Genomic DNA, 72,089 nt, shown 5'->3' on the forward strand with positions numbered 1-72,089 from the left:
TGCTTTTAATTGCTGAGAATTGAATCATTGTCACACTTATCATTGTTGATATTCCACATAGCTAAGAATCAGATTAAGTGTCTTTACTCCCTACACCCTGTGGATTCGATACCCGCTCACCCGGGATTATTACTTCGACAAACCTGTGCACTTGCGAGATATACGCAATGGGACCTTGTCAGCAATTCTATGCAAGTGCGAGGTTGAGAGGTTATTCAATCTCTTCTCCGGGACATGTATAAAGTTAGGCATGGTTGACCTTCAATTTAGGATCATGTAATTAAGGATTTCCATGACTCATTGTTGCATAATTTAGGAAGTATAATATAAAGTTCTTGCACTTGAAACGATTGTCCTAGGCGGATCAATGTCCGCGTACCCCATCTTTATCGATTGCCTTACCTTCTCCTTTACATGTGCTCTCTATCTTGTTGCTTTTATTTTTTGTTATTTCATATTTTATCACACTTATCACTATTCATCTTCCACATAAGTTAAGAAATAACTTAAGTGTCTTTATTCCCTACTCTCTGTGGATATGATACCCACTCATCTGGGATTATTACTTCGACACCCGTGCACTTACGGTTTACATGCATATACGGACATGTCACACTCCCGAATCCACTTTTCATCGAGGGAACATAAATGGGCACACGTTTATGCTGTAGATCATGACGCTTGTTCAATAAATGGGTTCATTGGTGAAGATCTTGCTATTAATGCACAAGTCGGGATACGCAAATGTGACTGCCCTTGTGCCCCTCCAAATCATTGTAATTGCTTAAATACATGGAGGTTGGCACACATTCACGTATCTTTGAACCCAACTTGTGTCTTCGCGTTTGTTCCTGCCAAGATTTCATCAAATAGTGCATTCACGATCTACATTGGCTTCTTTCTGTAAGATTCGGCTTCACAAACCTATATGCATGAAAGTAACATAAATACACACATATTAGTGTTTAAACCCGATAAAATTAATTCTCATCATAAGGAAAGAAAACTTCACATTCTTATCATGCAAACACTTATCATTCATGCTCAGTATGGATACCATGTTCAATAGTCTAACTAGTAGCATGGATGCACAATTTGGCAAGGTAAATGCTCAGCATACTTAGCAAAAGCCGAACAGTTCAGTGAGATAGGTTCTATTTTGAGAAACCTCCAAGCCTCTGTAAAATCACTTGAGCATTGAGTAGGGGAACTCGCCAAGGTAAATTCTAAATGTCCTTTAGGTTGTCTTCCTAGTAACACGGAAGACAATCCAAGGGAGCACTTGAATGCCATTGCCCTTAGAAGCGGGAGGCAAGTGGAGACAAGGGTCGAAGTTGACCCAAGTGTTAAGGAAAGTGGGGTAGCCTTTGGTGAAGACCCCAAGCTTTTTGAAAAAAATAGTGAAGACAAAAATCAGGGTAGAAATGTTAAGCTCCAACAACAAGGACTGTCAAGATCATCCCAGTACAAGCCTCCATTCCCTTATCTAACCAAATTGAGGCATGACAAGGAGGATGTTCACTTCAATAAGTTCATCAACATTTTAAAAAAACTCCATTTGAACATCCTGATAGTTGAAGCATTGACCCAAATGCCTAAATATGGCAAGTTTTTAAAAGAGCTCCTTACGAACAAGAGAAAGTTGGAGGCAGAAGGCATGGTTGCACTTACAGGAAATTGCTTGGCCATTTTAGAAAAGAAGCTCCCACAAAAGTTGAAAGATCCGGGAAGTTTCATTATCCCATGCATGCTTGAAGGAGGAGTCCAAGAAAATGCTCTAGCTGACTCGGGGGCTAGCATAAATGTCATGCCCTACACCAAGTATTTGAAAATTGGCTTGGATGAGTTAATGCCCACGAGGATGACCTTACAATTGCAGGATCTATCAACAAAGAAACCTCATGGGATTGTGGAAGATGTTATTGTCTGAGTGGACAAATTTGTCTTCCTTCTGGATTTTGTCATCATGGACATCGATGAGGATGTAGAGACACCATTGATTCTTGGCCGACCATTCCTTAGCACCTTAGGTATCCTAATTGATTTGAAAGGAGGGAAATTAATGTTAAGAGTCAGAGAAGAGGAAGTGGTGTACACTTTGCCGGCTACTATGAAACATTCTTTAGATCATGATGACACACTTTACTTTATTGATGAAACTGATAGGTTAATTTCTGACTGTGTGCAAGAGGTGCTCTTGATAAACCCTTTAGATGAGTTTTTGGGAGAGTTGGGGAATGAACAACAAGAAGAGCCTCACTACCATCCTCAAATTAAGAACTTGAAGCAACCAATAGAGAAGGTATCCTGTACCAATGCTAAGGAAAAAGAGAAAAAAGAATCATTTGTGAAGAAAATATGGAGAGAGATTCAGGGGAGAAAAAAGAAAGGTACCGTGCTTCATCACCCCACATCTCAAGGAGAGAAGGTAAATTTTTCACCCTTCTCTACTCATGAACAATTCGTGGTCTTTTCAATGTTATCACTGAATTTGCCAGGAAGAAATAACACTGTAAGGGAAATTAGGGGTGGCTTCAAACTCTTTAAACCCCCATGAGGTAGGTGATGAGGTACGTCAGGCTCGTGATGTTAAACAAGCTCTTCTTAGGAGGCAACCCAAGCATTAGGGGGTATTTTCTTGCATTTTTTGTATTTTAGGTCTTAGTTCATTTCACTTTTTTTATTTCTTAGACTTGTTTGTTTTTGAATAAGTTCATGTTCACACACTTGGGACATTGTTCTCATCAATTTAATTGTGGTTTATTTATGCAACTTCTTGAGAAACTCATATTTTGGTGTCATTTCATGTTCTAGATCGTCGTTTAACTAATTTCATTCACTTTTGGATAAGTCTTCGAGCTTGCCATATAATTTTTACATCATTTGATGCAGGATTTCCAAGTTTTGAGTGAGTTAAAAAGTCATACGGCCATCCTAGGGCGTTTGGAGGCCGTCTGAGATGGACACAGAGCCAATCCAATAGCTCTGTGCCGTCTCTGACGGCCCCCAAAAGGTGCCCATACGGGGCCATCTGAGACGCATAGAGAGCCTCGGCCGAGAGTGTCTCTTGGCCCATACGGCCCCCATACGGGGCCGTATGGGGCTATATGGGGTGTTCTTGCCCTTTAAATCTCTTCTCTCTTCTTTCTCGTCCATTCTCTCATTTCTATCTTCTTTCCACCGATTTTCTCTCTTCTTTCTCACTCATTTCTTGGTCAAATCTCCGCATTTTTTCTCCTAAAAATTCTCCCAGTCCATTGGAGACTTTGATCTAGTGGTTTTCCTTGAGTTTAAAGCTTGTTTTCCCAAGATTTCATTAGTATGCTTTTTCAATGCCCTAGTTTTCTCTTTTTCATTTCTTGTGCATTCTTGCAGCTTTTGTGTGGAATTTCTCAAGCATTTTTCTTGGATTGGATGATGTGAATGTCATGGATGAATTTTCATTCAAATTTATGTTAAAATTTTTTGATTCCATGAATATAGGGGAAACTCTTGCTGCATGAATAGTGACCATACGGTCCCCATACGGCCTTATGACCACAAAAATTTGATTTTTCATTTGTTTCCTCTATCTCTTGTATTTTATTTTGATTTATCTTGTATCTGTATAAGCTTGAACAAGGTTTATCTTTATTGTAGGGATGCCTCACACTAAAAGACTCGCCTCCAAAAGCCCAAGAACTACCGAACCCTCATCTACACCGGATGAACCCATCTTCAAGTTGGCACATCATCGAGAGAGATATGATACCTTGAAGACAAAACCATTTGGGACATTGTGTTACATCGATTGGGGGCTTGTGGAGAGCCTTAAGATAGAAAATCAAGTCAAGGAGTGGCTATCACATAATTGTTTGGATAAGCTTTTTGCCAATAATGAGCCAACCTTTTGCCAATTAACCTTTGAGATTTTGAGTACTTTTGAGCCATTACAAGATGCACAATCCATGCGGGATAGGAAATTTGTTACCACCCGTTTTCAAGCTTTTGGAAAAACTCATACTATCCACCACTTGGACTTTGCCAAGTATTTGGGAATCTATGATGATGAGTTTATCAATTCGATGCTTGGTGACTGTCTTAAGCTTGATTTCCCAAGTGATGTGAGTAGAAGCCGCTGTTGGGCGACCTTGGCAGTTAGTGACCAGACCCGAAAAGCCTCACGCATGATAAACCCGGCACACAGATACATTCATGCTTTGATTGTGTGTTCTATATGGGGCTGGGCTGATAGCAAGAGGATGGTCACATAGTTTGATCTTTACACGATGTATGACATCTTTGAGCAGCGCCCTACTCATCTTGGCCACCTTGTTGCCGATGCATTTCTTCACCAGGGTTCATATACATGATTAGGAGCTATATTTGCTAGGCCCTATGTGACTAGATTGATCCATGGCATGGTCTTATTCAAGCAGACTCAAGGTATGACCATTCAAGCAGACCCACACGTCCCCAGGCCACTAGCGAGTCCAGTCAGCAAGAGATAGAGCACACAGAGTAAGAGCCTGAGGACACTCCTGTCCCTACCCCCGATACTACATCATTACCTGATTTCGACACGAGACTGATTGGGATTGAGCGAGAGACTCAGGCTGTGCATCAGCAGCAGCGCAAGATTCATGGCCAGCTTCACCAGATTATTAAAGGACAGCGTCGACTTGAGGAGGATTTTCACCATTTTATCACCTTGTACTATGGTTCATCCTCGCACACTATGACCACTTCTTCTGCCACCATGCCACCACCATTGGCACCAGATTGTGATGAGTAGCAGCCCGTTTGAGCATGAACACTGATTATCTACTTTAGTTTGCTTTGTTTTGTATTTTTGTATTTTGTTAAGTTGGCATGGTTCTTACCCTACCAACTTGTGTCGTCAAACTTTATTTTCTTTTCATCTATGTGTTTTGTTGACTACTCCCTTGTTTCTCCCTTGTGTTTGTATTGGTAAATTTTTGTGGAATGATGATGCCTCCTTTTTGCCTTGCAGGGCATCGAGGGAATTTGGTGAGCTTTCCTAATTTTTAATGGAGGTCGGATGAGACATGTATTGCTCACCACACCTTTTGTCGAGTCATACCTCATGACAAGCACAAGTTGAACCCAGGAAGTTCGTTTTCATCCTCCTATATTAGTTTCAATACTTGCTCTCGCATGTTTTTCATGATTAGTGTACATTGAGGGCAACGTACAACACTAAGTGTGGGGGTGGGTGTCTTTCATGTATTAGGACTATTTGTTACATGCTAGTGCTACCTATGATGGTTTTGTTCATTCTTGTAAGATTCTTTTAGCATGGACTAATGATTGATGTGAGTTACTTATTTCTTATGCTTTAGTGAATCCTATTTTACTCCTAGTATTGTCATGTGCACTGAATTTTTTGTCGATGACATAGGAATAGTCAATGTGACTACTCTAACTCTCTTGTATGCTTAACACACTACTTTAAGTACTTGGCCTTAGAACACTAAGTTTTATCCTTCAATGCACTCTTAAGAACTTCTAAGTCATATTGAGCTAATTCTAGTGCTGTGTCATGTAGAATAATCTGAAGATGTGATCTAGAGTGAATGTAAAAAAAATTATAGAGAAAAAGAAAAAAATGAGTCAATATCAGTATTCCTCTACTTCTGAGCATGAATGCGTCTATGTAGACTGTAACCGAGTAGTTGGGTCGCTCTTGTGCCTAACCAGCATATGCACCCTCCAAAAAGATTTCAAAATGATGTTGGTGTAGTCTATGTTAGTCAGACTTGAAAAAAAATGAATGAATGAATGATGAAACGAAAATAAAAACACTAGTGATCTTTTTTTAGTACCTACCAAAGGTTTTTAGAAGAGAATAGATTTAGTTCCGAGATATAGAATTAGAAGGATCTTACTTGGCTATTGAAGTGGCACTTAATAGTTTAAGGCTTGGTATTCTTTGTATGTGGAGTGATTAACATCTAGAGCTGTACTGATTGATGTCCTTAGGCTAGACCAGATCAAGGCAAATGAGATAAAAAATTCACTTACACGGCACAAACATATAAAGGGTGAGACAGGATATTTCTTATTATGCCTATTGACTATAACTCAACATCTATGTATCATTATCCATTGCTTTTGGAGTCTTATATTTACTTGGTGCCAGAGGTAATGCATTTAGCCACTTTTCACCCTCTTTGTTTTTCATAAGTTGTTTGCTTGGGGACAAGCAACGCTTAAGTGTGGAGATATTTGATAAGTGTCTAAATGTAGGTGTTTTCATATATATATATATATATCGTATTCACTTTGCATGTATTTTGTGAGGTTTGATGCCCGCTTTGTGCTTAATTATCTACTATTTACTTTGTTGGGCATAAGAAAGCCATTGAGAACAAGAAGATATCATTTAGGTGAAAAGAGAAGAAAACAACAATTTTATACCACCCCCATACTACCCAGAATGGGGGCCGTATGCACTGTAGCAGCGGGATGAAATTGAAGCTGTCTGTCCAGATTTTCATACCACCCCCATACCACCTAGTATGGGGGCCATATGGAGGCTATATGGACCCGTTATGCACCCCGTATAAAGCGCGAATCTAGATTATTTGAGTGCTATATGACCCCCTTACGACCCTATACCACCAGTATGCCATGAGGGGTATAAAACCTGACATTTAGGGCAGAACAAGGGACTTTTTTTGGATATGTTTTGAGAGAGCACTTGAGAGACTTTGGGTGACCTTGGGAAAAAGAAGAAGGGAAAAGAAGCTAGGAGATCAGTCAAGGCCAAGGTCCAAGGCTCTCAAGGCAAGAAGGCAACATCATTCAAGGGGAGATCAACCACGATTTGAAGGAAGGAGACCCACGGCTAGAGGAAGCATCATTCGACATTTCTTTGGTGGGGGAAGCATCATTTGGCACTTTCTCTACCTCCTCCTCCACAATTTCATCTAGGGAGTGCCATCTATGCTTTTGCTTTGTGTTTTGCTTGATTGTGTTATTTGTTGTGGGATGATGTCACACTAGACCCCCAAGGGCACCGGGTGTTGGTGAACCTTGGGGGGTTTAATCATGTATTTTGGATGATTACTTGTTAATTCCATGCTTGGGTTATCTTGAGATTTAATCCATTGTTTTCATGCTAGGTTCTACACTAAGGAGAAATCCGTACCTCTTTTATGAGTGATGCATGTAGATGTGACCTGCTCACATGTATTAGATTATGAATGGATTAGAAGGGGATACTTGTATCATCACACCGAGAAATTGGGTGTTGGTAGCCCTCCATGTTAGGTTTAAGCCAAAGAAGAGTAGGTTTACTCCTATTTGAGATTTCCTTGTACTTAATGCAATCGTAGGAATTTGGATTTGGAAGAAATTCCTATCAATGTTCGTATGGGATTAGGGTTCAATAACCAAGAAATTGGGGTTGTTCTAATCTAGAAATCTCTTGGTCCAAATTACCATGCATCTTTTGATCATCATCTATGTTTCATGATAACCCCCTAAAGGGTATCCACATCTATAGGACTTTGCATTACATTAATTCTCTTACTTGGTCATTGCTTGTTCTCTCTAATTTGTTGAAAATCTTGTTTTAGTTTTAATTGCATCTAGTAGAGTTAATTCCATGACTTAAGATCTTAGGTTAGATAATAGTTCGAGAAGGAGTAATAGGAGATCCTTAGCCCAGTGGAATACGATCCTAGTGTCTTCACACGAGGTATTACTTGGTGATCCTGTACACTTGCGGGGAAGCAATCACACGCCACTGTGTCTTCTCGGGATGGAGGAGAAATTCTCTGTAGAGATCCACACGGGCGTGCGGAAATTACCCACGCTCGTGTGTTTATGGGAGTGTCATCCATAGGGGCGAGTCCACGCCCCTGTGTCTTCTCAGGATAAATTTGTAAGTCTCTGCAGGAAAACGCATGACCATATGTAAATTCCACACGAGCGTGGACTATCACAAGGTCGATCACAGGGGTGAGTCCATGCCCCTCTGTCCCCTCTGGATGAGCAATGAACGAAAACGCACACCCGTGCGGAAATTCCACACTGGCGTGTGTTTTCTCTGGACACGTCAAAAACACTGCAGGCTCTACAAAAAATTCATGAGCATATAAATAAACTCCAAGCCTACCTTACAAAGCAACTTTACCCAGATAAAACACTAAAAATAAGCTCAAATGACCAAAATTCTCCGCTAAAACACAGTAAAGCACACGATTTCATAAAAATTAACAAGAAAAATCACAGCAGAAGAATTTAAAAATCAAGACACCAACACTCAAGCTTATTCATGCAAACTCTAATATAAGAACTAGGAAAATAGTAAAAACTTTGGTTGCCTCCTAAGTAGCGCTTGTTTAATGTTACTAAGCTTGACATACCTTGTCTTACCTCACGGGGGCTCATAGATGAAGGTTGCCGTCTTACACATAACTTGAAAGCATAATGAGCAAAGCCTCTTGAAGGTAGAGGGGGAGTTATCGGGCTTGGTATTGCCTAGCAAAGGTTCATCCAACTTATTCGGTTCGTGCACATCTCCAACATGCTTGGGAAATTTTTTGTGGCGTATCCTCGCCCGCTTCATCTTCTAGAGCACTTTCTTCATGATCCCCGGAGTAGATGGTACCTTCTTCTCTAGACCAAGTGCCATTACTTCTTCATTAACCTCATCTTGGTCTAGCAACCCTTCGTACTGGTCCGGATTGAACATTTCCTAGAAATATTCATCAATTATCTCATCAGTAGTTTTGAGAAAATAGAGAGTATCATCAAAGTCAAGAGAATACCGCATGGCATCGGCGAGGTGTTATGTGAGCATAACATCTCCAACGCTTAGTGTCAACTCCCCTCTGTCCATGTCAATCAATGTCTTGGAAGTGCGCAAGAATGGCCTCCAAAGTATCAAAGGAACATCAACATCCTCATCGACGTCCAATACCATGAAGTCTATAGGAAATATATACTTGTCGACTTTGACAAGCACGCCTTCAATGATGCTCCTCGGATGTCTCATTGTTTGGTCCACTAATTGTAATGTCATCCGAGTGGGCCTAGGCTCTCTCAAGCCAAACTTCTTAAAGAAAGTATATGGCATGACGTTGATACTAGCCCAGAGTCTTCCAATGCCATTTCTTCACCCATATTACCAATGTTGTACAGAATGATAAAGCTTCTGGTGTTTGCATATTATGGTGCAAGAGGCATCTAAGATCACCGATGCACTATCCTCCAACTTTCTCTTGTTGGTCAATAAATCTTTCAAGAATTTAGCATACCAAGGCATTTGAGACAATGCCTCCACAAAAGGAACGTTGATGTGCAATTGGTTAAATAGACCGAAGAACTTCTTGTATTTCTCATCATTTTGGTCGTTCTTCAATCTGGATGGGTAAGGAATTCTCAGCTTGTAGGGTGGGGATGCCACCTCCTTCTCCTTGTTCGCTGTCTCCACAACCTCCACGACCTCGGGTGCTTCAATGTTGGTCTTCTCACTAGGAGGTCTATCTTCAACTTCACGACCACTTCTCAAAGTGATCACCTTCACTTGTTCTTTAGATTAGTCTCGGTGTTGCTAGGTAGACTCCCTTGAGGCCTCTCTGATAGAGACTTCGCAATTTGCCCCACTTGGTTCTCTAGATTGTGTAATGAAGCAGTGGGGTTGCAAAGTGTAGCTCTGACCAACTGAAATTGATTGTTCGATGTTTGCACAAATCTGGTCAAAGCTTTCTCTAAATCGCTCATCTGGTTCTCCAAACCTGAAACACGATTCTCTATGGTTGGCGATGGTTGTTGTTGGAAACTCAGGGGTACTATGGCCTTCTGCTGCCCTTGGTTGTTACTCCACAAAAAGTTGGGGTGGCTATTTCAACTGGGATTGTAAGTATTGCTATATGGGTTACCTTGGTTCCTTATGGCATTACTTACATAATCAACTTTCTCAATTGAAGATTCATCTCCAATAGAAATAGGGCAATCGGTTGGAGTATGTCCTCCCTCAAAACCTATGCAAGTAGTAACGGCCGCCAATCTATTAGAAGTTAGAAGATCTAACTTCTTGTTCAATGATTCCACTTGGGCCGCTAAGGAAGTGACTGCATCTATTTCGTGAAGTCCGGTGACCTTTTTCCTTTCTCGCGCATTAAACTGATAACTGTTCATGGCCATGTCTTCTTCTAATTGTCAGGCTTCTTCCTGGGTTTTACTCCCCATTGTACCTCCTATGGCGGAATCTAGCAATTGCCTTCTACTCAGATTCAACCCATTATAGAAAGTTTGAATGATCATCCATTCGTAAAATCTGTATTGTGGCCACCTCCGCAAGTGATCCTTGAAGCACTCCCATGTCTCAAACATTAATTCCAATTCCATCTGCACAAACAATGATATCTTATTGCGTAGGTTGACCGACTTCCCCTGAGAAAAGTATCTAGCAAGAAAAGCTTCGACCATCTTATTCCAAGTCGTGATGGATGCTTTTAGCAAGGAAGAAAGCTACTGCTTGGCTCTTCCATTGAGAGAGAATGGGAAAGCCCTCAATCTAATAGCATTAACTGATACACCATTAATCTTCAACATATGACAAACTTCCAAGAAGTTCTCTATATGGTTCTTTGGATCCTCATCAACTAAACCATTGAACTGCACTGACTGCTGAATCATTTGGATAAACGCCGGCTTTAGCTCAAAGTTCAGAGCTGTAATCGGGGAATAATAATACTTAAATTGCTACTTAACCAAGTGAAAATAAACAATGATTGTGTTGATAAGATGTAGTGTAGACAAGAATAAAAAAAACAAGAAAAAGATGCACAAGTAAATGAGAGATAAGGCAATCGATATAAATGGGGTAATCAGATATTCTTCTGCCTAGGACAATCATTTCAAGTGCAGAACCAACTATTATACTTCCTAATTAATACATTAATGAGTCATGGAAATCCTTTAATACACGGTCCCAAATCTAAGATCGACCGTGACTAACTTTATACGATGTACCGGTGGAGAAATCGAACAATTTTAACACCTCTCACTTGTATATAATTGCATGGAGTTCTAGGGATTCCAAGTGATAAGCCCTCTTCCTAGATGTAGAACAAACCCTTTATTCCAGGTGAGAGGTCCCTAGTCACAATTAAGCCCTAGGTACTAAAATCACTTCAACGCTTCACTCCGCTGCCTTTGCAACTAAGCCCCAGTGGAAGGTCATCCCTTATTCCGTTCACTCTACTATGACTGCAAAGAACTCAAGGAAATAGAGGTAGGATAAATCACATCGAAGGGGAAATGTGACACTCCGCTACCTCTCGACTCACCCTCTCAAGCATCTCCAATCTAGCTTTGTCTAACTCTCGTGGTGTGTTACTCACTCACAACAGTTACCAAAGTGAACTCTCAACCCTAGTGTCACTCTAGGGAGCATTCAATCAATCAAACATTCAAGATTTGAACACAATTAAAACATCAATTAAGGAAAGCATAATAAAAGGTTTAATGAAACAAATACATCCTAGTGTTCACAAATCCAATTACCCACTAGGGGTTTAGCTATCCATGGAACTAGTTACAATCAACAATGAAATTGAATGTAAAAATAAGTAATCTACAAAAAAAACCCCTCGGTAGTCATGTCATTTGCCTTGTGAATTGGCCTCGTCTCCTCCAAAGGTCCCCTTGTCAGGCCTAGGGCACACCTCATCGAATAGGTTCTGACTAAAGCTCCCCCAATAACCTTCATCCAAGTGGAGCATGATATTGAAGCTGTAGAACCTCTCCAAAACCCTGCCAATAGCTCCCAAAACCCTAGCCACCGCCCTCTTGAAAGTTGGTGAAAAGATGGAGAAAGGAATGCTGAAATCGGGCTGAAAATCGGCTTTTAAAGGGCTGGAATCGGGCATCCACACGCCCCTGTGAGTGCCCCTGTGGATTTCTCGCATGGGCATGGGTAATTTTCACACACCCGTGTGGATTCTCTGAAATTCAATTTCTCGGCCGACTGTAAACAGTACCTGCTACAGTATCAGCTCGAAACACTCTAGAATCCATGTTTTCATGGAGGTAATGTAAACAGACACACGTTTATGTCATACATCGTTTTGCTTCTTCAAAAAAAGACCTCATTGGTGAAGCTCTTGCTATCAATTGCTTCTGCTACAATGATTTGTGCCCCTCCAAATCATTGTACTGTCTTGAATAGAAGGAGGTTGGCACACATTCTCGCATCTTGAACCCAACTTATGTTCAAGTTTTATCCCTCTCATTTTTTTTTCCAAATAGTGCGTTCACGACCTGTATTGGCTTCTTTCTTTAACATTCGGCTTCACAAACCTATTAGCATGAAAGTAACACAAATGCATAGGTATTAGTACTAAAACCTAATAAATGTAATGCTCAACATAAGGAAAGAATACTTTGCATTCTTATCACACAAGCACTTATCACAAGGCTACTCCATAACACAATCGACATGAATACCGAGGGGTTTTTCCTATGGATTACTTATTTTTACATTCGATTTCATTATTGATTGTATCTTGTCCATGGAGAGCTAAACTCCCTAGTGGGTACTTGGATTTTGTAAACCCTAGGATGTTATTGTTTCTTTGACCTTTTATTATGGTTTCCTTAATTGATCTTTTAATTGAGTTTCGATCTTGAATACTTATTGAATGATTTCTCCCATAGAGTAACACTAGGGTTGAGAGTTCATCTTGGTAACCTTTGTGGATGGGTGACACGCCACGAGGGTTAGACAAAGTTAGATTGGAGAGGGTTAAGAGGGTGAGTTGAGAGGTAGCGGAGCGTCCCCTTTCCAATCCGGTGTGATTTATCCTATCTCCAATTCTTAGAGTTCTTTGTGGTTTGACAAGATCCCCTTGCGTATATCCAGCAAGTGCACGGGTTTGTTGAAGTAATAATCCCGGGTGAGCGGGTATCGAATCCACAGGGAGTAGGGAGTAAAGACACTTAATTCGATTCTTAGCTATGTGGAATATCAACAATGATACGTGTGACAATGATTCAATTCAACAATGATAAGAGAGTAAAAGTAAGGAGGAGGTAAGGCAATCGATAAAGATGGGGTACTCGGATGATGCTTCACCTAGGATAATCGTTTCAAGTGCAAGAACTCTCTATTATGCTTCCCAATCAATGCAATGGTGAGTCGTGGAAATCCTTACATACATAGTCCCAAATCTAAGGTCAACTATGCCTAAATCTATTCATGTCCCGGAGGAGAGATTAAATAACCTCTCAACCTCTCACTCGAATAAAGTTGCAATAACCTCTCAATCTCTTCCTAATTATAGACCTAACCCTTTGGTCCACGTTGAAGGTCCATACCCACAATTAAGCCCTAGATACTAAGATCCCGTCAACGCTTCACTCCGTTGCACGCGCAACTAAGCCCCAGCGGAGATTCATCCCTTAGACCATTCACTCTATTATGGCTGCAAAGAACTCGAGAAACGGAGGTAGAATCTATCACGTCGAAGTGGAAAGGGGGCGCTCCTGTACCTCTCGACTCACCCTCTCAACCCTCTCTAACCTAGCTTTGTCTAACGCTCGTGGTGTGGCACTCACTCACAAGTTACCAATAAGAACTCTCAACCCTAGTGTCACTCTAGGGGAAATGTTCATACAATCAAGAATTCAATGTTGGAACTTACAATAAACATCAATTTATTAAAAGCATAATAAAGAAGTTCAATGAAACGAATACATCCTAGGGTTCACAATCACCCAATTACCCACTAGGGGTTTAGCTCTCCATGGAGCTAAGTACAATCAAAGAAATCGAATGTAAAAGAAATGAATCCACAAAGAAACCTCCTCGATGGTCGTGTCGATGGTCTTGTGGAGAGTCCTCAACTCCTCGCAAGGGATCCTTTGTCTGGCCTAGGATACACCTCGCCGGATCGATGCCGACGAAAGCTCTCCCAATAACCTTCTTCCAAATGACGCGCGATATCGGAGCCATAGAACCTCTCCATAACCCTAGACAATACTCCTCAAAACCCTAGCCGAAGCCCTCTCTCAAGTTGAGGAAAAGATGGAGAAAAGAATATCAAAATCAGGGCTGAATCAGCTTTATATAGGGCTGGAATCGGGCTACTCCACGGGCGTGGACGGTACACGTGCCCGTGCGGAATTTCCACATGGGAGTGGATAATTTCCACACGCCCGTGTGGATTCTCAGTTTCTCTGATTTCTCGGTCGGCTGTGAACAGTGCTGCAACAGTACATGCTACAGTCTTCGACCTGAATAACTTCCCAATTCCATATTTTCATCGGGGTAACGCAAACGGGCACACATTTACGTCGTGAATCACTAGCTTCTTCAATGATATACATGTTGGTTTAGCTCTCGTTCTTATGTGCATAAATCGGAATGCTCGAGTGTGACTGCCTTTGTGACCTTCCAAATGGATGTTCTCACTCGAATGCAAGAAGGTTGGCACACACTCTACCATCTCACACCTGACCTATGTCTTTGCGTTTGAACCTTAGCAAGATTTCCTCCAAAATAGGTGCATTATGATCCACATTGGCCTATTTCCTTCATACTCGGCCTCACAACCCTACCTGCATAAAAGTAACATAAAAACACACATATTAGTGTAAAACCCTGAGAAAAGTAATGCTCAACATAAGGAATGAACACTTTGCACTCATATCGCACAAGTACTTATCAAACTCCCCCACACTTAAGCTTTTGCTTGTCCTCAAGCAAACATTAAAACATTTTGTGCATCAATGAAGAAAATATTGAAAGTGCTTGGCCTTAGGTTCACCGAGGCATACAAAGAAAGTATTCTACAAGTAAGGAAATTTTCAACACTAAATACAAAAAATCAATGCTCTAGCTAAAAACTTCAATAAAAAAGGACAACAAACCCAAATTTCGTGTATGTGTGTGAACTCATTCAAAACAACCCAAAGTATACTCCTCAAAGTTCTAAGTACAAGGGACTTATTTATCTACAAAAGTGACAAAAATTTTAAAAGATGGTAGTAGCTTCACACATCCTCTAAGGTAGCCCTTTCTAAAGCGGCCGCTAAGGTGGCTTTCACACTTTCGAGGTCTTAGCTCTTTCTACCCGAGTGGTAGCTTTCACTCATCCTATGAGATAGCTCTTTCTCTCATTAGGGCATAACTAGTATCCGACTTGTGAGAGTAGCTTCATACTTCATAGGTGGTAGCTCTTTCCACCCAACAAATACAAATAAACAATAAAACTATTTTGTTCCTTCTTTTCATTTTCATTTTTTTTTTTGAATTTAGCAAAAGAAGTAAACCTAACTAGTCCCTTTAACATCGAACATGAGTTTCCAACAGAGTTCAGAGAGTGCGTAGTGAACTAAGTGTAAATCGGGCAAAAATTCCTAAAAATTCAAGCAAGAACTAGAGTATGAAAACATTCAATGTTAACAATTCTCCTAGACTTAAGAATACAATCATTGCAACTAAGGTGAACCGCCATTGGCTATGAGAGAATATATCAATCAAGAACAATAGAAAAGATGTGCGCATTATGAAACTCCCCCCACACACACACACTTAAGTTGTACATTGTACTCAATGTACACATGCAAGCTCACTCAAAATATATCATTCAAAAATAGATGTGGGAGAAGCAATCAAAATAATACTCCCCTGACTCCTAGTGTTGTGTTTGATGAAGTTAATTCATTGGGAGTAGTGTTCCAACGGGTTGTGAAGCTCACACGGCCAAGAGCCGAAGCACCTTGGTCGTGCCCGTGACTAAGTCTCAATTCCCAAGATGACAAGACCATCTGCACAAATACACGAGGGGGTTCAGTGAAGCTCAAGAAAAACAAAAATAACTCGAGTGTATAAAAGACGAAGCAATGAATACAACTCGGTAAATGCAACATAACATAAACTCAGAAGGAAAAATTCTTTCTGAGTGAACAAGTCTAAAAACAAGAAAATAGAATAAATTAAAATGCACGAAAGTAAAAGAAAAAGTCAAGTGTCGGAGTCGCTCTCGGGCTCCTGTGCTGTTGTTGCTGCTGAAGTGGATGTACATGGTGGGTCCACCGGTGCAGGAGTCGAGGATGGAGGTGCTGGAGAAACTGATGGGGCCTGAAGGGTCCTCGGCTACAAGACAAATGATCAGGTAACATCTCGCTCTAGGATCTGCTGTAATATGTTGAAACGTGCCATGAACTCTGTATACTGAGTGGCCTGCGTAGCCCGAATCTCGACAATCTCTGCTCGAGCCTCAGCCACCCCTGTCCGTATCACTCCCAAGGTGCTCTCGAGCCTCTTAAAACGATCATGATCTCGAGATGGTGGAAAAATACGCACGGGGGGTGGTTCCCCAGCTTCATCTTCAAATGGTATGTTCAGCACATAAACACCATTTGAATATTTTCAGATCAACCCCATGAACCTCATTGTCTCTAACCCAAGTGGTGCTGGTATTATCGTTTTCTCGGTTCCCCTGATTTTTTCTCGCAAACCCATCCCCACAATGAGTCTGGTAATATATGGACCCGAGAAGATGACACCCAATTGAGGATATTGTCCTTGATGCTTCAAATACTCCGCTAAAATGTGTCCCAGATGGACCGGTTCATTCCGAACCGGTCGAGATAAACATGAGGCCTTAGACACTACTGGTTCATAACGCCCCTTTCCACATAATAATGAATATGCCTCAATGGGAGATAAACCCGTCATGTCAATTGGGAGATTCTCATACTCCTCAGTTTCAGTATATTCTTCATCATATAGACCAAATCTAGTGGAAAACTGTGTGACACTCATACTATGATGCTGCCCAAAAGCTCTAAACTGAATCGCGTCAACACTATCAAAATGAGCATAAGAGTGGTCGAACTCAAACGAAGCAAGTACCTCCAAAGTGAGTGTGCGGATAGCAGGGTCATGAATGTTCAGTAACTTGTGCCAGTTACCTACCAATAATAATTTCTCGACCTCGTCATCCATATCATCCGGTAGTTGCACCTTCCTAAGTAACCCAACATCCGGAATTCGCATTTGACCAAACTTAAGCTTCTCTAACCGCTCAAACCGAGTTGATGCGCAGGGAGTGTGAATTCCATAACTTCTGGCTCAGGGGCAGGCTTTCGAGGCTGTTTAGCAACTGCTTTCTTCGATTTGGTAGCCATACCTGCATGTATTAGAAAAGGAAAATCAATCAGTTCCATTCAGGCTGCAGAAAAATAAGAAAACATGGTCGTGCGGAAATTCCGCACGCCCGTGCGCTTCCACGAGGCGTGGAAACCTCACGGCCCTTGTAGCCAATCTCCATGCCACCTCTCTATCTCACTTCTTTATCGTCTTAAAAACAAATCATAACTAGTTTAGGAAGAAAACGATGTGTATTGACCATTTCAATCGCAAGTAATCAGTTAGGTTCAAACGAAATCGAGGAAGAGAGAAAATCAAGGCTTACTGATGAGCTACACTTAAACACCCTTACAATCCACACAGTGCTCAATCAATCAACTCAAAGACGATAGTAGCAGGGGACAAGAATGTCAGAAAAATGCTCTTTGGGCAGCTTAGGTTTATTTGAGGGGAAGGGTGTGACTCTTGTATTGGGAGAGCGGATGGTCCTTTAAATCCTGGAGATCCATACGTGTGTGCGGGAGTGGTCCACGCCCGTGCGCCCTCAAATGAAGGGTTCACAGGGATGGACACACGCCCTTGTGGCCTTGCTGGATATCCGAGAAAAATGTATACACGTCCGTGCAGAAATTCCGCACAGGCGTGGACTTACACATGCCCAACTCATAGGGGCAGCCGCACGCCCCTGTGTTTTCTCGGGATGGAGGGAACACCCTGCAGAGTTTCGCACGGGCGTGCGGAAATTACCCACGCCCATGTGTGTTTCACAAGGTTGCCCACAGGGGCGATTCCATGCCCCTGTGTGCTCTCGGGAAAATCTGCCCAACTTTGCAGGAATTCACACGCCCGTGCGGAAATCACCAACGGGCATGCGACAGTCGCATGGTCATCCACAGGGCAGCCGCACGCCCCTGTGCATTCTCTGGATGAGCTCGCAGTATACACCCACGGGCGTGCAAAAATTCCACACGCCCGTGTGTTTTCTCTAGGTGACTTAGAAAAACCTGCAGGCTCTGCAGAAATATTATAAACATGTTTGCGCACTCAGAGGCTGCCCTATTATGCAAAATTTACCAGATAAAAACATGAAATAGAACTCAAACGACCAAACTTCGCCAATTCTTCACCAAACATACGATGAATAATAAAAACCCACAATAAAATCGCAGCACAAGCACTTAAAAATCGAGACACCAACATTTAACAATTTATTCATGCAAACAAACTAAACTAAGAAGATAGAAAAATAGTAAACACTTGGGTTGCCTCCCAAGAAGCGCTTGTTTAACGTCACTAAGCTTGACGTACCTTACCTTACATCATGAGGGTTCATGGAGGAAAAATACTTCTCTATTGTCACTGCAAATTTCTCCGCCATGGTATGGTTTCAGCCTATGTCCATTCACCTTGAATGTGTCCTTCTCTTGATGACTAATCTCAATGGCTCCATGAGGTGAAACTTCGGTTATGGTATACGGACCAGACCACCATGATTTAAGTTTCCCCGGGAATAAACGTAGACGGGAGTTGAATAGTAGCACCTGATCGCCGACTTTGAAGTCTTTCGGGATTTTAATATGCTTGTCATGGCACTTCCGAATTCTTTCCTTATATATCCTTGCATTCTCATATGCCTTCACCCTCCATTCATCTAGATCATTGAGATGTAATATTCGTTGCTCTCCAGATTTGCGCAAGTCGGAATTCATCACTTTAATTGCCCAATACGCTTTGTGCTCTAACTCCACCGGTAAATGGCAAGATTTTCCATACACTAGATTATAGGGAGTGGTCCCTATTGGTGTTTTGTATGCTGTTCTATGAGCCCAAAGCATGTCGTCCAACCTTTCAGACCAATCTCGTTTACCTTGTTCCACTGTTTTAGTTAAGATTCTCTTGAGCTCTCTGTTTGTAACCTCCACTTGCCCACTCGTTTGCGGATGGTAAGGTGTCGCAAGACGATGATGAACCCCATAACGCTTTAACACTTTCGCCAATTGTGTGTTACAAAAATGTGTTCCCTGATCGCTAATGATAATTCTTGGAGTTCCGAATCGAGAAAATAACTTCTTAAGAAATTTCACCACAGTTCTTGCATCATTAGTTGGAAGAGCCTGGGCTTCCACCGACTTGGAAACATAGTCAACTGCTACCAAAATGTATTGATTGCCATTGGACTTTGGAAATGGTGCCATGAAATCAATTCCCCATACATCAAACACCTCGCAAAATTGCATAGGATTTTGAGGCATCTCATCCCTTCGTGATAAGTTTCCAGCCCTTTGACAACTATCACATCGTAAAATGAATTGATGAACATCTTGGAGTAAAAGTCGGCCCGATGAGAACCCAATGACTAGAACCTTCTCTGCGGTTTGACTTGAGCGCATAGTGCCCCCACTGGGCACGAGTGACAATGCGCAATGATGTTCCACCCTTCCTCCCTAGAAACACACATTCGCACCACCTGATCTGCACAGATACGGAACATGTACGGATCTTCCCGGAAAAAAATTCTTAAGGTCATCGAAAAAAATTTCTTCTTACATTGAAAGCTTAAGCCCCTGCCTCAATACCTTTCTCGACGGATAGTTTGCAAAATCCGCAAACCATGGGGTATCTTCTGATTCTGATTCCTATACCGCATCAGGTGTTCTTGGGGAAGAAATCATTAACTTCCTTGCTTGCCGGTTCTTGCCCCCCACAACCCTCTAATCTCGACAAATGATCGACAACCACATTCTCTGTCCCCTTTTAATCTTTGATATCCATATCGAGTTCTTGCAACAACAATATCCACCGAATCAAGCTCAGCTTCGCATCTGCCTTGTTCATGAGATAACGGAGTGCAGAATGATCTGTGAACACGGTGACATTAGATAGGATGAGATATGGTCTAAATTTATCAAAAGCATACACTACTGCTAATAATTCCTTTTCAGTAGTGGTGTAATTCTCTTGTGCACTTGTGAGAGTCTTGCTACCATAATAGATCGTTTGAAATTGCTTATTTCTTCTCTGACCTAAAACCGCTCCCACTGCATAATCACTAGCATCACACATTACTTCGAATGGCTCATCCCACTTCGGTGTTGTTAGGATTGGTGCTTGCACTAACTTCTCTTTCAATACATTGAATGCATTCAGACAGTCGTTTCTGAAGTCAAAAGGGGTATCTGCAGAAGTTTGGTCAACGGTTGGGGGATTTTCAAAAAGTCCTTAATAAATCTTCTGTAAAAACCTGCATGACAAAAGAAACTGCGGATCCCTTTTACATTCGTAGGTGGTGGAAGCTTGTCAATTATCTCAATCTTATGTCCAAGGACAATGCCTTCTTGTACCATAAAGTGACACTTCTCCCAGTTAAGAACGAGATTCGTCTCTTCACATCTCACTAATACTCTTTCCAAATTGTTTAAGCAAGCATCGAAAAGAGTCCCCGAACAACGAAAAAAATCATCCATGAAAACTTCCATAATATCTTGAGAAAGTCATCAAAAAAATTTCCGTCATCTGATTTGAAATGTTGCAAGGGCGTTACACAACCCGAAAGGCATTCTTCTATAAGCAAAAGGTACCATAAGGGCAAGTAAATGTGGTTTTCTCCTGATCTTACGGGGCTATTGGAATTTGAAAGTATCGACATGCCATTAAGGAAGCAGATAGAAATGATGCCCCGCTAGTCGCTCCAACATTTGGTCGATGAATGGCAAAGGAAAGTGATCTTTCGAGTGGCGTCATTTAGTCTTCTATAAACAATGCGAGACTCGCTAACGATGGCTTGTCCTCGTGGGGATTAACTCATTCTTTTCATTCCTCACTCTGTTATTCCTCCTTTTTTCGGGACAACTTAGGTCAGACTCACCCACTTGCTGTCGGATATGGGGTAGATGATTCCTGCATCCAAAAGTTTTATTACCTCCGCCTTAACAACCTCCTTCATATTCGGGTTCAATCTTTCTTTGAGGTTGGATCACGAGTTTATAGTCATCCTTCATTAGGATCTTATGAGTGCGAGAATGATGGATTTATACCCATAATGTCGGAGATCTTCCATGCGATGGCTGATTTGTGCTTTTTTCGACATGCTAACAAGCTTATCCTTTTTGCTCCGTGAGATAAGTTCGGCGCCACGATTACGGGGAGTTTAGAGTTCTCCATTAGGAATGCATATTCCAAATGTCTTTGGAAGAGTTTTAAGCTTAAGTTCTGGTGGTTCGACAATTGATGGCCACAAGCTACCCTCCTTCAATTTATCAATCTCCTCGAAATCATTCGTCTCATGTTCACGGTTACTCTCATCCTTTTCCACCTGGAAATCTATTTCTTTACAATCTGCAATGGATATCAACGTGTCCATTCCACAGAATTCCAAATTTGAAATAGCAACTCCAACTGAAAAGAGTTCTTGCTTCTGATCTTGATAGGAAGAATCAAACCTAGCAAGGATTCTTTCTACACTCTCCTCTAACTGGTCACTCATTAACACAGAAGTGGATTCCTCAAACTCCTTTATCACATTATCTAATTCACACCTTTGCCCTTGAATCCTGGTGATGTACTTGACATGGTCCCCTTGCGTATATCCCGCAAGTGCACGGGTTTGTCGAAGTAATAATCCCGGGTGAGCGGGGTCGAATCCACAGGGAGTAGGGAGTAAAGACACTTAATTTGATTCTTACCTATGTGGAGTATCAACAATGATAAGTGTGATAATGATTCAATTCTCAACAATTAAAATCAACAAGTAAGAGAGCAAAAGTAAGGAGGAGGTAAGGCAATCGATAAAGATGGGGTACTCGGATGATACTTCACCTAGGATAATCGCTTCAAGTGCAAGAACTCTCTATTATACTTCCTAATCAATGCAATGGTGAGTCGTGGAAATCCTTACATACATAGTCCCAAATCTAAGGTAAACTATGCCTAACTCTATTCATGTCCCGGAGGAGAGATTAAATAACCTCTCAACCTCGCACTCTAATAAAGTTGCAATGAGCTCTAGTTGCAATGTGTCACTCACTCACAAGGTTACCAACAAGAACCCTTAACCCTAGTGTCACTCTAGGGGAAATGTTCATACAATCAAGCATTCAAGGTTGGAACTCACAATAAACATCAATTTATTGAAAGCATAATAAAGAAGTTCAATGAAACGAATACATCCTAGGGTTCACAATCACCCAAGTACCCACTAGGGGTTTAGCTCTCCATGGAGCTAAGTACAATCAAAGGAATCGAATGTAAGAGCACTGAATCCATAATGAAACCCCCTCGATGGTCGTGTCGATGGTCTTGTGGAGAGTCCTCTACTCGTCGCAAGGGATCCTTTGTCCGGCCTAGGATACGACTCACCCGGATCGATGCCGAGCGAGCTCTCCCAATAACCTTCTTCCAAACGACACGCGATGTTGGAGCCGTAGAACCTCTCCAAAACCCTAGCCAATACCCCTCAAAACCCTAGCCGAAGCCCTCTCTCAAGTTGGGGAAAAGATGGAGAAAAGAATACCAAAATCGGTCTTTGAATCGGCTTTAAATAGAGTTTGGAATCGGGCGACTACACGTGCGTGGATGCTCCAAGCGCCGCGTGCGGGAATTTCTCCACAGGCGTGGGTAATTTCCCACGCCCTGGTGTGGATTCTCTGGCATCATTTTCGGCCGGTGTGAGCGATGGCTGATTACGTGTTTGCTACAGTACTTTGCAATAGTGCCTGCTGCAGTACTATGCCAAAAATACTCCCGAATCCAATTTTCATAGAGGCAACATAAGCGGGCTGCACGTTTATGCCGTGGATCACTTCGTCTTCAATGGCGAGATAAGTTGATGGAGATCTTGTTCTATGTGCATAAGTCAGAATGCTTGAGTGTGACTGCCCTTGTGCCCCTCAAATGGTTGTGCAAACTCAAATCACGGGGAGGTTGGCGCACACTCTAGCATCTCGCACCGACTTATATCTTGCGTTTGAACCTTAGCAAGATTTTCTCCAAAATCGGTGCATTGTGATCCACATTGGCTTCTTTCCTTCATAATTGGTTTCACAACCCTACCTGCATAAAAGTAACATAAAAAAACACATATTAATGTAAAAACCCGAGAAAAGTAATGCTCAACATAAGCAAAGAATGCTTCGCATTCATATCACACAAGCACTTATCAAACTCCCCACATAGCTTTTTGCTTGTCCTCAAGCAAAAATTAAACGATACATGCATCAATGAAGAAAATATTTAAAGTGCTTGGCCTTTGGTTCACCAAAGTATACAAAGAGAGCATTCTACAAGTAAGGGATATTTCAACATTAAAAACAAAAAATCAAAACTCTAGCTAAAAACTTGAATAAAAAGACAACAAACCCGAAATCGGGTATACGTGTGTGAACTCACTCAAAACAATCCAAGGTATACTCCTCAAAATTCTAAGTACAAGGGACTTATTTATCTACAAAAGTGACAACAATTTCAAAGATGGTAGTAGCTTCACACATCCTCTAAGGTAGCCCTTTCCAAAGCGGCCGCTAAGGTGGCTTTCACACTTTCGGTGGTAGCTCTTTCTACGGAGTGGTAGCTTTCACTCATCCTATGAGATAGCTCTTTCTCTCATTAGGGCATAGCTAGTATCCGACTTATGAGAGTAGCTTCATACTTCATAGGTGGTAGCTCTTTCCACCCAACAAGCACAATAAAACTATTTTTGTTTCTTTTTTTCTTTGGATTTTTCCTAGAATTTGCACAAGAAACAACTATAACTAGTCCCTTTAACATCAAACTTAAGTTTCCAATAGAGTTTAAAGAGTGAGTAGTGTAACAAGTATAAATCGGTTAAAAAAATTCAGTAGAAATTCAAGCAAGAACTAGAGCATGAAAACATTCAATGTTAGAAATTCTCCTAAACTCAAAGAATACAATGCTTGCAACTAAAGGTGAACCGCCATTGGCTATGTGAGCATATAACAATCAAGAACAATAGAAAAGATGTGTGCACTATGAAACTCCCCCCCACACTTAAGTTGTATGTTGTCCTCAATGTACACATGCAAGCCCACTCATAATGTATATCAATGAAGAATATATGTGGGGAAGCAATAAAAAAACAATACTCACGATTCCTAGTGTTGTATTTGATGGAGCAAAGTCCTTGGGCGTAATGTTCCAACGGGTTGTGAAAGCTCACACGGGCAAGTACCAAAAGCAACTTGGCCATGCCCATGACAAAGTCTCAATTCACATGATGACAAGACCATCGCACACATACGAGGGGGTTCAGTGATGCACAATAAAACAAAAACAACTCGAGTATACAAAAGATAGAACAATGAATACAACTCGAGACAACAAAATGAAAATAAACTTAGAAGGAAAATCCTTTCTGAGTATATAAATCCAAAATAAAATGCAAAAAAATAAAAATGCAAAAAAATAAGAACAAAGAAGGTAAAGACATCTCAAGTATCGAGTGTCAATAGCTAGTACATCTGTTTCCTTTCTTTGGTGAAGATATGTCTGGTGTTGTAAAAATAAATGAAGATTTGCAAAAAGAAAAGAAAGAGAAGCTTACCAACAAAATAAGATTTGCAAGGATATGTTCTCAAAAACATATGAGGGTGAAAAAGATAAAGAAACCGAAAAGATTTTAAAAAGAAAACCTACGTTTCTAGCATATACAGTAAATCCACAGGGCGTGTGGAAAATTACCCATGCCCAGTGTTCACGACTCCCGAGACGGGGCCTTGCGACCACAGTGAACTCTCCATGCAGCAGAAAATTCTCTAAGACCCACGCCCGTGCAAAAATTGCACCGCAGTGGACATTCTGAGCCCCAACTCACAGGGGCAAATGCACGCCCCTGTGTCTTCTCGGGATGGAGAGATCCTCTGCGAGATTCGCAGGCGTGTGAAAAATTACCCATGCCCGTGCGATTTTCACAAGGTCACCCACAGGCGAGTCCACACCGCATGTGCTCTCGGGATAAATCGCTCAACTGCGGGGAATTCCAAGCCCGTGCAAAAAAATTACCCTGCAGGCGTGCGTCGGTCGCATGGTCATCCACGAGGCGGCAGCGCACTGTGCCTTCTCTGGATGAGCTCACGGTACACCCACGGGCGTGCGGAAATTCCCACCGCCCGTGTGTTTTCTCTGGATGACTTGAAAAACACTGCGGGAGCTCGCAAAAAAATTTTTTAACATGTTTACACACTCAGAGCCTACCCTAATATGTATGTTTTACCGTTGAAAAAAACATGAGAAATAGCTCAAACGACCAAAACTTCACCAAAACACATGAAAGCACAAGATAACACCAACGGTCCACAAGAAAAGCATAGCAATGGCATATAAGAATCAAAACACCAACACTCAAGCTCTTATTCATGCAAACACTAAACTAAAAACTAGGAAAACATTAATTGCTTGGGTTGCCTCCCAAGAAGCGCTTGTTTTACATCACTAAGCTTGACGTACCTCTTCTTTACCTTATGGAGGCTTGAAAAGAGTATATTCCTCCCGACTAGACATTGCATAGCTACTTCCCTTAAACCAAAAATTTGCTTGCCGGGGTGGAATATTTGCTGGAGAGTCCAACCATCTTACCTTTGGCCTCCAAGGAAACAATTTAGGTTGGGAATTGTCCAAGCTTAGCACAGGTGGGTCATTGGATGGCTTCAATCTCCTACCCACATCTTCTTCCAAACCCAAAATCTCTTTCTTGCAATTTATGAGTTGATTAATCCCAAAGAGAGATGTTTGCTCCATTACCTTAGGATTTGCGTCATCTTCCCTTTCAACTTGAAAGCAATATGTCTTCACCAACTCTCCTTGCACCATTTTTTGCTCACAAACATACTGTCCACTCAAACAATTATCACATTGGATGAACAGTTCTTCTTGTACCCTCTCAATCTCGACAACATCATACTCGTTCTGCCCCACTTCTTCATTGTCATTCACTACCACATCTTCTCTATAAGGAACTTGACTTACTTGCTTAAATACTTGTTGTTCCCTGGAGAGTGTGTCAAGTATCCCTCCTAGTTGATGCTCAAGGTTTTTATAGGAGGCATCATGACATCTTCGTGTGGTCTCCATATTTTGGACGCAAACATCGGATGCTTCAATAAAGTTAGCTAATTCTCTTTGTAACTGAAATGCATCCACTCCGAGTATCTCACCCATTTGACATTCCTCTTGAGCTGCCTCTTAATGTTGTTCAACATTATCCCACAATACGTTTGGGTAGCCCACTTCAATTTGGATAATATGCGTTGTAACATGGAATATTTTGTTGTCGTGAAGTAATAATTCTATCAACTTTTTTACTGAGAGCTTTGACCTGCAAATATAGAGCAACGACTGGGTCAATCATCATTTAAAATCCTTGCAAGAAAAAGTAAAACATGACAAAAGTAAACAAATGAGAATGATGGAAGAATAAGAAAGTGTGAAATAATTTATTTATTTAGAACAAATCGAAACGGTGATAGAGAAGAGATGTGAAATAGAATGAAGGGTAAATAGCTAAAGAAAAACAAAGTGCAAAAGTATCTCTAAACGCCTACTCCCCGGCAATGGCGCCAAAAAAACTTGACAAGGTCCACTTGCGTGTGTATCCCGCAAGTGCACGGGTTTGTCGAAGTAATAATCCCGAGATGAGCAGGGTCGAATCCACAGGGAGTAGGGAGTAAAGACACTTAATTCGATTCTTAGCTATGTGGAATATCAACAATGATAAGTGTGACAATGATTCAATTCTCAACAATTAAAAGCAACAAGTAAGAGAGCAAAAGTAAGGAGGAGGTAAGGCAATCGATAAAAGATAGGGTACTCGGATGATGCTTCACCTAGGATAATCGTTTCAAGTGCAAGAACTCTATATTATGCTTCCCAATCAATGCGATGGTGAGTCGTGGAAATCCTTACATACATAGTCCCAAATCTAAGGTCAACTATACCTAACTCTATTCATGTCCCGGAGGAGAGAATAAATAACCTCTCAACCTCGCTTTACTCGAATAAAGTTGCAATGAGCTCTAGAGATTCCGGTGATAAATCTCTTCCTAATTATAGACCTAACCCTTTGGTCCAGCGGAAGGTCCCGAACCACAATTAAGCCCTAGATACTAAGATCCCCTCAACGCTTCACTCCATTGCACGCGCAACTAAGCCCCAGCGGAGATTCATTCCTTAGACCATTCACTCTATTATGGCCGTAAAAAACTAGAGGAACGGAGGTACAATCTATCACGTCGGTGGGGAAAGGGGACGCTCCTGTACCTCTCGACTCACCCTCTCAACCCTCTCCAACCAAGCTTTTGTCTAACGCTCGTGGTGTGTCACTCACTCACAAGGTTACCAACAAGAACTCTCAACCCTAGTGTCACTCTAGGGGAAATGTTCATACAATCAAGCATTCAAGGTTGGAACTAACAATAACCATCAATTTATTGAAAGCATAATAAAGAAGTTCAATAAAACGAATACATCCTATGGTTCACAATCACCCAAGTACCCACTAGGGGTTTAGCTCTCCATGGAGCTAAGTACAATCAAAGAAATCGAATGTAAAAGCAATAAATCCATAAAGAAACCCCCTCGATGGTCGTGTTGATGGTCTTGTGGAGAGTCATCTACTCGTTGCAAGGGATCCTTTGTCCGGCCTAGGATACACCTCGCCGGATCGATGCCGACGAAAGCTCTCCCAATAACCTTCTTCCAAATGACGCGCGATGTCAGAGCCGTAGAACCTCTCCAAAACCCTAGCCAATATCCCTCAAAACCCTAGCCGAAGCCCTCTCTCAAGTTGGGTAAAAGATGGAGAAAAGAATACCAAAATCGGGGCTGAATCGGCTTTAAATAGGGCTGGAATCGGCCGACTCCACGGGCGTGGACGGTACACGCGCCTGTGCGGAATTTCCACATGGGCGTGGATAATTTCCACACGCCCATGTGGATTCTCTGTTTCTCTGATTTCTCGGCCGATCGTGAGCAGATCTGCTACGATGACATGCTACATTATTGCTACATTTTTACTCTCTGAGTCTTCGACTGAATAACTTCCCACTTCCATATTTTTCATCGGGAGTACGCAAATGGGCTACGCTTTACGTCGTGAATCACTTGCTTCTTCAATGATATACATGTTGGTGGAGCTCTCGTTCTTATGTGCATATATCGGAATGCTCGAGTGTGACTACCTTTGTGCCCCTCCAAATGGATGTGCTCACTCGAATGCAAGGAGGTTGGCACACACTCTAGCATCTCACACCGACCCTATGTCTTCGTGTTTGAACCTTAGCAAGATTTCCTCCAAAATAGGTGCATTATGATCCACATTGGCCTATTTCCTTCATACTCGGCCTCACAACCCCTACCTACATAAAAAGTAACATAAAAAAACATACATATTAGTGTAAAAACTTGAGAAAAGTAATGCTCAACATAAGGAATGAACACTTCGCATTCATATCGCACAAGTACTTATCATGGTTACAATAGAGTGAAGAACTAAAGGATGAACTCCGCTGGGGCTTAGTTGCGCGAGCAACAGAGTGAAGCGCTGAAGTGACTTAAGTTTCAGGGGCTTAATTGTGACTAGGGGTCTTTCTCCTGGACCAAAGGGTTTGATCTACACATAGGACTAGGGTTTATCACTCAGAATCCCTAGAACTCCTTGTAACTTTACACAGTGTGAGGTGTTGAGACTAACCAATTTCTCCCCCGAGACAAAGTGTAGAGTTAGTCACGGTTGACCTTAGGTTTAGGACTGTGTGCTTTAGGATTTTCACGATTCATTAAACATTAGTTAGGAAGTATAATAGTATGTCTTGCACTTGAAACATTAGTCCTAGGGGGAGCATTGTCCGAGTACCCCACTTCTATCGATTACCTTTCCTCTCACTTACTTGTGCCTCTCATTCTTGTTTTTTTATTTCTCTTTATATCACATATTATCAACATAATCGTTATTCATCTTCACTTGGTTAAGTAGCAATTTTAGTATTTTTATTCCCTACTCCCTGTGGATACAATACTGATAAGTGCTTGTGTGATAAGAATACGAAGTGTTGTTTCCTTTTGATGAGCATTACTTTTCAGGAGTTTTAACGCTAATATGTGTGTATTTATATTGCTTTCATGCAGATAGGGTTGTGAGGCCGAATATTTGAGAAAGAAGCCAATGTGGAATGTAAATACATCATTTGGATGAAATCTTGAGAAGATTCAAACGCGAAGACATAAGTCGGGTTCGAAATGCGGGAATGTGTGCCAACCTCCTCGTATTCAAGATAGCACAATGACTGGGAGGGACACAAGAGCAGTCACATTCAAGCATTCTTGCTTGTGCATGTATAGCAAGATCTCCAGCAACATGTCTGATATTGAAGAAGCAAAATGATTCATGACGTAAACGTGTGCCCGTTTGTGTTACCTCGATGAAAGCATGGATTCGAGAGAGTTTCTGGCAAGTACTGTAGCAGTATACTGTAACAAAATACTATAATATTTCACAATAGCAGCTACTCTTCACAGCCGGCCGAAACTGAGCAAAACAAAGAATCCACATGGGCGTGTGGAAATTCCACAGGCCCGTGTGAAAAATCCACAAGGGCGCTCACATGGGCTTGTGGATTCCCGATTCTAGCCCTATTTAAGGCCGATTTCTGCTCCGATTTCAGAATTCTTTTCTCCATCATTTCTCTAACTTAAGAGAGGGCTACAGCTAGGGTTTGGAGAGGTATTGGTAAAAGATTTGGAGAAGTTCTATGGCTCCAACATTGCACTCCGTTTGGAAGAAGATTAGTGGGAGAGTTTTCATCGGCACCGATCCGGTGAGGTATATCCTAGGCCGGACAAAGGGACCCTTGGATGAGGAGAGGACTCTCCACAAGACCATCACGACAACTATCGAGGGGGTTTTCTATGGATTCTTTGCTTTTACATTTGATTTCATTGATTGTAATTAGCTCCATTGAGAGCTAAAGCCCATAGTGGGTACTTGGGATATTTGTGAACCCTAGCATGTATTTGTTTCATTGAAATTTTTTATTATACTTTCAATTAATTGATGCTTTATTTGAGTTTCAATCTTGAATGCTTGACTGTATGAATACTCCCTTAGAGTGACACTAGGGTTGAGAGTTCTTATTGGTAACCCTTGTGAGTGAGTGACACACCACGAGAGTTAGACAAAGCTAGATTAGAGAGGGTTGAGATGGTGAGTCGAGAGATAGTGGAGCGTCCACTTTCCCCTCCGGAGTGATTTATTCTACCTCCATTTCCTCATGTTCTTTGCAGTCATAGTAGAGTGAATAGGCTAAAGGATGACCTTCTGTTGGGCCTTAGTTGCGGGTGCAATGGAGTGAAGCGTTGAAATGATTTTAGCACCTAGGGCTTAAGTGTGGCTAGGGACCTTCCACCTGAACAAAAGGGTTAGGTCTACATCTAGGAAGAGGGTTTATCACTTGGAATCCCTAGAAATCATTGCAATTCTATACGAGTGTGAGGTTGAGAGGTTATTTAATTTCTCCTCCAGGACATGCATAGAGTTAGGTATGGTTGACCTTAGGTTTGGGACCATGTATTTAAGGATCTCTATGACTCATTATTGCATCAGTTAGGAAGTATAATAGAGGGTAATTGCACTTGAAACGATTATTCGTGCCGGAGCAGTATCCGGGTACCCCATTTATATCGATTGTCTTACCTTCTACTTTACTTGTGCTCTCCTTCTTGTTCTTTTTTTTGGTTATTTCACATCTTGTCACACATATCACTGTTCATCTTTCACTTAGTTAAGAAACAATGTAAGTGTTTTTATTTCCTACTCCTGTGGATACCATACCACACTCATCTGGGATTTTATTACTTCGACAAACCCATGCACTTGTGGGATATATGCAAGGGGCGTTATCAAGTTTTTGGCACCGTTGCCACGGAGTATGCATTTAGAGATACTTTGCATTTTGTTTTCTTAGCTATCCATTCATTCATTCTATTTTACATATTCTTTTATATCATCATTCTGATTTTCTTTTTCTTTTATTTTGGTGCAGCTCCAGGTTATAACCCGAGGGAACCCCTCAATATTGATTAAAGGATATCCCAAGCTTGAATGTACACTAAGAAGAAAAGGGAAAGAACCTGTGCAAGAACCATCTAATCTAGGTGATTTGGAAGTAGAAGAATCTGAAAACATGATAGAACAGAATGAGTAACAGCGGACATTACCTGACTATGTCAGATCTTCAGTATTGGGGACACAATCGAGTATTGTGCGTCCCCCGATTACAACTCAGAACTTCAAATTAATGCCGGCATTCAATTTTTCGGTTGAAGAGAAGGAGGTGGCACCCTCATCATTCAAGCAAAGAATCCCTTATCCCTCTAGGTTAAAGAATGGCCAAAGGCATGCACTGTACAAGAAGTTCCTAAGTTTGTTCAAACAACTCCAAGTCAATATTCCTTTTGTTGAGGTATTGGCTAAAATGCCTAAGTATGCAAAATTCTTGAAGGACTTGTTGACTAACAAGAGGAAGTTGGAGGAGAGTGCTTCAGTGATCCTAGATGCTTCTTACTCGGCTGTGTTACAAAAGAACATGGCGAACAAGAAGAAAGACCGGGGAAGCTTTATCATTCTATGTAATATTAGCAATTAGAGTGAAGAAATGACATCGGCAGACTCAGGGGCTAGTATCAACGTCATGCCATACACCTTCTTTGAGAAGCTAGGCTTGGGCGAGCCTAGACCCACTCGGATTACTTTGCAATTGGCGGATCGAACGGTGAGACATTCGAGGGATATCATTAAAGACGTGCTAGACATCGGTGAGGATGGGGATGCACCTTTAATACTTTGGAGACCGTTCTTGCGGACTTCCAAGGCATTGATTGACATGGACTGCGGGGAGCTAACATTGAGAGTTGGAGATGACAAGCTCACATACCGCCTTGCTGAAGCTATGTGGCATTCTCTTGATTTTGATGATGCTTTGTATTTTCTGGACACTACTGATGAGATTATTGATGAATACATGCAGGAAATGTTTAATCCGGATCCGTATTAGGGTTTGTTCGACCAAGAGGTAAAAAATGAGGAAGCTATGATGCTTGGTTCGACTGAAGAAGTACCATCTACTCTAGGGATCCTAAAGAAAATGCTCCAGAAGATAAAGAGGGTGAAGAGATTCTACCGGAAATGCTCCAAGGCTATTGGAGACGCGCGTGAACTGAACAAATTGCATGCACCATTGATAGGTGGTCCCAAGCCCGATAACTCCCCCTCTACCTTCAAGAGGCTTTGCTCTTCATGCTTTCATGCTATGGGTAAGAGGGCGATCTTCATTCATGAACACCCTTGAGGTAAGACGAGGTATGTCAAGCTTAGTAATGTAAAACAAGCGCTTCTTGGGAGGCAACCCTAAGTTTTTATTATTTTCTTAGCTAGTAGTTTAGTGTTTGCACGAATAAAGTGTTGAGTGTTGGTGTCTTGATTTTTAGATGATTTTTCTGTGTTTTATTGTGGGTTTTTTTAATGTCATCGTGTGTTTTCATGTGGATTTGGTGAAGTTTAGGTCGTTTGAGCTTATTTTTCATGTTTTGTCTGGTTAAAGTTGCCTTATAAAGTAGGCTCTGGGTGTATAATTATGTTTAGAAATTTTCTGCAGTGCTGGTAAAGTTTTTCTAAGTGTCCAGAGAAAACACACGCCCGTGTGGAATTTCCACACTGGCGTGCATTTTTGTTCATAGCTCATCCAGAGATGGCATAGGGGCGTGGACTCGCCCCTGTGAGCGACCTTGTTATGGTCCACGGCCATGGGTAATTTACGCACGAGCATGTGTTTTCCTGCAGAGACTTAGCAAATTATCCTGAGAGCACAAAGGGGCGTGGACTCGCCCATGTGGGCGAACCTGTAACAAACGCATGGGCGTGGGTATTTTCCACACGCCCATGCGGGTCACTGCAGAAGAGCTCTCTCCATCCGGAGAAGACACAGGGGCATGCGCGTGCCCCTGTGAGTTGGGCCTGTGGATGTCGACGCCCGTGCGGAATTTCCGCACGGGCGTGTGAAATACTTAGCGATTTTTTCTCGCATGGACAAAGAAGCCACAAGGCATGCAGCTACCCATATGGGTCGGGTGTACGGGTGTGTATATTTTCCACACACCCGTGCGAGAGCATTCAGAGACAGTGAGGGTTTTCTTGATAGCGCACAAGGGTGTGCACCTGTCCCAGTGAAGCTCTCCTGTGGAGGCGCACCACCGTGGGTAATTTCCTCACATTCTCTAGTCGTCTGAGAGTACTCTCACAACTTTTACAAACCTTGTAGTGCTGATTTGGAGCGGTTTTTGTTTAGTTTTCTGGCCGATTCATGTTTTTCCCATTTCACATCATTGGTAAGCCCAATTTTTTGTTTTCTTCGTCAATTCTTGATTTTAATCGATGAAACTAGTGAATAATGCTTCGTTTCTGCAATTAGAATGATTATGCATGTTTAGAACGAAGTTAGAAGCAATTTAACGGTGTATTTTTTTGGATTTTTTAGGCTCGGCCATGCATTTTTCACGCCCCGTGGATCCACACAGGCGTACGGAAATTCCACACGACCGTGTGTATTTCTGCAACATTACTTAATTAACTAGTTTGATCAATTTTCTTTGAAGTTTTGTAGATTATGCACCTTGGTCTAAGAAGCAAGATGCGATATGGCCGCCTGAGTCGTCATTTTTGGATTTTTTAGGCTCGGCCATGCATTTTTCACGCCCCGTGGATCCACACAGGCGTACGGAAATTCCACACGACCGTGTGTATTTCTGCAACATTACTTAATTAACTAGTTTGATCAATTTTCTTTGAAGTTTTGTAGATTATGCACCTTGGTCTAAGAAGCAAGATGCGATATGGCCGCCTAAGTCCGAGGGCATGAGATTTGCTATCCCCATGCACTAGGTGCATTTTGAGCATTTGTTGAGACTTCGGTTCGGATAGACTCGATTCCTGGGCATGAGCATATTGAGAGATCTACAGCAGGGCGATGAGTCCATAGATGAGGTCGATGATCTCGTATTAGTGGGAGGTTGGAGGCAGTTATTGTCGACTAGGGAGCCAGCCATTCGTGAGCTTACACTTGAGGACTTATCGTCATTCAAGATCGATAGATCTTTTGCATGATTCGACAGTCTTGACGCTATTCAGTTCAGAGCATTTGGACATCACCATAGCATGAGCATTACTCAGTTTTCAGTTCGGCTTGGCTTATACGAGTAGGCATTTACAGACACTGAGGAGTATTCCCAGTTACAGACAGATTACCCTGGATCTCTGACCCCGTAGAGAGCTTACAGAGCATTGTGTGGTCAAGGTTAGTATGAGCCGGGGGTGACCAAGGCCACGTGCCTTTCCTGACCTATATACTGATATTTACATGCCATTCTAAGTAGGTCTGTGAATGGCCGTGGTGATAGCACTTGTGTCCTGAGCCAGCAGGAGCTTTTGTACCTGTATTCGATGGTTCAGCACATACCAATTCATCTAGGGCACATCATCATAGAGTAAATCGGACATCAGGTGCAGTATTCTAGATTGGGAGGGATCTTCTCGGGCCCCTACATTACAAGACTAGTTTTGGGCATGGGTCTCTTGGACGAGATTCGCAGGGTTGAGAAGACGAGTATACCTACTCCCCTAAGCCTGGAGATAATGAGATTGATGGATATGGTCCAAGGGTTCAGACGTGAGGTTATGGCTCGGTTCTACCAGCTCTAGAGATAGCTGAGGAGGAGGGTGATGATGGCAAGGCTTCGCAGCCTGTTCCTGAGCCTCTGCTGACATAGATGAAGACCGATGCACCTCTAGTGGCAGAGGACCCACTCACAGTACGAATGATCACTTTGAGTGGCTCGAGAATGTTGTGGGGGTGATACGGATAGAGGTCATTGAGGTCTGAGCAGAGATTGCTGTAGTCTGGGCTGCGCAAGCCGCAAAGTATACAGAGTTCATGGTACGTTTTGACACGTTACAGCAGATTTCAGAGCGAGACGTCACCTCGTCATTTGTCTTGAGGCCGAGGACTCCTTATAAGTGATAAACGTCTAAAAGTACGTATTCTGCATGTATTTGTTTTGTATGATTCTTTATATTTATTTGTTGAATCGATGCCCTTTTGGTTTAAATTGTGTTATTTTTACATTTCAGGCCCATTTGAAGCCTTGGGGCCTCGGCGACGCGATTGGGGATGAATTCAGCAACAAAGTGGCATCACTGTAGCAGTCACTGTAGCAGTCACTGTAGCTCATCGCAGGCTTCTCAGCAGAATACTGAAATTCCCGAGGGGTCGGCATACGGCCGGTATACAGACCCATTTACCAATCGGGATATGGGCATATATAAGGCTTGTTAGGGCATCAATTAAGGGACTTTTGGCCACCACTCTCCACCATCATCCTCTAGAGCTTCAAGGCTGCGGGAGAAGGCAGATCTGAGGGGCAAATCGAAGAGAGAAGAAGGTTACACTCAAGGAAAATGATCTAGGAGCTCGCCGGCGCAGATCCGATGAGTTCTCATCACCACCTTCTAGTCTTCATCTTAGGGGAGTTTGTTATGAGCTTTTCTTTGTATCTCTTATCTTCTACACTTGCTCCTTTGTTGATGACGAACTAGACTCCCAAGGTCACCTTGCATTCGGTGAACCTTGGGATGAACTTGCTTGTATAGATGCTTTGATTTACATTTATGGCATTTGTGTGGTTTCTGATCCTTGCTTGGTGCTCTTTGATGTGTTGTTTTGCATGAGAACTTTGTGATTCAACTTCTAGATTGTATTTGGTGTGTGACCATCACCCTTATACTAGACACACCTTGCTTGGAAGGGATACATGTATGAATACACCATGACCATTGGGTATTTCATACCCCTCCAACCATTAGGGCTGTACCTAGGTTGAGTTTCGGCACTAATTTGAGATTCCCCTAATTGTAATGCGGTCGTAGGAGGATTTGGTCGGAAGAGATTCCGAGCCAATACTCTTATTGGATTAGGGATTACTGCCGTGACCATCGGGGTGATCTATTTTTGGATGTCTCTTGGTCCAACCACCGTTGCCTTTGTAATTCTAGCATCCATCTAGCTTTAGTAGTCCCGAGGGGATCCTCGCCCGGGGACCTCGCACTTCCATTGTTACTTGCTTCCTTAGTATGTTTATATGGTGAGCCTTAGTCCTTTTGTTTATAGTTTTCTCTTTGTTATTTTCCTTATCTTGTTTTAGTCCTATATTTGGTAGACTAGATAGTGTCATCTAGGGGGGAGTAATAGCAGCTCTTGGGACCTAGGGAATACGACCCCTGTGTCACGCACAGGGTATTACTTGATGACCCGTGCACTTGCGGACTTCAATCAAGTTTTTGGCGCTGTTGCCGAGGAATCCAAGAATGCTAGGAAATCCTTTAGCGCACTGCTCTAGTTATTTATCTTTGTCGTTGTGAATATTTGTCTTTATATGTGTCATTTACCATTTTGTGCATATTTACTTATTTTGTTTCTTTCGTGTTTTCTGTGATAGCTTATTTTTGTTAGTTTTATCTATTTACACAGGGCCATGGACTTTGAAAGAAAACTGCTTGGCACTAAAATGTATGCACTTGAGAGAGAAATGGAAGAATTAGATTCCAAGAGAGCACGCCAAAGTGATCCAGCCCTGGATTTTCAAGGAAAATTATTGGGTGCTAAAATGTATGCACTTGAGAGAGAAATGGAAGAATTAGATGCCAAGAGAGCATGCCAAAATGATACGGCCCTGGATTTTCAAGAAAAGCTCTTGGCCTCGAAAATCTATGCACTTGAGCAACAAATACGCATGAGCACCGCGAATTCCTATGCACTTGAAGAATGGTTGAAAAAATTTTTGGCCATGAGAGCAACCCCAACCTACCCACAACAATTGGGTCCATATCAACCCCAAGTTTGTCAATTTCAGCCACAACAACAACCAAAAAGAAATTTTACCACTGATGATATTCTAGCAAGGTTTATGATCGGCACAGAGCTACGTTTTACGGATAATGAAAAGAAACTTGATGAGCTTGTTACAGTACTAAAGAGTGTTCAAACGTCGATCCATGCACTTGAGAACCAAGTCAGGCAACTTGTTAAGGCAAATTCGTAGCCTTCTTCAAGTAGCCCATTGAGCAACATCGAAAATAGCCCAAGTGAAACCTTGAAGGTTGTTAATTTTAGTGGTGAGAAACAAGTAGTGTTGGTGGCTAAAGAAAGCCTAAGTGTCATGGAAGTTGGGGTAAAGCAAGACTGTGTGGATAGTTTCATGGACATGGAAACATGTGAGAAAGTGGAAGAAGCTCAATCGACTACAATTGAAGAAACCACTTTCCTCAATATTGACCTTTCCATCAATTTACCCATTTTGGTCAAGTGCAAAAACAAAATTTCGGGAATTGTATTTGAAGATGTGGAAAGGAAGCTAAGATCATCATTGAACCCACCAATGCCGGGCTTGGACAATTCCCAACCAAAGATTTTTCCTTGGCGGCCCAAGCAAATGTTATGGGCACTTGATGTTCATCACACTATGGTTGAGAAAAATATTGTGGATAGGATGATAAAGCCAACAATTGATCCACCTATGCAAAGATTGACAAGTTCTCAACCAAACTTGTTCCCTTGGAGACCCAAACAACATTTATGGGTAGTTCAAGGTATTTTAAAATGGGTTGAGGAAGCAAATGCGGGTAGGAGATTGACACCTTCCAAGGACCCGCCAATGCCGAGCTTAAACAACTCCCGGCCCAAGCTTTTTCCTTGGAGGCCAAAAGGTGACTCATGCTTGACCTCCAAATTTGCATCATCCCGGAGGGTAAGTTTCATATTTCTTGGTAGTTCTTATGCAACCTCAAGCCGGGATGAACACACTATTTTCAAGCCTCCCTAGGTAAGAAAGAGGTACGTCGAGCTAATGACGTTAAACAAGCGCTTCTTGGGAGGCAACCCAAGTTCCTTACATTTCTTGTAGTCTTTTTCTCATTTGTGTTGTTTTGCTTAACTTGTGTTTTTAGTGTGGTTTGGCTTTAGTTGTGTTTTCATCATTTTTCTTAGTTCATTAGCCTTTGTATTATTTTGTTTGCCATGTGATCTTTGATTAATTCTTGTTCTTGATGCATTCTTGTTGATGTTTTAAGTGTTTATTCGATGTTTCCGGCTTTGATTTTCAAGGTTTGATCCATAAGCCAAGTGTGCGAAATGTGCAAAGTGTGGAGAAAAGTTATTGTGTGTCAGGAAAATCCCGAGGACCATCCTTGCGGCCTCAAGGATGCCCCTCGGGACTCATCCAGAGAGTCTTGAGGACCATCCTTGCCGCCGCAAGGATGCCCCTCAAGACTACCCGAGTGAGGGCATTATATGTGGGGTTTTGAGACTGCTACTATTCATTCTTATTCCCCATTCTTCTAACCGTTTCTCCCTCATTTCTCCACCGTTTTCCTTCATTTTTTTTGCTCTAGTTTGCTCTTCTCATCCTCTTTTCCATTTTAGTAACAAAAATTTAGAGTTTGAGCAAGTTTTTTGTACGGATCCAACCATTTAATCCACCCATCTTACTCTAGGGCAAGGGTTTGACCTCTCACTCAACCCTTGAGTTCTTCTTGTTCTTGTGGGTGAAATCTCTTGGATTTTTGTTGGTTTGTGAATGTTTAATGATTATAAAAGTGTTTTTCTTGATTTTTAAAATTTTTGGCTACTTTTACAAGCAAAGTTCTTGCAAAATATTTCCGAAATCACTGTAGCACTGGCATTTTCTTGATTTTCTTCATTCTTTTGATGCCCACTTTGCTTGTAACTTGTTTGGTTGATCTCCACTTTGTTTTTACATGATGGCTATCATGAGATTAGCTTCCAAGAGAGCTGGGGGGGATGGTTCTCTTCCTCCCTTCCTTACCCGGTGATAAATGACTAGTATTGGGCCTCCATTGCTACCGACTCAAGGACAAAGACATTTGGCTCACATCACATGGACATTTCTCTATTTCTATTTTTTTTATTTCTATGTTTTGATTGCTTTTTGTGCTGTTAGTTGTTTGTCATGTTTGTGTTGTTGGGTGTGTGAATAGATGCCTTGAGGTGATGTTCTTTTCTACCTTGCAGGGTGGAATTAGGACATCAAGCACACTTTCTTGCTCCATCATCTACCATGATCTTTGGTGGTCACCTTGATCTCATGGACTTCAAGACTCATGCTTTGAGACTCGGGGAAGTTCACGAAACCCTCTTACTATGTTTTTATTGTCTATCTTGTTGCATTCTACTGATTAGGCACATTGAGGGCAATGTGCATCTTTAAGTGGGGGGTGGAGTTCTGTGAACTTTGAAAATATTTGCAATTACATGCTTGATTACCTATGATAGCTATGATTTTATTGTTAAGGACTTCCTAGCTTGGTAGAATGATAGTTGTGAGTTGTACTTTATTTGTGCTTGAATGTAGTTCCGTATCATCTCTAGTGCACCTATATACATGTTCATGAGCACTTCTACATTGTACACTCCAACCTACCCATCATTTTGACTTGGGCATTAATTTATTAAATTCTATCTTCAATGCACTTTTAAGAGCTTTTGTGTTCCTTTATTGTTTCTCTACCTTAAAAGTGTACTATTGTAGCAAGTCTTTACAAGGGACATGAGATACAGTTTGTACATGTGATTGAGTCTATGGCAGTATTCCTCTGCTAGTATAGCATGAATGCGTCTATGTAGACTATTTTCGAGTATGTTGGTTGGCTCTTGTGCCTAATCAGCATGTGCATCCTTCAGAAAGATTGTAAAAATTTGTGCGACTACGTTAGTCGGACTCGAGAAAAAAGTGTGTATGCTTGTATATATGTGTGAAAGAAATAAAGTATCTCTTTTGTTCCCTTGAAGCTTGCTGCATAGTCATTTGAAAGTTAGAGTTTTATCTAGGAATCAGAGGACTCTTAATTGAGTATTGAGGGTGCCTTTAGCATCTTAATGCCATTATCATTATGTGTGGGGCGAATAGGCATCTTGGGGCAATCCAGGGTGTTGAGGACAAGGTGGGGGTTATCACACACTCATAGGGGCACTTTAGATAAGGTAGAACTATTAATACTTCACTATTCATTGAACAGCTCACTCCTTGATTTCTGTCCAGTCGTGCTTGTGGAGTCCTTTACTTTGAGCTTGAGGTCACACTTTTAGCCGTTTATCTTCTTTCCCTTTGTTCTTCATGTTTGTTTGCTTGGGGACAAGCAAACGCTTAGGTGTAGGGATGTATGATAAACGTCTAAAAGTACGTATTCTGCATGTATTTGTTTTGTATGATTCTTTATATTTATTTGTTGAATCGATTCCCTTTTGGTTTAAATTGTGTTATTTTTACATTTCAGGCCCATTTGAAGCCTTGGGGCCTCGGCGACGCGATTGGGGATGAATTCAGCAACAAAGCGGCGTTTCCGGTCCGGGATCATTGTAGCACATCGCGGGCTTCTCAGCAGAAAACTGAAATTCCCGAGGGGTCGGCATACGGCCGGTATATTGACCCGTTTACCGATCAGGATCTGGGCATATATAAGGCTTGTTAGGGCATCAATTAAGGGACTTTTGGCCACCACTCTCCACCATCATCCTCTAGAGCTTCAAGGCTGCGGGAGAAGGTAGATCTGAGGGGCAAATCGAAGGGAGAAGAAGGTTACACTCAAGGAAAATGATCTAGGAGCTCGCCGGCGCGGATCCGACGAGTTCTCATCACCACCTTCTAGTCTTCATCTTAGGGGAGTTTGTTATGAGCTTTTCTTTGTATCTCTTATCTTCTACACTTGCTCCTTTGTTGATGACGAACTAGACTCCCAAGGTCACCGGGCATCCGGTAAACCTTGGGATGAACTTGCTTGTATAGATGCTTTGATTTACATTTATGGCATTTGTGTGGTTTGTGATCCTTGCTTGGTGCTCTTTGATGTGTTGTTTTGCATGAGAACTTTGTGATTCAACTTCTAGGTTGTATTTGGTTCGTGACCATCGCCCTTATACTAGACACACCTTGCTTGGAAGGGATACATGTATGAATACACCATGACCATTGGGTATTTCATACCCCTCCAACCATTAGGGCTGTACCTAGGTTGAGTTTCGGCCCTAATTTGAGATTCCACTAATTGTAATGCGATCGTAGGAGGATTTGGTCAGAAGAGATTCCGAGCCAATACTCTTATTGGATTAGGGATTACCGCCGTGACCATCGGGGTGATCTATTTTTGGATGTCTCTTGGTCCAACCACCGTTGCCTTTGTAATTCTAGCATCCATCTAGCTTTAGTAGTCCCGAGGGGATCCTCGCCCGGGGACCTCGCACTTCCATTGTTACTTGCTTCCTTAGTATGTTTATGTGGTGAGCCTTAGTCCTTGTGTTTATAGTTTTCTCTTTGTTATTTTCCTTATCTTGTTTTAGTCCTATATTTGGTAGACTAGACAGTGTCATCTAGGAGGGAGTAATAGCAGCTCTTGGAACCTAGGGAATACGACCCCTGTGTCACGCACAGTGTATTACTTGACGACCCGTGCACTTGCGGACTTCAATCAATAAGTATCTAAATGTAGGCATTTTCATATATATATCGTATTCACTTTGCATGTATTTTATGAGGTTTGATGTCCGTTTTGCGCTTAATCATTTACTATTTGCTTTGTAGGGCATAAGGAAGCCATTGAGAACAAGAATATATCATTTAGGCGAAAAGGCAAGAAAACAGGAATTTCATACCACCCCCCATACTACCTAGTATGGGGGCCGTATACACTATAGCAACAGAATGATTTGGAATTGTCTGGCCAGATTTCCATACTACCCAGTATATGGGGCCGTATGCATCCCGTATGAAACACGAATCTAGGTTTTTGAGTGCTATCAGACCCCCATATGACCCCTATATGGCCCGTAAGTCGTGGGGGGTATAAATACTGACTTTTAGGGCAGAACAAAGGGCTTTTTGCTGGGCTTATTTTGGGAGACCATTTGAGAGGCTTTGGGGGACCTTGGGAAGGAAAAGAAGGACAAGGAAGCTAGGAGATCATTCAAGGCCAAGGTCCAAGACTCTCAAGGCAAGAAGGCAACATCATTCAAAGAGAGATCTACCACGATTTGAAGGAAGGAGACCCGTGGCTAGAGGAAGCATCATTCGGCATTCCTTTGGTGGGGGAAGTGTCATTCAACATATATTCTACCTCCTCCTCCACCATTTCATCTGGGGAGTGTCACTTATGCTTTTCTTTTGTGTTTCACTTGATTGTATTGCTTGTTGTGGGATGATGACACACTAGACCCTCAAGGCCACCGGGTGTTGATGAACCTTGGGGGGTTTTATTATGTATTTTGGATGATTACTTGTTAATTCCATGCTTGGGTAATTTTGAGATTTAATCCATTATTTTCATGCTAAGTGCTATACTAAGGAGAAATCCGTAGCTCTTTTAAAAGTGATGCATATAGATGTGACTTGCTCGCATGTATTAGATCATGAATGGATTAGAAAGGGATACTTTTATCATCCATGTAGGTTTAAGCCAAAGAAGAGTAGGCTTACTCCTAAGTGAGATTTCCTCGTACTTAATGCAATCGTAGGAATGTGGATTTGGAAGAAATTCCTATCTATGTTCATATGGGATTAGGGTTCAATCGCCGAGAAATTGGGGTTGTTCTAATCTTGGAATCTCATGTTCCATCTTACCCTTGCATATTTTATTCATTATCCATGTTTCATGATAACCCCTCAAGAAGATCCGCATCCATAGGCCTTTGCATTGCATTGAGTTTCTTGCTTGCTTATTTCTTGTTCTCTCTAATTTGTTGATAATCTTGTTTTAGTTATAATTGCACCTATTAGAGTAAATTCCCTCACTTGAGATCTTAGGCTACATAATAGCTCGAGAAGGAGTAATAGGAAATCCTTAACCCCGTGGAATACGTTCCTCGTGTCTTCACATGAGGTATTACTTGGCGATCCCGTACACTTACGGGGAAGCAATCAAGTTTTTGGTGCCGTTGCCCAGGAACGTTTAAGGAATTTTAGGAAACTATTACATTATTACCCTAGCCATTCAATTCTTCACTCATTTGTTATTGTTATTTTTCTTTTACTTTGATCTTAACCTTCTATCATCTTTCTTGGTTTTGCAAGGTACTATGCATGACATATTCAAATCCATCGACCTTGATTACGCTGGATAGTGAGATTGAAAGAACTTTACATCAGAGATTGAGAGAAGTTGGTGAAGGGTCGGGTACACAGAACATTGAAATTGAGGATAAAGAGTCTTTAATCATGGCCGAAGAGTGACGCACTCTATCTGAGTATGAAAGACTCCAATTCACAGATGATGAGTTTAGTGTTCAAGCACCATCCATGGCATGCAACAACTTTGAAATTAAAGCAAGTATAATCAGCATGGTCCAGAGCTCGGTTCAATTCAATGGTCATGCAATTGAAGATGCACATGACCACCTTTCCTGGTTCCTCCAAATTTGCTCTACATTCAAGATTAATGGGGTGTCGGACGATGCTATCCATTTGAGACTATTTCCATTCAGTTTGAGAGAAGGAGCTTATCATTGGCTTACATCATTGTCTCCGGGGTCTATTAAAAAATAGAAGGATATGGTTGAGAAGTTCCTTGGGAGATACTTTCCGCCAAGCAAAGCAGCGAAGTTGAGGCAAGAAATTTTAGCCTTTAAACAAGGGGAGTCCGAAACATTGTTTGAAGCCTATGAGAGATTCAAGGACCTCCTTAGAAGGTGCCCCCATCATGGTTTTGCCTCATGGATGCGAATACAAATCATTTACAATCGGTTGAATTATGCTACTCGCCAACTTATTGATGCCGCAGCTGGTGGTTCCCATAGCAACAAGTATCCCGATGAGGCCGAGCAATTACATGAGTCTATGGTGAGCAATGAATCACATTGGGCCTCAAGAGGATATTCACAAAAGACTACTGGGCTTTAAGAAGTGAGTAGCAATGATGCCTTGGCCGCAAAGGTTACCTCGAAAGCTTGATCTTCTTATGGCCAGTAGTTCGAGGCCAGAATCAGTGTTGAGTTGTAGTACTTGCGGTGGTGAGCATGGTGCAACACAATGTCCTATTACTAGCTCCTCTGTTGCTTCCATTAAGAATGTCGACTATATTGGGGGCAACGAAAACAAGGAAACCCGTATAGCTCAACTTACAATCCAGGGTGGAAGAACCACCCAAATTTTCATGGAACCAAGGCCAACATCAAAGAGGTGCACCACCTCAAGGATCTCAATTTCAACAACCGGCCTCTGAGAAGAAATTTACTACTGAAGATGTCCTTGCCAAGTTCTTGCTCAGTACTAATGACAGGTTCAATAGCCTAACTAGTATCATGGACGCACAATTTGCAAGGTGAATGCTCAGCTCACTTAGCACGCCGAACAGTTCAGTGAGATAGGTTCAGTCTTGAGAAACCTCCAAGCTTCGGTAAAGTCACTTGAGCATCGAGTAGGGAAACTCATGAAGGTAAATTCTGAACGTCCTCTAGGGTGTCTTCCAAGTAACACGGAAGACAATCCAGGGAGCACTTGAAGGCCATTGCTCTTAGAAGCGGGAGGTAGGTGGAGACAAGTGTCGAAGTTGACCCAAGTGTCAAGAAAAGTGTGGTAGCCTTCAGGGAAGACCCCAAGCTAGTTGAAGAAAGTAGTGAAGGCAAAAATCAGGGAAGAAATGTCACGCCCCGTCTTGTGGGTCCCACTCATGACATACCGCCACGATAACCCAAGGGAGGTCCAACACTAACTCACCCCTAGATCACCGTAAGGCTAACCTGTTTCCTGTACAAAACCACTATAACAATTATAAACATTCTAGCAATCCAATATACCCAAATGCTCCTACACAACCCATCACTTTAATTTAAATCATGACAACAACCATTCACTTAGAGAGTATACATCTCATACACAACATAAAGCTAACCAACCTATATAAAAGTATCAAAGAAGAAAGATACATATTAATATTAGGGTTGGTAATATCCTAGTGGATCCATCAACTACATGCCAAAATATATAAGCTTCATACACAGCTTAAGAAAATACAACTACTCTGCCAAGCACTTCACGCTTCTATCCCGCTGCTGTGCTGTCACCTGGGGGAGGGAAAATGAAGAGGGGATGAGTAACTAGGTTACTCAGTGAGTGGCTAAACATGGAGCTATATCCCATACATAATATATTAAAGTAAAAGGTAAAAAAAAATATTTCAATATACTTTGACTGTCAAGTATAAATTAAGATATAAAATTTACAACAATGAAATGCTCGATAAAACTATTTTAAATCATCACAAAATCCATATGAGTAAGAAATCCAAGTTTATACTTTGGCTTAGTAACTCATAATTCAAAAATGTATAAATCATCGATGAAAATAAACAAGTATATTTTTAAATAGCCTCGAAAACCCTCCCTCGCTAACCGTGGCGCGGTTAGGGTCGAGAACCACCAAGATGCACATATCTTGGCGTTGGCATCGGGAAGTTCGTGTGGTGACTCCGAACAACCCAACTATATCCAAGTCAGGGCTCTAGCGCTCCCACAGAAATGGCATAACCGGTTTGACGAGTATTCCATGCCACCTCTATACAGGTCGGCCCATGGAAACCATCCACACTCTTCATCGCGACAAAGTCATCGTCACCATCAAAACCACCCCGTCAAGAACATGAAGGCCGTAGCCCACCATTTCCATGGATATGTTCAAGACCCCACGGGTGTTTGCATAGCAAAAATCCCAAGATTTATAGCAACATAAAAAAGTGTCCTTATTCAGGGACTATATTTACAATTCATGAACAAGAGTCATCAATACGGATAAATATCATTCCGGCCCTTAGGCTTAATATACATACCAAAAGGAAAGCAAAAAGTCTAACCATAAGATCACAAATATTCACAAATAATAGTCTCATCCCAAGAGTGAATGACTTGTTCAAAAATAATTCCAATAAAACCAATTTCATCAAGAATATCATACAAAACCTTCTTTGAAAATATAGTTCAAATGTATCATCATCACAATGAAATCATTTTGGTTCGCATAAGCTTTTATGAACATCCCAACAAGAACATCAAGTCCCGTGAAAACACAAAACTTGAAATCATATATTATAAAATATAGGGTTTTCTAGATCACAAATAATATATTGAATCTTTCCAATAATCATGGAAAAAGCCAAAGTATAGTTCATCATAATTTCCAAAAATCACACTCGAAAAAATATTTCAAGAGTTTTATTGGCAACAAGGAGTTTATCCTTCGAAATAAGCAAATTTAGTATTATAAGCATGCATGATTTATAGTCCATAATTTAGTAAATCCCACTCACAAACTTGGCGAGCTAACACCCTCCAAGGTTACTTGTCTATAATCTCTTTTCCTTTGCTTGAAGCTTCTCCTCCTAGAAGCCGTTAAACAACCAACAAAAGCAAGATTCAACAACAATTCTACAACCAATTAAAAAGAAGGAAAATGTGCTTAAAATAGGAGTAAATTGCTTCTATAGTTTTCTAAGCACTCTAATAAGAAGATATAACAAGAATGAAACCTTTAAAATCCTCAAAATCAACAAAAAGAACAAAAGGACTTAACTTTGTTCGGTGCTACAGTAACCCGAACCTAGAAGTTGAAAGATCTCTCTCATTCTCATTGAATCTTTGATTTTACAACTCTAAAATGATTCTAAACTTTGAATCCATGGAAAATACAAGATTTTACACCATATAATGAAAATAAACTCACAAGGAAAGAGAGGAGAAAAGATGAAGAAGAAAGAAAGAATCAAACTCACCGATTCCTCTCTAAACCCTAATCGAACTCTTCTTGATGGAAGGAGATGAAATCTCCACTTCTTCCTTTGTTTTTGGGGATCAAAATGAGTGTTTTGAAGATAAGGAATGAAGGAAATGGGAGGAGGATGAAGAAGAAGAGAAAAAGATCTCAAGAAGGCTCTAGAATCTCCAAGAAACCATATATATATGCCATGGCTCACGGGCTGCCTTGCGGGCGCAAGGGAGGCCGTGAGACCATTTTTCTCGAAACCCCTCACGGGCTCCATGCGCCCGCATGGAGGCCGTGAGGCTCACAGCCCAGCCCAAAAACAGCCCAAAAATTGAGTATTTTTCCTGAAATCCTCACGGGCTTCCATGCGCCCGCATGGAGGCCGTGAGGCTTTCAGGTGAGCTCTTTTTAAGTGTTCTCCTCCACCTTAACCTCCCAAAAACCTTAACTAAGGTCCTAACACAAAAGAACACTCAAAATACTTAAACAACAAGTTAAACTCAAGAGGCAAAACATAAGCAAAGTAAAGAAAAGTCAGACTCCCACAAGAAATGACAAGCCGCAACAACAAGGACCGTCAAAATCATCTGAGTACAAGTCTCCAATCCCTTATCCGACCAGATTGAAGCATGACAAGGATGTTCACTTTAGAAAATTCATCAACATCTTCAAACAACTCCACTTGAACATGCCGATAGTTCAAGCATTTACTCAAATGCTGAAATATGCCAAGTTTTAAAAAGAGCTCCTCATGAATAAGAGAAAGTTGGAGGAAGAAGGCACGGTTGCACTTATGGGGAATTGTTTTGCTATTTTAGAAAAGAAACTCCCATAAAAGTTGAAAGATCCGGGAAGCTTCATTATCCCGTGTATGCTTGAAGGTGGAGTCCAAGAAAATGCTCTAGCGGACTCGGTGGCTAGCATAAACGTTATACCCTACACCATGTATTTGAAACTTGGCTTGGATGAGTTAAGGCCCATGAGGATGACCTTACAACTGGTGGATCGATCAACACGAAAACCTCGTGGGATTGTTGAAGATGTGATTGTCCGAGTGGACAAATTTGTTTTTCCTATGGATTTTGTCATCATGGACATCGATGAGGATGTAGAGATACCACTGATTCTTGGCTGACCATTCCTTAGCACCTCAGGTGCTCTAATTAATTTATAAGGAGGGAAATTAACGTTAAGAGTCGGAGAAGAGGAAATGGTGTACACTTTGCCGGCTGTTATGAAACATTTCTTAGATCATGATGACACACTTTACTTCATTGATGAAACTGATAGGTTAATTTCTGATTGTGTGCAGGAGGTACTCTCGATAAACCCTTTGGATGAGTATTTGGGAGAGTTGGAGAGTGAAGAACAGGAAGAACCTCACTACCATCCTCAGATTCGTAACTTAAAGCAACCAAAAGAGAAGGTAACCAGTACCAATGCTAAGGAAAAAGAGAAAAAAGAATCATTTATAAAGAAAGTATGGAGGGAGATTCATGGGAGACAAAAGAAAGAGATCAAGCTTCATCATTACTTTTGAATAAGTTCATGCTCTCACACTTGGCACATTGCTCTTGTCATTCTAATTGTGGTGTATTTGAGCAACTTCTTGAGAAAACTCATGTTAACGTGTTAATTCATGTGCTAGATCATCATTTTATTCATTTCATTCATTTTTGGAGAAGTCCTTGACCTTGCCATACCATTTGTACATCATTTAAAGCAGGTTTTCAAAGTTTCAAGCGAGTTTTAAGGTCCTACGGCCATACTGGGACGTATGGGGGTCATCTGAGATGAACACAGAGTAAAACAGAGCCTCTGTGGCATCCCAGAGAGAAGCCAAATGGCCCATAGGGCCCCCCATATAGGGCCATGTGGGGGCCGTCTAGGGCCGGCCTCTCTCTCTCTCCCCCTCTTATATCTCTCTCTTTTCTCTCTCCTCCATTCTCTCTTCTCTCTCATTTTCCACCAAATTTCTCTCTTCTTTCTCCCTCATTTCTTGGCCAAATCTTCTCATTTTTCTCCTAAAACTCCTCTCAATCCATTGGAAACATCGATCTAGTGATTTTCTCCGAGTTTAAAGCTTGTTTTCTCAAGATTTCGTCGGTATACTTTTTCAATGCCCTAGTTTTATCTTTTTCATTTCTTGGGCATTCTTGGAGATTTTGGGTGGGATTTCTTTAGTATTTTGCTTGGTTTGGATGTTGTGAATGTCATGGATGAATTTTCATTCAAATTTATGTAAGAAAATTACAATTCTATGAATATATGGGAAACTCTTGATGTTTGAATAGTGACCATAAGACCCCCATACGGCCATATGACCTCAAAAATTCAATTTTTCATTGGTTTCCTCTATCTTTTGCATTTTATTTTGGTTTATCTTGTATCCCTATGAGATTGAACAAGGTTTGTCTTCATTATAGGGATGCCTAACACTAAGAGGCTCGCCTCCAAACGCCCAAGAACCACCGGACCCTCGTCTACACCCGGTGAACCCGTCTTCAAGTTTTCCCATCATCGTGAAAGATATGATAAGTTGAAGACAAAACCATTTGGGACATTGTGCTACCTTGATTGGGGTGATTGTGGAGAACCTCGGGATAGTAAATCAAGTAAAGGAATGGTTATCACATAATTGTTAGGACAAGCTTTTTGCCATAAATGAGCCAACCTTTCACCAATTAACCTTGGAGGTTTTGAGTACATTCGAGGCACGACAAGATGGACACTCCATGTGGGATAGGAAGTGTATCACCATTCGCTTTCAAGCTTTTGGGAAAAAGCGTACTATGCACCACTTGGACTTTGCTAGGGCATTGAGGGAATTTGGTGAGCTTTCCTAGTTTTAATGGAGGTTGGATGAGACATGTACTATGGACTTTGCTAGGGCATTGAGGGAATTTGGGAAAAAGCGTACTATGTACCACACCTTTTGTCGAGTCATACCTCACGACAAACACAAGATGAACCGGGGAAGTTTCGTTTTCACCCTCTATTATTTGCATTGCTTCTTTTTACATGTTCTTCATGATTAGTGTACATTGAGGGCAATGCACAACACTAAGTGTGGGGATGGGTGTATTTCAAGTATTAGTACCATTTGTTACATGCTAGTGTTACCTATGATGGCTTTGTTCATTCTTGCAAGATTCTTTTAGCTTGGATTAATGATTGATGTGAGTTACTTGTTTTATGCTTTATTAAATCTTGTTTTACCCCTAGTATTGTCATGTGCACTGAATTTTTTGTCGATGCCCTGGGAATAGCCAACGTGACTACTTTAAGTCTCTTGTATGCATAACACACTACTTTGAGTACTTGGCCTTAGAACACTAAGTTCTATCCTTCAATGGACTCTTAAGAACTTCTAAGTCTTGTTGAGCTAATCCTAGTTTTGTGTCATGTGGAGTACTTTAAAGATGTGATCTAGGGTGAATGTGAAAAAAAAATGAAATGAATGAAAAAAAGAAAAGAAAAAGAGAAAAAGAAAAACAAAATGAGTCTATGTCAGTATTCCTCTGCTACTGAAGCATGAATGCGTCTATGTAGACTATAATCGAGTAGTTGGGAGGCTCTTGTGCCTAACCAGCATGTGCACTCTCCTGAAAAAGATTTCAAAATGATGTTGGTGCAGTCTACGTTAGTCAGACTCGAAAAAAAAGGAGAAATGAATGATGAAATGAAAATTAAAACCCTAGTGATCTTTTTGAGTACCTACCAAAGGTTTTAAGATGAAAGTAGATTTAGTTTCAAGCTATAGAATTAGAAGGATCTTACTTGGCCATTGAAGTAGCACTTAATAGTTTAAGGCTTAGTATTCTTTGTAAGTGGAGTTATTAGCATCTAGAGCTGTACTGATTGAAGGCCTCAGGCTAGACCAGATCAGGGCAAATGAGATATAGGATTCACTTACATGGCACAGACATATAAGGGGTGAGACAGGATATTTTTATTATGCTTATTAACTATAACTCAACATCTATGTATCATTGTCCATTGCTTTTGGAGTCTTATGTTTGCTTGAAGCCAGAGTTAATGCATTTAGACATTTTTCAGTCTCTTTGTTTTTCATGAGTTGATTGCTTGGGGAGAAGCAACGCTTAAGTGTGGGGATATTTGATAAGTGTCTAATGTAGGCGTTTTTCATATATATATATATATATATCGTATTCACTTTGCATGTATTTTGTGAGGTTTGATGCCTGTTTTGCGCTTAATCATTTACTATTTGCTTTGTAGGGCATAAGGAAGCAATGGAGAACAAGAAGATATCATTTGGGTGAAAAGACAAGAAAACAAGAATTTCATACCACCCCCCATACTACCCAGTATGGGGGCCATATGCATTGTCGCAGCGGAATGATTTTGAGTTTTCTGCCCAGATTTCCATAAAACCCAGTATACAGGGTTGTATGCCCCCCCGTATGAAACGTGAATCTATGGTTTTTGAGTGCTATCTGACCCGCATACGACCCCTATACGGCCTGTATGTCGTGGAGGGTATAAATACTGACTTTTAGGGCAGAACAAAGGGCTTTTTGCTGGGCTTATTTTGGGAGACCACTTGAGAGGCTTTGGGGGACTTGGGAAGGAGAAGAAGGCAAAAGGAAGCTAGGAGATCATTCCAGGCCAAGGTCCAAGACTCTCAAGGCAAGAAGGCAACATCATTCAAGAGGAGATCTACCACGATTTGAAGGAAGGAAACCCGCGGCTAGAGGAAGCGTCATTCGGCATTCCTTTGGCGGGGGAAGTGTCATTCGGCATTGATAAGTGCTTGTGCGATATGAATGCGAAGCGTTCATTCCTTATGTTGAGCATTACTTTCCTCAATTTTCTACATTAATATGTGTGTTTTTATGTTACATTTACGCAGGTAGGGTTATGAGGCCGAGTATGAAGAAAATGGGCCAATGTGGATCATAATGCACCTATTTTGGAGGAAATCTTGTTAAGGTTCAAACGTGAAGACATAGGTCAGGTGTGAGATGCTAGAGTGTGTGTCAACCTCCTCGCATTCGAGTGAGCACATCTATTTGGAGGGGGACAAAGGCAGTCACGCTCGAGCATTCCGACTTATGCATATAAGAACAAGAGCCCCACCAACATGTACATCATTGAAGAAGCAAGTGATTCACGACGTGAACGTGTGCCCGTTTGCGTTACCCTGATGAAAGTATGGAATTGGGAAGTTAATCAGGTCGAAGACTGTAGAAATTACTGCAGCAACACTGTTCACAGCCGGCCGAGAAATCAGAGAAACAGAGAATCCACACGGGCGTGTGGAAATTATCCACGCCCGTGTGGAAATTCCGCACGGGCGCGTGTATCGTCCACGCCTGTGGAGTTGCCCGATTCCAGCCCTATTTAAAGCCGATTCAGCCCCGATTTTGTTATTCTTTTCTCCATCTTTTCCCCAACTTGTGAGAGAGCTTTGGCTAGGGTTTCGAGGGGTATTAGCCAAGGTTTTAGAGAGGTTCTACGGCTTCGACATCGTGATTCCATTAGGAAGAAAGTTGGTAGAGGAGCTTCCATCGAGGCGTATCCTATATCGGACGAAGGAATCCTTGGACGACGAGCAGAGGACTTTCCACAAGACCATCGACACGACCATCGAGGGGGTTTCTTTATGGATTCATTACTTTTACATTCGATTTCTTTGATTGTACTAAGCTCCATGGAGAGCTAAACCCCTAGTGGGTACTTGGATGATTGTGAACCCTAGGATGTATTCGTTTCATTGAACTTCTTTATTATGCTTTCAATAAATTGATGTTTATTGTGAGTTCCAACCTTGAATGCTTGATTGTATGAACATTTCCCCTAGAGTGACACTAGGGTTGAGAGTTCTTGTTGGTAACCTTGTGAGTGAGTGACACACCACTAGCGTTAAACAAAGCTAGGTTGGAGAGGGTTGAGAGGATGAGTCGAGAGGTACAGGAGCGTCCCCTTTCCCCTCCGACGTGATAGATTCTACCTCCGTTCCTCGAGTTCTTTGCGGCCATAATGGAGTGAATGGTCTAAGGGATGAATCTCCGCTGGGGCCTAGTTGCGCGTGCAATGGAGTAAAGCGTTGAGAGGATCTTAGTATCTAGGGCTTAATTGTGGCTAGGGACCTTCCACCTGGACCAAAGGGGTAGGTCTATATTTAGGAAGAGATTTATCACTTGGAATCCCTAGTTCTCATTGCAACTCTATGCGAGTGCGAGGTGTTGAGATTGTTCGATTTCTCCTCCGAGACATGTATAGAGTTAGGCATAGTTGACCTTAGATTTGGGACTATGTATGTAAGGATTTCCACAACTCACCATTGCATTGATTAGGAAGCATAATAGAGAGTTCTTCCACTTGAAGCGATCATCCTAGGTGAAGTATTATCCGAGTACCCCATTCTTTATCGATTGCCTTACCCTCTTCTTACTTTTGCTCTTTCACTTGTTGTTTTTATTGTTGAGAATTGAATCAATTTCACACTTATCACTATTGATATTCCACATAGCTAAGAATCAAATTAAGTATTTTCACTCCCTACTCCCTGTGGATTCGACCCCGCTCACCCGGGATTATTACTTCGACAAGCCCTTGCACTTGCGGGATATAAGCAAGGGGATCTTGTCAGGCATATATTCTACCTCCTCCTCCACCATTTCATCTAAGGAGCGTCACTTATGCTTTTCTTTTGTGTTTCACTTGATTGTATTGCTTGTTGTGAGATGATGACACGCTAGACCCTCAAGGCCACTGGGTGTTGGTGAACCTTGGGGTTTTTATCATGTATTTTGGATGATTACTTGTTATTTCCATGCTTGGGTAGTTTTGAGATTTAATCCATTGTTTTCATGCTAAATGCTACACTAAGGAGAAATCCATAGCTCTTTTATGAGTGATACATGTAGATGTGACTTGCTCGCTTGTATTAGATGATGAATGAATTAGAAGGGGATACTTGTATCATCACGCCGAGAAATCGGTTGTTTGGTAGCCCTCCATGTAGGTTTAATCCGAAGAAGAGTAGGCTTACTCCTAAGTGAGATTTCCTCGTACTTAATGCAATCGTTGGAATGTGGATTTGGAAGAAATTCCTATCTATGTTCGTATGGTATTAGGGTTCAATCGCCGAGAAATTGGGGTTGTTCTAATCTTGGAATCTCATAGTCCATCTTACCCTTGCATCTTTTATTCATCATCCATGTTTCATGATAACCCCTCAAGGGGATCCGCATCCATAGGCCTTTGCATTACATTGAGTTTCTTGCTTGCTTATTGCTTGTTCTCTCTAATTTGTTGATAATCTTGCTTAGTTTTAATTGCACCTAGTAGAGTAAATTCCCTCACTTAAGATCTTAGGCTAGATAATAGGTTGAGAAGGAGTAATAGGAGATCCTTAGCCCCGTGGAATACGATCCTCGTGTCTTCACACGAGGTATTACTTGGCGATCCCATACACTTTCGGGGAAGCAATCAACTCCTCAAACCCCTCCGGCATCACCATCACTACCTCCACCAGCACCCTTCGATCTAGCACCAACAGCAGTAGCTGAGCCAGAGCGCTACACCAACACTTGATTTATTTTCTTTTGTTTTTATTACTTTTTGCATTTTATTTTGGACTTGTATATTCAGAAAGGACTTTCCATCTGAGTTTATTTTTGTTTTGTTACCTCGAGTTGTATTCATTGCATCATCATTTATATATACTCGAGCTATTTTGTTTTTATTGAGCTTTATAGAACTCCCTTGTATATACATGCAGATGGTCTTGTCATCATGGAAATTGAGAACTCGTCATGGACACGACCAATGGTGTTTCCGCACTTGGCCGTGTGTGCTTCACAGCCCATTGGAACATCACTCCCAAGGATTTAGCTCCATCAAATGCAACACTAGGAGCCAGGGGAGTATTGTTTTGATTGCTTCTCCCCTATTTGTTCTTGTTTGATAAACATTATGAGTGAGCTTGCTGATAAGTACTTGTGTGATATGAATGCGAAGCATTCTTTCCTTATGTTGAGCATTACTTTTATCGGGTTTTTACATTAATATGTGTGTTTTTAAGTTACTTTTATGCAGGTAGGGTTGTGAAACCAATTATGAAGGAAAGAAGCCAATGTGGATCACAATGCACTAATTTTGGAGGAAATCTTGCTAAGGTTCAAATGCGAAGATATAAGTCAGGTGCGAGATGCTAGAGTGTGTGCCAACCTCCCCGTATTTGAGTTTGCACAACCATTTGGAGGGGCACAAGGGTAGTCATACTCGAGCATTCCGACTTATGCACATAGAACAAGATCTCCATCAACTTATTCGTCATTGAAGAAGCAAAGCGATCCACAGCATAAACGTGTACCCATTTATGTTACCTCGATGAAAAGTGGATTCGGGAGTATTTTTTTGGCATAGTACTGTAGCAAGCATTGTAGCAAATGCTGTAGCAGTTACTGTTCTCAGCCGGCCGAAAATGACAATTTCAGAGAATCCACACGGGCATGTGGAAATTATCCATGCCCGTGTGGAAATTCCACAGGGGCGTGTGACATCATACACGCCCGTGTAGTCGCCCGATTCTAACCCTATTTAAAGCCGATTTCAGCCCCGATTTCAGTATTCTTTTCTCCATCTTTTACCCAACTTGCGAGAGGGTTTCGGCTAGGGTTTCGAGGGGTATTGGCCAAGGTTTTGGAGAGGTTCTACGGCTCCGGCAGCATGATTCCATTAGGAAGAATGTTGGTAGGGGAGCTTCGATCGAGGCGTATCCTATATCGGATGAAGGAATCCTTGGACGACGAGTAGAGGACTTTCCACAAGACCATCGACACGACCATCGAGGGGGTTTCTTTATGGATTCATTGCTTTTACATTCAATTTCTTTGATTGTACTTAACTCCATGGAGATCTAAACCCCTAGTGGGTACTTGGGTGATTGTGAACCCTAGGATATACTCGTTTCATTGAACTTCTTTATCATGCTTTCAATAAATTGATGTTTATTGTGAGTTCCAACCTTGAATGCTTGATTGTATGAACATTTCCCCTACAGTGACACTAGGGTTGAAAGTTCTTGTTGGTAACCTTGTGAGTGAGTGACACACCACGAGCGTTAGACAAAGCTAGGTTGGAGAGGGTTGAGAGGGTGAGTTGAGAGGTACAGGAGCGTCCCCTTTCCCCTCCGACGTGATAGATTCTACCTCCGTTCCTCGAGTTCTTTGCGGCCATAATGGAGTGAATGGTCTAAGGGATGAATCTCCGCTGGGGCCTAGTTGCGCGTGCAATGGAGTGAAGCGTTGAGAGGATCTTAGTATCTAGGGCTTAATTGTGGCTAGGGACCTTCCACCTGGACCAAAGGGGTAGGTCTATATTTAGGAAGAGATTTATCACTTGGAATCCCTAGTTCTCATTGCAACTCTATGCGAGTGCGAGGTGTTGAGATTGTTCGATTTCTCCTCCGAGACATGTATAGAGTTAGGCATAGTTGACCTTAGATTTGGGACTATGTATGTAAGGATTTCCACAACTCACCATTGCATTGATTAGGAAGCATAATAGAGAGTTCTTGCACTTGAAGCGATTATCCTAGGTGAAGTATTATCCGAGTACCCCATTCTTTATCGATTGCCTTACCCTCTTCTTACTTTTGCTCTTTCACTTGTTGTTTTTATTGTTGAGAATTGAATCAATTTCACACTTATCACTATTGATATTCCACATAGCTAAGAATCAAATTAAGTATTTTCACTCCCTACTCCCTGTGGATTCGACCCCGCTCACCCGGGATTATTACTTCGACAAGCCCTTGCACTTGCGGGATATAAGCAAGGGGATCTTGTCAGGCATATATTCTACCTCCTCCTCCACCATTTCATCTAAGGAGCGTCACTTATGCTTTTCTTTTGTGTTTCACTTGATTGTATTGCTTGTTGTGAGATGATGACACGCTAGACCCTCAAGGCCACTGGGTGTTGGTGAACCTTGGGGTTTTTATCATATATTTTGGATGATTACTTGTTATTTCCATGCTTGGGTAGTTTTGAGATTTAATCCATTGTTTTCATGCTAAATGCTACACTAAGGAGAAATCCATAGCTCTTTTATGAGTGATACATGTAGATGTGACTTGCTCGCTTGTATTAGATGATGAATGAATTAGAAGGGGATACTTGTATCATCACGCCGAGAAATCGGTTGTTTGGTAGCCCTCCATGTAGGTTTAATCCGAAGAAGTGTAGGCTTACTCCTAAGTGAGATTTCCTCGTACTTAATGCAATCGTTGGAATGTGGATTTGGAAGAAATTCCTATCTATGTTCGTATGGTATTAGGGTTCAATCGCCGAGAAATTGGGGTTGTTCTAATCTTGGAATCTCATAGTCCATCTTACCCTTGCATCTTTTATTCATCATCCATGTTTCATGATAACCCCTCAAGGGGATCCGCATCCATAGGCCTTTGCATTACATTGAGTTTCTTGCTTGCTTATTGCTTGTTCTCTCTAATTTGTTGATAATCTTGCTTTAGTTTTAATTGCACCTAGTAGAGTAAATTCCCTCACTTAAGATCTTAGGCTAGATAATAGGTTGAGAAGGAGTAATAGGAGATCCTTAGCCCCGTGGAATACGATCCTCGTGTCTTCACACGAGGTATTACTTGGCGATCCCATACACTTTCGGGGAAGCAATCAACTCCTCAAACCCCTCCGGCATCACCATCACTACCTCCACCAGCACCCTTCGATCTAGCACCAACAGCAGTAGCTGAGCCAGAGCGCTACACCAACACTTGATTTATTTTCTTTTGTTTTTATTACTTTTTGCATTTTATTTTGGACTTGTATATTCAGAAAGGACTTTCCATCTGAGTTTATTTTTGTTTTGTTACCTCGAGTTGTATTCATTGCATCATCATTTATATATACTCGAGCTATTTTGTTTTTATTGAGCTTTATAGAACTCCCTTGTATATACATGCAGATGGTCTTGTCATCATGGAAATTGAGAACTCGTCATGGACACGACCAATGGTGTTTCCGCACTTGGCCGTGTGTGCTTCACAGCCCATTGGAACATCACTCCCAAGGATTTAGCTCCATCAAATGCAACACTAGGAGCCAGGGGAGTATTGTTTTGATTGCTTCTCCCCTATTTGTTCTTGTTTGATAAACATTATGAGTGAGCTTGCTGATAAGTACTTGTGTGATATGAATGCGAAGCATTCTTTCCTTATGTTGAGCATTACTTTTATCGGGTTTTTACATTAATATGTGTGTTTTTAAGTTACTTTTATGCAGGTAGGGTTGTGAAACCAATTATGAAGGAAAGAAGCCAATGTGGATCACAATGCACTAATTTTGGAGGAAATCTTGCTAAGGTTCAAATGCGAAGATATAAGTCAGGTGCGAGATGCTAGAGTATGTGCCAACCTCCCCGTATTTGAGTTTGCACAACCATTTGGAGGGGCACAAGGGTAGTCATACTCGAGCATTCCGACTTATGCACATAGAACAAGATCTCCATCAACTTATTCGTCATTGAAGAAGCAAAGCGATCCACAGCATAAACGTGTGCCCATTTATGTTACCTCGATGAAAAGTGGATTCGGGAGTATTTTTTTGGCATAGTACTGTAGCAAGCATTGTAGCAAATGCTGTAGCAGTTACTGTTCTCAGCCGGCCGAAAATGACAATTTCAGAGAATCCACACGGGCATGTGGAAATTATCCATGCCCGTGTGGAAATTCCACAGGGGCGTGTGACATCATACACGCCCGTGTAGTCGCCCGATTCTAACCCTATTTAAAGCCGATTTCAGCCCCGATTTCAGTATTCTTTTCTCCATCTTTTACCCAACTTGCGAGAGGGTTTCGGCTAGGGTTTCGAGGGGTATTGGCCAAGGTTTTGGAGAGGTTCTACGGCTCCGGCAGCATGATTCCATTAGGAAGAATGTTGGTAGGGGAGCTTCGATCGAGGCGTATCCTATATCGGATGAAGGAATCCTTGGACGACGAGTAGAGGACTTTCCACAAGACCATCGACACGACCATCGAGGGGGTTTCTTTATGGATTCATTGCTTTTACATTCAATTTCTTTGATTGTACTTAACTCCATGGAGATCTAAACCCCTAGTGGGTACTTGGGTGATTGTGAACCCTAGGATATACTCGTTTCATTGAACTTCTTTATCATGCTTTCAATAAATTGATGTTTATTGTGAGTTCCAACCTTGAATGCTTGATTGTATGAACATTTCCCCTACAGTGACACTAGGGTTGAAAGTTCTTGTTGGTAACCTTGTGAGTGAGTGACACACCACGAGCGTTAGACAAAGCTAGGTTGGAGAGGGTTGAGAGGGTGAGTTGAGAGGTACAGGAGCGTCCCCTTTCCCCTCCGACGTGATAGATTCTACCTCCGTTCCTCGAGTTCTTTGCGGCCATAATAGAGTGAATGGTCTAAGGGTTGAACCTCCGCTGGGGCCTAGTTGCGCGTGCAATGGAGTGAAGCGTTGAGGGGATCTTAGTATCTAGGGCTTAATTGTGGCTAGGGACCTTTCGCCCGGACCAAAGGGTTAGGTCTATAATTAGGAAGCGATTTATCACTTGGAATCCCTAGAGCCCATTGCAACTTTATTCGAGTGCGAGGTTGAGAGGTTACTTAATCTCTCCTCCGGGACATGAATAGAGTTAGGCATAGTTGACCTTGGATTTTGGATTATGTATGTAAGGATTTCCACGACTCACCATTGCATCAATTAGGAAGCATAATAGAGAGTTCTTGGACTTGAAACGATTTTCCCAGGTGAAGCATCATCCGAGTACCCCATCTTTATCGATTGCCTTACCCTTTTTCTTTATTCTTGCTCTCTCACTTGTTTCTTTTATTATTGAGAATTGAATCAATTTCACACCAATCATTATTGATCTTCCACATAGCTAAGAACCAAATTAAGTATTTTCATTCCCTACACCCTGTGGATTCGACCCCGCTCACCCGGGTTATTACTTCGACAAACCCGTGCACTTGCGGGATATAAGCAAGGGGAACTTGTCACTTGCATGTGTATATTAGGGACAATGTACAACTTAAGTGTGGAGGGGGGGGGGAGTTTCATAATGGACACATCTCTTTTATATTAATTTTGATTGAAATGATTGTATTCTTGAGTTTAGGAGAAGTTTTAACATTGAATGGCTTCATGTTCTAGTTTTTGCTTTAATTTGTAGGAATTTTTGCCCGATTGACACTTGTTGCACTACTCACTCTTTAAACTCTTTTGGAAACTCATGTTTGATGTTAAAGGGACTAGTTATTGTTGTTAATTTTGTTATTTTTGATAAAAAATGGAAAAATAAATAGAAAGAACAAAATAGTTTAATTGTTTAGTTGTGCTTTTTGGGTGGAAAGAGCTACCACCTATGAAGTATGAAGCTAATCTTATAAGTCAGATACTAGTTATCCCCTAATGAGAAAAAGAGCTATCTCATAGGATGAGTGAAAGCTACCACTCTGGTAGAAAGAGCTACCACCTCGAAAGTGTGAAAGCCACCTTAGCGGCCGCTTTGGAAAGGGCTACCTTAGAGGATGTGTGAAGATACTACCATCTTTGAAATTCTTGTTACTTTTTGTAGATAAAAAAATCTCTTGCACTTAGAACTTTGAGGAGTATACTTTGGGTTGTTTTGAGTGAGTTCACACACTTACACGATTTTGGGTTTGTTATCCTTTTTTATTCAAGTTTTTAGATTGAGCATTGATTTATCGTATTTAGTGTTGAAATCTCCCATACTTGTAGAATGCTCTCTTTGTATGCTTTGGTGAACCTAAGGTCAAGCACTTCCAATAATTCCTTCATCTATAATTTAATGTTTAAATTTTTATTTGAGGACAAGCAAAAGCTTAAGCGTGGGGAGTTTGATAAGTGCTTGTGCAATAAGAATACAAAGTGCCCTTTCCATATGATGAGCATTACTTTTCTTGGGTTTTAACGCAAATATGTGTGTATTTATGTTACTTTCATGCAGATAGGGTTGTGAGGCAAAATATTAGAGAAAAAAGCCAATGTGGATCATAAATGCATCATTTGGAGGAAATATTGAGAAGATTTAAACGCAAAGACATAAATCGAGTTTGAAATGTGGGAATGTTTCCCAACCTCCTTGTATTCAAGATAGCACAACGATTGGGAGGGGCACAAAAATAGTTACATTCAAGCATTCCGGTTTGTGCATGTATAGCAAGATCTCCACCAACATGTCCGATATTAAAGAAGCAAAGCGATTCACGATTTAAACGTGTGCCCATTTGCGTTACCTCCACGAAAGCATGGATTCAGGAGAGTTTCGGGCCGGTACTGTAGCAAACCATTGTAGCATTTCACTGTATCAGGTACTGTTCAGAGCTAGCCAAAACTGAGCAAAACAAAGAATCCACACAAGCATGTGGAAATTCCATACGCCCGTGTGAAAAATCCATAGGGGCGCTCACATGGGCGTGTGGATTCCCAATTCCAACCCTATTTAAGGCCAATTTCAGCCACGATTTCAGAATTCTTTTCTCCATCTTTTCCCTTACCCGAGAGAGGACTTCGGCTAGGGTTTAGAGAGGTATTAGATAGGATTTGGAGAGGTTCTATGGCTCCAACATCGTGCTCCATTTGGAAGAAGAATAACGGGAGAGCTTTCATCGGCACAGATCCGGCGAGGTGTATCCTAGGACGAACAAAGGGACTATTAGACGAGTAGAGGACTCTCCACAAGACCTTTGCCACAACTATCGAGGGGGTTTTCTATGGATTCTTTGCTTTTACACTTGATTTCATTGATTGTAATTAGCTCCATGGAGAGCTAAACCCCATAATGGGTACTTGGATATTTGTGAACCCTAGGATGTATTCGTTTCATTGAACTTCTTTATTATACTTTTCAATTAATTGATGCTTTATTTGAGTTCCAATCTTGAATGCTTGATTGTAGGAATATTCCCTTAGAGTGACACTAGGGTTGAGAGTTCTTATTGGTAACCCTTGTGAGTGAGTGACACACCACGAGAGTTAGACAAAGCTAGATTAGAGAGGGTTGAGATGGTGAGTCGAGAGGTAGCGGAGCGTCCACTTTCCCCTCTGGTGTAATTTATTCTATCTCCATTTCCTCATGTTCTTTGCAGTCATAGTAGAGTGAATGGGCTAAAGGATGACATTCCGCTGGGCCTTAGTTGCGGGTGCAACGGAGTGAAGCGTTGAAGTGATTTTAGCACCTAGGGCTTAAGTGTGGCTAAGGACCTTCCACCAGGACCAAAGGGTTAGGTCTACATCTTGGAAGACGATTTATCACTTGGAATCCGTAGAACTCATTGCAATTCTATACGAGTGTGAGGTTGAGAGGTTATTTAATTTCTCCTCGAGCACATGTATACAGTTAGGTATGGTTGACTTTAGGTTTGGGACCATGTATTTAAGGATCTCCACGACTCATTATTGCATCAGTTAGGAATTATAATAGAGGGTTATTGCACTTGAAATGATTATCCTAGGCGGAGCAGTATCCGGGTACCCCATTTATATCGTTTACCTTACCTTCTCCTTTACTTGTGTTCTCTTTCTTGATTTTTTTGTTATTTCACATTTTGTCACACATATCACTGTTCATCTTTCACTTAGTTAAGAAAGAATTTAAGTGTTTTTATTCCCTACTCCTTGTGGATAGCATACCCCACTCATTTGGGATTTTATTACTTCAACAAACCCGTGCAATTACGGGACATACGCAAGGGGGTTGTCAAGTTTTGGCACCGTTGCCGAGGAGAAGGCGTTTAGAGATACTTTGCACTTTGTTTTCTTAGCTATTCATTCATTCATTCTATTTTACATCTTATTTTCTATCATTGTTCTGATTTTCTTTTTCTTTCTTTTTGGTGCAGCTCCAGGTTATGACCCGAGGGAACCCCTTAATATTGATTGAAGGAGATCCCGAGCTTGAACGTACAATTAGAAGAAAAGGGAAAGAACCTGTGGAAGAACTGTCTAATCTTGCTAATTTGGAAGTAGAAGAATCTGAAAACATGGTAGAACAGAATGAGCAATAGCGGACATTATCTGACTATGCCAGACCTTCAGTATTGGGGACACAATCGAGTATTGTGCGTCCCCCAATTATAGCTCAGAACTTCGAGCTAAAGCCTACAATCGATTTCATTATTGATTGTATCTTGCTACATAGAGAGCTAAAACATCTAGTGGGTACTTGGATTTCTGAACCCTTATGATGTATTTGTTTCATTACCCTTTTATTATGTTTTCCTTAATTGATGTCTTTAATTGAGTTCCAATCTTGATGCTTGTTAAATGATTTCTCCCTTAGAGTGACTGATAAGTGCTTGTGTGATAAGAATATGAAGTGTTCTTTCCTTGTGTTGAGCATTACTTTTCTTGGGTTTTAATGCTAATATGTGTGTGGTTATGTTACTTTCATGCAGGTAGGGTTGTGAGGCCAAATATGAAATAAAGAAGCCAATGTGGGTTGTAAATGCACCAATTTGGAGGAAATCTTGCTAAGGTTCAAACGCGAAGACATAGTTCGGGTTCGAGATGCGGGAATGTGTGCCAACCTCCTCATATTCAAGTTAGTATAACTATTTGAAGGGGCACAAGGGCAGTCACATTCAAGCATTCCGACTTGTTCATATAGAACAAGATCTCCACCAACATGTCCGTTATTGAAGAAGCAAAGCGATCCATGATGTAAACGTGTACCCGTTTGCGTTACCTTGATGAAAGCATTGATTCGGGGTAGGGATGTAAGTGGGGCGGGGCGGGGCGGGGAATGGGATCCCCATCCCCATCCCCGCTTCCCACGGGGCGGGGATTCCCCGCGGGGGAGAAATTATCCCCACTCACTGCCCCACGGGGATCCACACGGGGTCGGGGAATCCCCGCCCCACGCCAATTTTTTTTTATTACATAAAATTCTAATAATATTATATATCAATATATATATATATATTAAAGTTGAAAACCTATTTGACACTTGTCAATTTCTAATAGAAATTTTACCAATATTATTTTAATAATATTAAAATATTTATAACATCACTAAATTATATTGTTTTAAACTAATTTTTATTATTTTATCTAATAATATATAATAAAATTAATTTTATAAAAATATTATATTTTTGAAGTTGATAAATAGTTTATTTTATTTAATCTTAATTTTACCTTAATTTCTATAGAAAATAAAGAAAAAAATTTATTAAATTTTTTTAAAAATTATAATTATATTCGTACATCACACGGGAGTAATACTAGTATTACTTAAATTCTAAAAGTCTAAAACATTATTAATTAATACTAAAAATATATTTGTTTGAAACCCAAATATTTGGTCTTTATAATCTTATATTCATATTGAATTATTTTAAAAAAATAAATAACTAATCATATGAGTTATTTTCAATATATATATATATATATATATATATATATATTATTAAAAATCGGGGAATCCCCTCGAGGATCCCCATGGGGAACGGGGCGGGGATCCCCGCGCGGCGGGGAATGGCTTCAACGCCCCCGCCCGGCCCCGGGGGGCGGGGAGGTATTTTCCCTCGTTCCCCGCCCCGCGGGGGGGTTATTTCGGGGAATCCCCGCCCCGCCGGGGCAGGTCCCAACAGGAAATAGGGATTCCCCGCCCCATTTACATCCCTAATTCGGGAGTATTTGTGGACAGTACTGTAGTAGGGTACTGTAGCAAAATTGTAGCGAGAATACTATACCAGAATTGTTCACAGCCGACCAAGAAAATAGGAAAATAGAGAATCCACACAGGCGTGTGGAAATTCCACAAGGCTGTGTGAAAAATCCACAGGGGCGCCCACATGGGCGTGTGGATTCCCGATTCCAGCCCTTTAAAAGCCGATTTCTGCCCCGATTTCAGCATTCCTTTCTCCACCTTTTCCCTAACTTGAGAGAGGGCTATGGCTAGGGTTTTGAGAGGTATTGGCTAGGGCTTTGGAGAGGTTCTACATCTCCAACATCGCACGCCGTTTGGAAGAAGGTTAGTGGGAGAGCTTTCGTCGGCACCGATCCGGTGAGGTGTATCCTAGGCCAGATAAAGGGACCCTTACGATGAGTAGAGGACTCTCCACAAGACCATCGCCACGGTTAATGACTGGGTTTTCTATCTATGCTTTGTTTTTACATTCCATTTCATTGATTGTATCTAGCAATATGGAGAGCTAAACCTAGTGGGTACTTGGGTATTTGTGAACCATAGGATGTATTCGTTTCGTTGAATCTCTTTATTATGCTTTCAATTAATTGATATTTATTGTGAGTTCCAATCTTGTAGGCTTGATTGTATGAATACTCACCTAGAGTGATACTAGGGTTGAGAGTTCTTCTTCGTAACTCTTGTGAGTGAGTGACACACCATGAGAGTTAGACAAAGCTATATTGGAGAGGATTGAGAGGGTGAGTCGAGAGGTGACAGAGTGTCCCCTTTCTCCTCCGGTGTGATCTATCCTACCTCCACATTCCAAGAGTTCTTTGCGACCATAGTAGAGTGAATGGGCTAAGGGATGACCTTCTACTGGGGCTTCGTTGCGAGTGCAACAGAGTGAAGCATTAATGTGATTTTAGCATCTAGGGCTTAATTGTGGCTAGGGATCTTTCATCTTTCACCTGGACCAAAGGGTTAGGTCTATACATAGGAATAGGGTTTATTATTTGAAATCCCTAGAGCTCATTGCAATTCTATAGGAGTGCGAGGTATTGAGATTGTTCGATTTCTCCTCCGGGACATGTATAGAGTTAGCCATGGTTCACCTTAGATTTGGGACTATGCAATTAAGGATTTCCACAACAAACTATGCATTAATTAGGAAGAATAATAGTGGTTTCTTGCACTTGAAATGATTGTCCTAGGCGGAACAATATCCAGGTACCCCATCTTTATTAATTGCCTTATCTTCTCCTTTACTTGTGCTCTTTTTCTTGTTGTTTTCACTCGTGAGAATTGAATCTTATCACACATATCACTATTCATCTTCCACATTAGTTAAGAAACAATTTAAGTGTCTTTATTCCCTACTCTCTGTGGATACGATACGCACTCATCTGGGATTATTACTTCGACACCTGTGCACGTGCGGTGTACACACATACACGGATATGTCAAGTTTTTGGCACCGTTGCCAGGGAGTAGGCGTTTAGAGATACTTTGCACTTTGTTTTTCTTAGCTATTCTTTTATTCATTCTATTTCATATTTCCTTATTCTATCATCGTTCTGATTTTTTTTCCTTTCTTTTGGTTCAGCGCCAGGTTATGACCCGAGGGAACCCCTCCATACTGATTGAAGGAGATCCTGAGCTTGAACATACCCTTAGAATAAAAGGGAAAGAACCTGTGCAAGAACAATTCAATCTAGCTGAATTGGAAGTAGAAGAAAATTGAAAACATGGCAAAATAGAATGAGCAGCAGCGGACATTATCCGATTATACCAGACCTTCAGTATTGTGGACACAATCGAGCATTTTGCGTCCCCCGATTACAGCTCAGAACTTTGAGATGAACCCGGCATTCATCCATATATTGCAGCACTCTGCGCAGTTTAATGGTTTGGCCGATGAGGATCCAAATAGTCATATAGAGAACTTTCTCGAGGTGTGTGATATGCAAAATATAAATGTGGTAACTGATGATGCCATCAAGTTGAGGGCCTTCCCATTTTCATTGAAAAGGAGAGACAAGCAGTGGCTACACTCATTACCTAGAGCATCAATTACAACATGGGAGGAGATGGTAGAAGCTTTTCTTGGCCGTTATTTCCCTCCTTGAAAATCTGCAAAGCTTAGGAATGAGATCTCATCCTTTGTACAATTGGAATTGGAGTCTCTATTTGAGACATGGGAAAGGTTCAAGGAGCTCCTGAGAAAGTGCCTGCAATAAAGATTCTCGGAGTGGATGATTGTTCAGACCTTTTACAATGGTCTGAATTGAAGTACAAGACAACTCTTGGATGCGGCAGCAGGAGGTGCCTTAGGTAACAAGACCCCCGGTGAGGCCCGTTAATTAATTGAAGAAATGTGGTTAAACAGCTACCAATGGAATGCCAAGTAGAAGAAAAGGTGGCCGGTCTCCATGAGATAGATGCAGTGACTTCGTTGGCGGCTAAAGTGGAATCATTGAGTAAGAAGTTAGATGTTCTAACTTTGAACAGAGTAGCAGCTGTGATTATGCACTGGGTGTTGTGGAGGACATGCTCCCTCCAATTGCCCGATATCTATTGGTGATTCATCTTCGGTTGAGAACGTGGATTTTTTAGGTAATAGCATGAGGGCTCAAGGGAACCCATATAGCAACACTTATAATACGGGTTGGAAGAATCATTCCAATTTCTCATGGGCCACCGGGTTTCCAACAATAAGCCCCAAATGTGGAAAACAGGGTTTCAGGTTTGGAGACCCAAATAACCGATTTGGAAAAAGCCTTAACTAGGTTTGTGCAATAGTCAAATACAAGGTTTGAATCATTTGAGGCTACACTTGGCAACCATACCGCCTCCTTACATAATCTTGAAAATCAAGTGGGGCAGATTGTAGAAAGGCCACATGGAAGTTTGCCGAGCAATACCAAGACCAACCCTAGAGAGCATGTGAAGGCGATCACTTTGAGAAGTGGTCGTGAGGTCAGCCGTAGGCTTCTGAGTGAGAAGCTAAATGAACACGCACATGAGGTTATAGAGGTTGAAGTGGGAACAAGCAAAGAGAAGGAGGTGGCACCTCCACCTTTCACGCCAAGGATCCCTTATCCCTCTTGATTGAAGAATGCCCAAGGGGATGAATAGTACAAGATGTTCCTGAGTTTGTTTAAGCAACTCCACATCAATATTCCTTTTATTGAGGCATTGGCCCAAATGCCTAAGTATGCCAAATTCTTGAAGGACTTGTTGACCAGCAATATGAAGTTGGAGGAGAGTGGTTCAGTGATCGTAGATGAGTCTTGCTCGGCGGTACTGCAAAAGAACATGCCAAACAAGAAGAAAGACCCGGGAAGCTTCATTATTCCGTGTAATATCGGCAATTTATGTGAAGAAATGGTATTGGCGGATTCAGAGGCTAGCATTAACGTCATGCCATACACCTTTTTTCAAAATCTAGGCTTGGGCGAGCCTAGACCTACTCGGATGACTTTGCAACTAGCGGACCGAACGATGAGACATCCGAGAGGCATTATTTAGGACGTGCTTGTTAAGGTCGACAAGTACATTTTTCCGGTTGACTTCATAGTGCTAGACGACGATGAGGATGCGGATGTACTCTTGATACTTGGGAGGCCATTTTTGCGGACTTCCAAGGCATTGATTGACATGGACGGCGGAGAGCTAACTTTGAGAGTTGGAGATGACAAGCTCACATATCCTCTTGCTGAAACCATGTGGCATTCTCTTGATTTCGATGATACTTTTACTTTCTAGACGCTACTGATGAGATTGTTGATGAATACATGCAGGAGATGTTCAATCCAGATCCATACGAAGGCTTGTTCGACCAAGAGGAGGACAATGAAGAAATCATGATGCTTGGTTCGACGGAAGAAGTACCATCGTCCCTAGGGATCTTGGAGACGTGCATAAACTGAACAAACTCGGTGAATCATTTCAAGGTGGTCTCAAGCCTGACAATTCAACCTCTACCTTCAAGAGATTTTGCTCATCATTTTTCCAAGCCATGGTAAGAGGGTAACTTTCATCTATGAGCCCCCGTGAGGTAAGACAAGGTACGTCAAGCTAAGTGACGTTAAACAAGCCCTTCTTGGGAGGCAACCCAAGTGTTTACTGTTTTCTTAATTTGTCAGTTTAGTGTTTGCATGAATAAAGTGTTGGGTGTTGGTGTCTTGATTTTTATATACTTGTTCTGCGATTTTATTGTGGGTTTTCAAGTTCATCGTGTGTTTTCATGTGAATTTGGCAAAGTTTTGGTTGTTTGAGCTATTTCTCATATTTTTCACTGGTATAAATTGCATATTGGGATAGGCTCTGAGTGTGTAAGCATGTTCAGGAATTTTCTGCAGAGTCTGCAAAGTTTTCTAAGGATCTAGAGAAAACACACGGGCGTATGGAATTAACACATGCCCATGGTTTTGTATTGCTAGCTCATCCAGAGAAGGCACAGGGGCGTGGAGTCGGCCATGTGAATGACCATGCGATCCTCACATGCCCGTGGGTAATTTCTGCACGGGCGTGTGAAGTCCTACAGAGATTGGCAGACTTTCCGGAAAGCACACAGGCCCTGTGGGCGACCTTGTGAAAATCGGACGGGCGTGGGTAATTTCCATATACCTGTGCGAATCTCTGCAGAGGAGCTCTCCCATCCCGAGAAGACATAGGGGCATGCACTTTCCCCTGTGAGTTGGGCTTGTGAATGCCCACGCCCGTGTGGAATTTCCACACGGGCGTGCAAAACACTTAGCAAGTTTTCTCGGATGTCCAGAGTAGCCACAGGGGCGTGTGGCTACCCCTATTTGTCGGGCGCATGGGCGTAGGTATTTCTCACATGACTGTGTATTTGTGTTCAGAGACAGTGAGTGTTTTCTTGAGAGCACACAGGGGCGTGCACCTGCCCCTATGAGGCTTTCCTATGGGAGTACACGGCCGTGTGTAATTTCCACACGCCCGTGTGGATGCGCAGAATTCCAAGAGACGCGAGTTTTTCTTTAAAAATATTTGTGGATTCTCTTTTTCTTCATCTCCAATCACCCGAAAACCACTCTTGATCAACTTTTTAGCCCTTTACCATTGTTTTGGAGGATTTTTTTCCCACATTTCATGCCGATTTTCAGAATACTATCATTTATTTTATCGGTAACCCTTCTTATCCTCTTTTCTTCACAAATCCTGGTTTTTATTGGATTGAGAATCTTGAGTTGTGTGGAACCCTCTGCTGCATCCCTACCACCACCGGTGCTCTCAGTGGTGGTAGTGGCTAAAATGTAACCTCCAGGCCCATATCTGCGCACCACTCCCAATTTAGAGGAAATCTTGCTAAGGTTCAAACGCGAAGTCATAGGTCAGGTTTGAGATGCGGGAATGTTTGCCAATCTCCTCGTATTCAAGTTAGTATAGCTATTTGGAGGGGCACAAGGGCAGTCACATTCAAGCATTCCAACTTGTGCATATAAAATAAGATCTCCACCAACATGTCCGTTATTGAAGAAGCAAAGCGATCCACGATGTAAACGTGTGCCTGTTTGCGTTACCTCGATGAAAGCATGGATTCGGGAGTATTTTGGGACGGACTGTAGCAGGGTACTGTAGCAAGAATACTGTACCAGCACTGTTCACAGCCTGCCAAGAAAACAAGTAAACAGAGAATCCACATGGGTTCACGCTCATGTGAAAAATCCACAAGGGAACCCACACGGGTGTGTGGATTCTCAATTCCAGCTATTTAAAAGCCAATTTCAGCCAAATATCAGCATTCTTTTCTCCATCCTTTCCCCAACTTAAGAGATTGCAGCGGCTAGGGTTTTGAGAGGTATTGGCTAGGGCTTTGGAAAGGTTCTTTGGCTCTTACATCGGGCGCCGTTTGGAAGAAGGTTAGTGGGAGAGCTTTCGTCGGCACCGATCCGGTGAGGTGTATCCTAGGACAGACAAAGGGACTCTTGCGATGATTAGGCGACTCTCCACAAGACCATCGCCACGACTAATGACGGGGTTTTCTATGGATGCTTTGTTTTTACATTCAATTTCATTGATTATATCTGGCTCCATAGTAGAGTAAATGTGCTAAGGAATGACCTTCCGCTTTCCTCTCCGGTGTGATCTATCCTAACTCCACGTTCCAAGAGTTCTTTGTGACCATAGTAGAGTGAATGTACTAAGGAATGACCTTCCGCTGGGGCTTAGTTGCAAGTGTAACTGAGTGAAGTGTTGAAGTGATTTTAGCATCTAGGTCTTAATTGTGGCTAGAGATCTTTCACCTGGACCAAAGGGTTAAGTCTATACATAGGAATAGGGTTTATCATTTGAAATCCCTAGAGCTCATTGCAATTCTATATGAGTGCGAGGTGTTGAGATTGTTCGATTTCTCCTCCGAGACATGTATAGAGTAAGGCATGGTTGACCTTAGATTTGGGACTATACAATGAAGGATTTCCATGACTCACTATTGCATTAATTAGGAAGCATAATAGAGGTTTCTTGCACTTGAAATGATTGCCCTAGGCGGAACAATATCCGGGTACCCCATCTTTATCGAATGCCTTACTTTCTCCTTTACTTGTGCTCTCTTTCTTGATGTTTTTATTCTTGACAATTGAATCTTATCACACATATCACTATTTATCTTCCACATTAGTTAAGAAGCAATTTAAGTGTCTTTATTCCCTACTCTCTGTGGATAGATACCCACTCATCTAGGGATTATTACTTCGACACCCTTGCACTTGCGGTGTACACGCATATGCGGACGTGTCAGTGACACTAGGGTTGAGAGCTTATCTTAGTAATCTTTGTGAGTGAGTGAAACAGCATGAGGGTTTGACAAAGCAAGACTGGAGAGGGTCGAGAGGGTGAGTCGAGAGGTAGCGGAGCATCCACTTTCCTCTCCGGTGTGATTTATCCTACCTCCACGTTCCAAAAGTTCTTTGCGGTCACAATAGAGTGAAGGGTTAAGTGATGAACTCCGCTAGGGATTAGTTGCATGAGCAACAGAGTGAAGCGCTGAAGTGACTTTAACACCTAGGCCTTACTTGTGACTATGGGTCTTTCGCCTAGACCAAAGGGTTAGATCTACATATAGGAATAGGATTTATCACTTGGAATCTCGAGAGCTTCTTTCAACTTTACACACCGTGAGGTGCTGAGACTGGTTGATTTCTCTGTCGGGGCATAATGTAGTGTTAGTTACGATTGACCATAGGTTTGGGACCGTGTGTTTAAGGATGTCCATGACTCATTAAGCATTAGTTAGGAAGCATAATAGCTGGTTTTGCACTTGAAGCAATAATCCTAGGAGGAACAATATCCGAGTACACTACTTTTATCAATTGCCTTTCCTCTTATTTTATTGTGCCTCTCTTTCTTAGTTTCTTTAGTTTGTTTACATCAATCTTTATCCACATTAT

The 72,089-nt window shown here is 41.6% G+C and overlaps 1 long non-coding RNA gene and 3 other non-coding genes across 4 annotated transcripts; 1 reads left to right on the forward strand and 3 right to left on the reverse strand.

Annotated features, from left to right (window-relative positions):
* Positions 1–10,288: 10,288 nt before the first annotated feature.
* Positions 10,289–10,395, forward strand: LOC120252615. Its single transcript, XR_005534072.1, has one exon. It is a non-coding gene; the product is annotated as a small nucleolar RNA R71 (small nucleolar RNA).
* Positions 10,396–43,828: 33,433 nt separating this feature from the next.
* Positions 43,829–43,935, reverse strand: LOC120252608. Its single transcript, XR_005534065.1, has one exon. It is a non-coding gene; the product is annotated as a small nucleolar RNA R71 (small nucleolar RNA).
* A 1,261-nt stretch (positions 43,936–45,196) lies between these two features.
* LOC120252501 lies at positions 45,197–47,130 on the reverse strand. Its single transcript, XR_005534003.1, has 3 exons — positions 46,992–47,130; positions 46,530–46,601; positions 45,197–45,291 (listed from the first exon to the last, which is right to left on the reverse strand). It is a non-coding gene; the product is annotated as an uncharacterized LOC120252501 (long non-coding RNA).
* Positions 47,131–66,809: 19,679 nt separating this feature from the next.
* Positions 66,810–66,916, reverse strand: LOC120252645. Its single transcript, XR_005534102.1, has one exon. It is a non-coding gene; the product is annotated as a small nucleolar RNA R71 (small nucleolar RNA).
* Between the last annotated feature and the right edge of the window lie 5,173 nt (positions 66,917–72,089).

This window comes from Dioscorea cayenensis, chromosome 21 (assembly GCF_009730915.1).
Source record: "Dioscorea cayenensis subsp. rotundata cultivar TDr96_F1 chromosome 21, TDr96_F1_v2_PseudoChromosome.rev07_lg8_w22 25.fasta, whole genome shotgun sequence".
NCBI classification, from domain to species: domain Eukaryota; kingdom Viridiplantae; phylum Streptophyta; class Magnoliopsida; order Dioscoreales; family Dioscoreaceae; genus Dioscorea; species Dioscorea cayenensis.